This window comes from Pristiophorus japonicus, chromosome 11, assembly GCF_044704955.1.
Source record: "Pristiophorus japonicus isolate sPriJap1 chromosome 11, sPriJap1.hap1, whole genome shotgun sequence".
Lineage (NCBI taxonomy): Eukaryota > Metazoa > Chordata > Chondrichthyes > Pristiophoridae > Pristiophorus > Pristiophorus japonicus.
The window spans coordinates 22,188,440-22,260,528 of NC_091987.1; positions in this window are offsets into that span (position 1 = coordinate 22,188,440).

Below are 72,089 nucleotides of genomic sequence, written 5' to 3' on the forward strand. Positions count from 1 at the left end.
AAAAGAAAAACTACTCGCCAATCACTTACCCCCTTGGCTGTGACGTCACCTTTCTGTTTCTTGCTACTTCTATTTTGCCTTCTCCCTGTAGCTGCACCGGTAGAACTCACGCCTCTCCACGCACCTCCTCGACGCTGCTCCCGACTCAGCGACGCACCTCCACACACTGCTCCTGGACTAATGTTGATCACCTGGATGGGTTGGAGAGGAATTTTACCAGATTTTTTCTCCCTAAATTGGTCAGGGTTTTTATCTGGTTTTTGCCTCTCCCAGGAGATCACATGGCTCCGGTTGGGGTGGAGTGTAGATGTTTTCAGTATAAGGGGTGTCGCAGTTGTATGAGGCGGACTGGTTGGGCTGGGTGCTCTTTGCCTTTCCATCATTGTTCATAGGTTTATATGTAACCTTTGGGGCTGCTGACCAAGGGCCTTTGTCGGCCAGCGCGGACTCGATGGGCCGAAATGGCTTCCTTCTGCGCTGTAAATTTCATGTTTCTATACCATAGTCAACTGGTCATTCTCCATATGTGAAGCCAGACATTGTGTGGACTGACTATTTCGTCATGAGCAGCGTAGGCACCATCTTGCCTATCACATGTAAATGATAGACAAACAGTAATGGTACTGCACAACCAATCCAAGATTGCAAATTTACATCCCACCCATTGAATGTGGTAAATCTGGTAATCTGTGGGCTGTCATCAGAAGATGACCATGGAAGTTGTCAGATTGTCAGAACAATCCAACTGCTTCAGTAATATCCTTCAGGCAACAGAGCCTGCCACCCCTATCTGGCCTGGCCATGTCGCACTCTACATGGTTGACTCTTCATGCTCCCAGGGTACCTAGAAATGGGCAATGACCGCTACTTTGCCAGTATCACCTGCATACCAAGAACCAAAAACAAGGCTCGCTGCTCAGTGATCGAGAGCAACAAGATCCACTGAAGGAGTCTGGCCCCTTTTGCCACTTCCTTGTGCCTAGGGGCTAAATGCTTTTCTCCCTCCTGCTGTCCCAGCTGAGATTAGCTAGCTCAGCTGGTTAGGGATCGCAACTAACATCATCTGCATGTGCCTTGATGCCAGATCTTGTGGTGCAATAGCCCCCTGAACTGTGGTGGCGGAAGGTGATGGTATAAGAGGACTTTCATTATATCAGAAACTTTCCATTTCAAAAGTATCGCAGCCTTTCACCACATCATGATATAATGATCAACTGCTGCTCAAGGCGATTGAAATGAGTCTTCCAGCTCACAAATGTTTCTGACGAAAATGGTCTTTTCTTCCTCAAAGAGGAAGGCCTTAAAGAGGGTGTAGAAAAGATTTACAAGAATGGTTTCAGAGATGAGGGACTTCAGTTACATGGATAGACTGAAGAAGTTGGAGCTGTTCTCCTTGGAGCAGAGAAGGTTGAGTGAAGATTTGATCGAGGTGTTCAAAATCATGAGGGGTCTGGACAGAGTAGATAGAGAGAAACTGTTCCCATTGGTGGAAGGGTGGAGAGCCAGAGGACACAGATTTAAGGTGATTGGCAGAAGAACCAAAGACGACATGAGGAAAAACTTTTTTACACAGCGAGTGATTAGGATCTGGAATGCGCTGCCTGAGAAGGTGGTGGAGGCAGATTCAATCGAGGTTTTCAAAAGGGAATTGGATAAGTACCTGAAGGAAAAAAAAATTGCGGGCTGCGGGGAAAGGGCGAGGGAGTGGGACTAGCGGAAGTGCTCTTGCAGAGAGCCGGCACGGGCTCAATGCGCCAAATGGCCTCCTTCTGTGCTGTAAACATTCTATGACTCCTGTGACTGAGCACTGTAGTGTTTTCTGTTGGAGCTAGTGAAGCTTTCAGATAAACAATCATCAGTGGAGAAACATACACTGTCCTGGTATCATAAATTAAACCTAATTAATTGGATCATAATTGATGACCCAACATGTGCAGTAACATGTTTATCGTACCAGACTTTATGTAGCTGCTGTATAGGAGGCTGTGCCACTGCAAAGGAATGTTTGGAATGACAAAGGCCTGTTGAATAATGGATTAGAGGTTGTGAATGCATTGCGGTTGTTTTCATTAGCAAGGTTCTTCCTTTTCTTCTTTTTTACATGCCAAGTTGTCTTGCAAGTGAAACAATAACGATGTCTTGTTGCTGATGGGTTGCTGTAATTTTCAACTAACTGCTTAGCACACAGCGATGCAGGTCTTTAAAATACTGAAAGCTGTATTCTTGCTATGTTCAACGACATTGTATTTGAGAGCAGCCCAGTTACACTGGTGATTGAGGTGTCTCAGATAAATCCATTTGCCGTGTAAATGGTGAATGGTTCTGTTCAAATTATGCTGTATGGTAAATTCTAATTAACAGACGAGTTTTCCCTTTTTTTTTCCTACTTATTTTCACAAATTATTCACAGTAAAATATTCACGTTGTACATTTTAATTGTAACAGTAACAATCTAAAATTAATACTGTCATATTCTTGAAGAAATGCGTCCAGGAACTGAAAGGGAATATTCTGAAGGAGGGTCACACCTTAAATGTTAACCTGTCCTTTTCTCTCGGTTGCTAATCGGACTTCCTTTCATTTTCTGCTTTTATTTCAGATTTTGAGCATTTGTGTTCAGTTCTTTCATGTAGTGACTTTGATTTTCAGGAGTTCAGTATGGTGAATAATAAAAGAAGTTATGCGGATTGCTGTTCAGAAGGCGATTCAGAAAGCAAACGTGCTGTTTGCTCTGTCAACTGTGCAAAAAAATGTATTCACCAAAGAGACGCAAACACATTAATAAGACTGTGTAAAATAGAAATAATTTTGGAGATTGTCAACCGTTTGGTGGGAATTGGGTCAAGGGAGCCAATTGGGTCAAGGAAGTGGGTCTCATGGACAAGCTGAGCTTGGAAAGATCATGAGGGGAGATCAGAGAGAAACAGAGAGGAACTGAGTTCAGGGCTAGGGCAGGGGGAAACTATTATGTTCCTAACACAGATGAGGCTGCACACTCCAGAGTGAGGAACAGGCCTTGGGGGCCGGCTTATATTCAGTGCTCCCAAGGGACTTCAGGGGATGAGCTCCCTGGTGGCAGAACTTGGGAGTGCATGCTTTACAGATACACAACAGAAACCTCAGAGGAAGTTTGACCGGGTGGGCTTGGGGAAGGAAGGGAATTGGCTGAGGCAGCTGAGGGGATGGTCTCGTTTTTTGAGACACAGAAGTCCATGAGCTCCTCACACTTGTGGGAGGTCAGTGTGGTGGAGACAGGAGAGGGGTTTAAGAAGACGGTTAGTAGTAGAGAAAAGTAACTGTGGATTATCTTTGAATTCCAAAACAATCCTGGACCCAAATGTTTAATCAAATTGATCGAGTTTTTTGATGAGGTAACAGGGAAGGTTGATGAGGGTAATACGGTTGACAAAAGGCGTTCGACAAAGGCAATTTCCACAAGGCGTTTGACAAAGTGCCACATAATAGGCTTGCCAGCAAAGTTGAAGTCCATGGAGTAAAAGGGACAACGGCAGCATGGATACGAAATTGGCTCAGTGACAGGAAACAGAGAGTAGTGGTGGATGGATGTTTTTTGGACTGGAGGAAGGAAGTTGGGTGGTCAGCAGTTTAGTGGGAATAGGGATAGTGGTGTTCCCCAGGGGTCTGTTCTAGGACCACTGCTTTTCTTGATATATTTTAATGCCTTGGACATGGGGGTACAGGACGCAATTTCAAAATTTGCAGATGACACAAAACATGAAAGTATAGTGAACAGTGAGGAGGATAGTGATAGACTTCAGGAATACATAGGCAGGCTGGTAGAATGGGTGGACACATGGCAGATGAAATTTAATGCAGAAAAGTGTGAAGTAATACATTTTGGTAAAAAGAATGAGGAGAGGACATTTAAACTAAATGGGACAATCCTAAAGGGGGTGCATGAACAGAGAGACCTGGGGGTATGTGTGCATAAATTGTTAAAGATGGCAGGGCAGGTTGAAAAGCAGTTAAAAATGCCTATGAAATCCTGGGATTCATGGTTAGAGGTATAGAGTACAAAAGTGTGGAAATTATGATGCACTTTTCAGCCCCAACTGGAGTATTGTGTCCAATTCTGGGCACCACACTTTAGGAAGGATGTGAAGCCCTCAGCGAGGGTACAGAAAATATTTCCAAGAATAACCCCAGGAATGAGGGACTTCAGTCACGTGGATATATTGGAAAAGCTGGAGTTGTTCTCCTTAGAGCAGAGAAGATTGAAAGGAGATTTGATAGAGATGTTCAAAATCGTGAGGGGTAGATAGAGAGAAACTGTTCCCATTGGCGGAAGGGTCGAGAACCAGAGGACACAGATTTAAGGTGATTGGCAAAAAAACCAAAGGCGACATGAGAAAAAACTTTTTTATGCAGCGAGTGGTTAGGATCTGGAATGCGCTGCCTGAGAGGGTGGTGGAGGCAGACTCAATTGCGTCTTTCAAAAAGGAATTGCATAAGTACCCGAAGGAAAACATTTGCAGGGGTACGGGGAAAGGGTGGGGGAGTGGGACTGGCTGAGAGTTGGGACAGGCCGAATGGCCTGCTTCCATGCTGTAACCATTCTATGATTCTATAAACAGTGACATGAACTGGTTGGACCAAACGGACTGTTTCTGTGCAGTATATCCTATGTAATCCTTTGTATTAATTTTCATTCCAGAGTTCGAGTTCATGTTTCCTGCTTGTGTTGGATTTCAGTTTATCTGTGCGCCTTGCAATCTTGAAATCTTTGATAAGTTCTTTTCTTAGTTCTGAGTCTTTTCTCCAGTATGAACCCCGGTTTCTATACCTTCTCTGAGTAGTTCCAGTGCTTAATCCAAGCTATTTATCTAGAAACCATTTGCTGGATCCTCTCCAAGGAGGAAGAGTTGAATAGGGGTGAGAATGGGAATGGGAGTGTGGGGGTGGGGGTGGGAGTGTGGGTGGGGATAGGAATGGGGGTTGGGGTGGGGCTGGAGGTGGGAGTGTGGGTGGGGATGGGTGGGTGTGTGGGTGGGAATGTGGGTGGGAATGTGGGTGGGGATGGGGATAGAAATGGGGATCAGATTCTCACCTGGAGACCCAGGTATAAAAGCAATGTTGGTGATCGGCTGCCCAGTATAGAAACCACCCGATTAATGGAGATTAAAAACGGGACGTCTCTGTAATTGGGTGGCCAATCATATCGCCAGTTTTACATCCACATGGCTGGGTGAAAATCTACCCCAGAATTTTTCTGCTGCAACACAAGGACTTGTATTTTTGCAGAGTGCTGCGGGGAGAGGGCAGACCAGGGCTTTTTATATGCTCATTATCACTTGCTGGGAGTTATAGTCTAACACTCTGCTTATATACCCTAATATCTTGTTTGCAAAATAGTTAGTACCACTTTTTATGAAACATTTTATCACACAAAATATGAGTGATGATGGTCTAATGGTTTACTGGTCCTTGCCAGGGCAGTCGCTAAATATTACATGGTTTACATTCACCAAGCAACAGCGTGGGGCCGAAACCTGGCGCGCTTAGCGTTTTTTAAGTGTTTTCACCGCCGGGTAGGATGAGATCGACTTTTGATGGATATTCAGCTCTTTATCCTTTTTTTTGAAGCGGCCAGGAAGTCGGTCATAATGGGGGCGGAAGTCCGGCGGTAAATGCTGTTGAGGGGCGCAAGTGGAGGCGGGACCGTTACTCCGCCGCTGTCAGTCAGCAGCGGAACGGTGGTGACGTCATTGCGGCCCTGCGTCACCACGCTCTCCCCTTAACTTAAAGGGCAGAGAAGCAGCGATTATTTAGGATCGGCCATTGGGCGACCAGGGAGGGTTTCGGCCTGGCCAGCGGCCTGGCATCCAAGAGGGGGTGCCTGTTGGCGGCCCGACCAAACCTGGGGGCATAATAGTCTGGCCGACATGGAAGTTGGGCAGCAAAAGAAATAAAATGGCGGCCGCGGCAGTGGGCCCTTGCTCTTAATGGCCGCCGCGCAGCCATGGCTCACAGACAGAATGCAACGTATACCGACAGAAAAAGCTGTCGGGGCACCGTTTGGCGGGTATTAGATTTTTGGGCCTTAATTTTGCTGGAGGTGGGGGTCCTGATGGTGCGTGCACTTAAAGCCGCTCAGCAGTGGTGGGGCGGAAGTGGGGGCTGCCAGAAAACCCCCGTGCTGAATTTTGCTGACAGCGGCCATTTTATTCCGCCGCCTGGCCGCTGCATTCCGGCAGTAACGGGCCTTATTGAGAGGCTGAATTTTGGCCCCTGTGTCTCCTGAACCAATCAGATTGAAGAATCCTCACTGAGACTTGACAAGGTGGATGCAGAAAGAATGTTTCCACTGATGGGGGAGACCAGAACTAGAGGGCATGATCTTAGAATAAAGGGCCACCCATTTAAAACTGAGATGAGGAGAAATTTCTTCTGAGTGTTGTAAATCTGTGGAATTTACTGCTTCAGAGAGCCGTGGAAGCTGGGACATTGAATAAATTTAAGACAGAAATAGACAGTTTCTTAAACAATAAGGGAATAAGGGGTTATGGGGAGGGGGCGGGGAAGTGGAGCTGAGTCCTGTTCCTATTTCTTATGTTCTTATGAGACATGCAGAGTCTCAACCAGAAAGTGCATTTAAACCAGGAAGTTAGAATATTTAATTCAATGTAAAATCATGTACAGGAAGTGAAATAAAGAAAGGATGGGATTAAGGGAGAGAGATTACGAGAGAGATAAAAAAAAAGACAAAGAAAAAATTTTAAAAACTAAATTTTTTTAAATTTCCAACAATAATTAAAATCTGAAGGATGAGACTCCACACTTGTAAAAGTAAATTTTCAGTGCCTGAGAAGTTATTTGGCAGTAATAAAGACACCGTTCAAAATTCACTTCCACCTAACTGCACCAGCCCTGACTTTTTCTGGCGTGTTTTGTGGCTATCTAGTGTGTAAACACCGCAACTTCACACCCTTCATGTGCTTCAATGCCGAGTGTCTCAGTGAGAGCTTGTGGAGAGCAAGGCAACTCAGACAGCAACTTCCGGATTTCCGTGTTTACAGTTCACGTGTGGATAGAAACATAGAAACATAGAAAATAGATGCAGGAGTAGGCCATTCGGCCCTTCGAGCCTGCACCACCATTCAATATGATCATGGCTGATCATTCAAATTCAGTACCCCATTCCTGCTTTCTCTCCATACCCCTTGGTCCCTTTAGCCATAAGGGCCACATCTAACTCCCTTTTGAATATATCTAACGAACTGGCCTCAACAATTTTCTGTGGTAGAGAATCCCACAGGTGCACAATTCTCAGTGAAGAATGCCGCAATGTGTTCTCCGATTTACTCCTTAATAACGGTGAGCGCTGATAGCCTCACCGTTATTATTACCACTGTAATTGGTCACCATGCCCCCTGGGCTATTTATAGAAGGGGAAATGTGCTGGGGTTGGTTCCAGCTTCTGATGGTTATCCAGCAGGTCCTGCTGGGAGTGAGCATGTCTGGATGTCAGCAGAGGACACGATGGAGGCTCAGCTGTGATGCCCCTCATGTTGAAATGTCTGCCAACATGTAGTGCATTGGCATGATGAAGGGCCACTAGGGTAAATGACAGAGGTCTTCTGGCACTGTGAAACTGTACCTCAGCAAGGAGAGAAGTGCATGGGCGGGGGCGAGGGGGGTGGAAATTGGCCGTGAAAAATGACCAGGAACAAAAAAAAGGTTAAATCATCTCGTTGTAAATGAAAAACGTTGAAAATGATTTTGTTAGACATTAAATCACCAGTGATCCACACTGGCTCCGTTTCAGCAGTTTAGTGGAGCATTCTCCTACTGTAACTAACTCTCTGAGGTAAACGCCACACATGCTGAGAAAGCTTTTATTTTTTATTGCATGTTTAAAATGTAAAAAATCGTATTTGTTTTAAATTGTAAAGATTGGTGTACTACAATCTTTTTCTCTAGCCACTTCACTATTTGGAAATCTATCTGAAATATCTTTCAATCCTGTACAAAAGATCGTGTTAAGCCACGTGACTTGCGATGAAATTGCAATAGAAATTGAGTCTTTTTTGCTAAGTGTGCTGTGCTCTTGGGAGTATTCCGTGGTCATACATGCAGAAAATGGTCCTGATTCTTATTTGTGCTTTTGGATACTGGTAAAAGCTTTACTTGTACCATTGTGTCACATTGCCGGTTAAAATAAATTCCTTACACCTTGATTACCTCACATCTATTTTATTTTTCATATTCCCTAGTCTTGGACAATATTTTGTAAAGAGACACATTTTAAGCTGCAAGATAATGGGACAGTACTTTTTTAAAAGCTATGTGTAGTATTTATCAGTATCATTTACATTGAATCTGAGCAGTTTAAAATAAAACTGTAAGGATGGGAAAAAAAGCTATCAAATGTGCGGCCTTAATTGAAGCTCAGAGGGATACCTTTGTATATTTGAAGACCACCTCAGTGTGCAATTCTAATCTATTATATTCTCTTGTTACTTTTGTGAAGTGGGGTTTGTTGTAGATTCTATGCTATTGCCCTGGGGAGCAGAGGAGTGAGAAGCAGGACGTTTCTGGTAATGGCTCAGGCTAGGTCAAGTTATTTTGTAATATTGAGGGTTACTGGTAAAATCCGAGATAAGAGAAGGAATGCAAGGGCATTGCAATCTTTGTGAAAACAGTGTTTGTGGGGAGCTATCAATGAGCTGCCTTTGTTCAGATTTATTCTTGTGTATAAGTAGTGCTCTTTTAGATTTGCTCCATATACAAAAAACAATTTAGATATGATGTACGGTAAGTGATAAAATCATTATACCAATAATATGTACAATAGTGAATAGGATTACATGGGATATACGGCACAGAAACAGGCCATTCAGCCCAACCAGTCCATTCCAGTGTTTATGCTCCACTCGAGCCTCCACCCATCTATCCTTATTTAATTTTAACAGCATAACTCTCTAGTCCCTTCTCTCTCATATGCTTATCTAGCCTCCCCTTAATGCATCTATGCAGTGTGAGCTGCGAGGAGGATGCTATGAGGCTGCAGAGTGACTTAGATAGGTTAGGTGAGTGGGCAAATGCATGGCAGATGAAGTATAATGTGGATAAATGTGAGGTTATCCACTTTGGTGGTAAAAACAGAGAGACAGACTATTATCTGAATGGTGACAGATTAGGAAAAGGGGAGGTGCAACGAGACCTGGGTGTCATGGTACATCAGTCATTGAAGGTTGGCATGCAGGTACAACAGGCGGTTAAGAAAGCAAATGGCATGTTGGCCTTCATAGCGAGGGGATTTGAATACAGGGGCAGGGATGTGTTACTACTGTTGTACACAGCCTTGGTGAGGCCACACCTGGAGTAATGTGCACAGTTTTGGTCTCCTAACTTGAGGAAGGACATTCTTGCTATTGAGGGAGTGCAGCAAAGGTTCACCAGACTGATTCCCGGGATGGCGGGACTGACATATCAAGAAAGACTGGATCAACTGGGCTTGTATTCACTGGAGTTCAGAAGAATGAGAGGGGATCTCATACAAACATTTAAAATTCTGATGGGTTTAGACGAGGGAAGAATGTTCCCAATGTTGGGGAAGTCCAGAACCAGGGGTCACAGTCTAAGGATAAGGGGTAAGCCATTTAGGACCGAGATGAGGAGAAACTTCTTCACCCAGAGAGTGGTGAACCTGTGGAATTCTCTACCACAGAAAGTTGTTGAGGCCAATTCACTAAATATATTCAAAAAGGAGTTAGATGTAGCCCTTACTACTAGGGGGATCAAGGTGTATGGCGAGAAAGCAGGAATGGGGTACTGAAGTTGCATGTTCAGCCATGAAGTCATTGAATGGTGGTGCAGGCTCGAAGGGCCGAATGGCCTACTCCTGCACCTATTTTCTATGTTTCTATTTGCTTGAACCATTCGTAATGGTGAGTTCCACATTCTCACCACTCTCTGGGTAAAGAATTTCTTCTGAATTCCGTATGTGATTTCTTGGTGACTATCTTATATTGATGGCCTCTAGTTTTGCTCTTCCCTACAAGTGGAAACTCTCTGGGGGGGAAAATTGTCCCTTTGGGAAAGGCGTGTTAGTGCCCCCGGAAGGCGCTAACTGGGTGCTCATTTTTTATCACCAGAGCGTTCCCCTGCCCCTGGAATTGTCCCCGGGGTTTTGTGGGTAAAAACGGGTTTTTGCCACGCAGCATACTTTTTGCCCCGGGCGGGGGTGCACACAGTGATGACCCCCTTATCGCTCCGCGCCGACCCCTTTACGCCCCACAGAGGTAACTGTGTCGTGGGACGTGAGGTTGGTGTGGGGCGATGCCAATGACAGCTTTGCGGGACGCAACGCTGTCCTGGTTGGGACGTCCCAGCTGCCCTTAATACGGAAGGCCTTGCGCGTGGCCACCATTTTTTTTTGTCGGCCAACTTTGCAAAGTCACAGCGGCCCAGAATTCACAGCGGCCCTCCCCTTTAAAAGAAGTTGTGATGCCAGCAGCACCCTGCGGAAGCCATTCCCATCTCTAATACCGCCCCGCAACTTTTTCTCTTTCTAAGTGCCCGGTTCAGCAAGATTTAGCAGCCCATCTCGCCGGCCGTTAAATCTTTACTCAATTCAAATTGTGCGCAGGGCAATTTAGCCTCCTCTGTGTCTAAAAACCTTTCATAATTTTAAAGGCCTCTATTAAAAGACCCAGCCTGTTCATCCTTTCCTAATAGGTATACCCTCAGATTTCTGATATCATCCTTGAAAATCTATGTTTCACCTTCTCCAGTACCTCTATATCCTTTTTATAATCATCATCATCATAGGCAGTCCCTCGAAATCGAGGAAGACTTGTTTCCACTCTAAAAGTGAGTTCTCAGGTGACTGAACAGTCCAATAGGGGAATTACAGTCTCTGTCACAGGTGGGACAGACAGTGGTTGAGGGAAAGGGTGGGTGGGACTGGTTTGCCGCACGCTCCTTCCATTGCCTGCGCTTGTTTTCTGCATGCTCTTTTATAATATGGCAACTAGAACTGTACGCAGTACTCCAAGTGTGGTCTAACTAAGTTTCGATACAAGTTTAGCATAACTTCTCTATTTTCAATTTAATCCCTCTAGAAATAAACCCTAGTGCTTGGTTTGCGATAGCAATGTGCCAAAACGATCAAATTTTAACGCTTAATTTCCATGCATTATTTATTTAATATTATTTAGATAAAAATCACTTTGAAATTAAAAATAACAACTTGCATTTATATAGCGCCTTTACATAGAATTTACAACACAGAAACAGGCCATTCGGCCCAACTGCTTTGATGTAATCTACATGAATTTTAGCAAGGCTTTTGGCAAGGTCCCACATAGCAGGTTGAGCAAAAATGTCAAAGCCCATGGGATCCAATGGAGAGTGGCAAATTGGATCTAAAATTGGCTCAGTGGCAGGAAGTAAAGGGTAATGGTTGACGTGTGTTTTTGCGACTGGAAAGCTGTTTCCAGTGGAGTTCCACAGGGCTCAGTGCTCAGTCCCTTGCTTTTTGTAGTATATATTAAGGATTTAGACTTAAATGTAGGGGATATGATAAAGAAGTTTGCAGATGATACAGAAATTGGCCGTGTGATTGACCGTGAGGAGGAACGCTTTAGACTGCAGGAAGATATCAGTTGGGCAGAAAAGTGGAAAATGGAATTCAATCCCGAGAAGTGTGAGGTAATGCATTTAGGGAGGGGCAACAAGGCAAGGGAATACACAATAAATGGGAGGATGCTGAGAGGTGTGAACAGAGGGACCTTGGAGTGTACGTCCACAGATCCTTAAAGGTAGCAGGACAGGTCGATAAGGTAGTTAAAAAGGCATACGGAATGCTTTCCTTTATTAGCTGAGGCATAGAATATAAGAGCAGAGAAGTTATGCTAGAAATGTATACGACATTAGTTAGGTCACAGCTGGAGTACTGCGTACAGTTCTGGTCACCACATTACAGGAAAGATGTGATTGCACTAGAGAGGGTACAGAGGAGGTTTACGAGGATGTTGCCAGGACTGGAAAATTTTAGCTATGAGGAAAGATTGGATAGGCTGGGGTTGTTTTCTATGGAACAGAGGAGGCTGAGGGGAGATTTAATTGAGGTGTATAAAATTATGAGGGACCTGGATAGAGTTGATCTGAAGGACCTATTTACCTTAGCAGAGGGGCCAATAACCAGGGGGCATAGATTTAAAGTAGTTGGTAGAAGGATTAGAGGGGAGATGAAGACCAGAGAGTGGTGGGGTCTGGAACTCACTGCCTGAAAAGATGGTAGAGGCAGAAACCCTCACCACATTTTTAAAAAGTACCTGGATGTGCACTTGAAGTGCCGTAATGTACAGGGCTACGGACATAGTGCTGGAAGGTGGGATTAGGCTACGTTGTCTTTTTTCGACAGGCATGGACACGATGGGCTGAATGGCCTCTTGTGTCTTAATTTTTCTATGATTCTATGGTCAATTCGGTGTTTTGGCTCCACACGAGATTCTTCCCACCCTACTTCATCTCATCCTATCACCCTGTCACTCTATTCCTTTCTCACTCATGTGGTAGCAAATTCTACATTCTCACCACTCTGAGTAAAGAAGTTTCTTCTGAAGGAGACATAACCAAAAAAATCAGAGCCGGGCCAGTCAGGAGAGGACTTCTTCACAAAGGGCGATAGAAGTGTAGTATAAACTTCCCCAGGATGTCACAGGAGCGATTATCAAACAATATTTGACACTAAACCACATTAGGAAATATAAGGACAGGTGACCAAAAGCTTGGTCAAAGAGGTAAGTTTTAAGGAGCATCTTAAAGGAGGAGAGAGAGGTGGAACGGTTTGGAGAGGGAATTCCAGAGCTTAGGGCCCCGGCAGCTGAAGGCACGGCCACCAATGATGGAGCAAAGGAAATCAGGGATGCTCGAGAGTCCAGAATTGGAAGAGCGCAGAGATCTCTGAGAGTTGTAAGGCTGGAGGAGATTACAGAGATGAGGGGTGAGGCCATGGAGGGATTTTGAAAACAAGGATGAGAATTTTAAAATCAAGGTGTTGCCGGGCCAGGAGCCAACGTAGGTCAGCGAGCATCGGGGGTGAACGGGACTTGGTGTGATTTAGGATACAGGCAGCAGAGTTTTGAATGAGCTCAGATTTACAGAGAGCAGAAGGTGGGAGGTCGGTCAGGAGAGCATTGAAGTTGTTGAGTCTCGAGGTAAGAAAGGCATGGATGAGGGTTTCAGCAGCAGCTGAGCTGAGGCAGGGCCGGTGATGGGCGATGTTACGGAGGTAGAAATAGACAGTCTTGGTGATACAGACACTGTGGCAGTCATTCATTTGTACAGTACATGAGAGCAGTAAAAATGCAGAATAAACTTTTATAGTCTCATGCTCAGCAAGTGGAATGTACTCACTACGTGTATGATAAAATGAATTGTCCCAAAACACCCACCTGAAATTCACAATATCAACTGGGAGATCTCCTCAGTGAGGGGGCGCGAGGAGGGGATACTTTCTGTCTGGGGCAAACACTTTACTGATTCCGCTCTGCATTTGCACTGAATCACAAAGCTCGGTTGGTGTGACAGGATAACAAATATAAATTCAAGTTCAGGAGCTGCAAGGCAGTAAAAACACCAACACGACCACTTCATTCTATGCAGCAACTGAACTCTGCTTTAAGGAAAGTGTTTCAAGTATTTTAGTCTTTATGTTCAGTCATGAAAAGCTAAACCTCACCACGACACAGACCTCATGTTTTGTTCAGAGACTAGATACCTTGTGAGGTCATTGTTCGTCATTGCTGAGGTGATATTCAAATCAACCTAGTACGTGACAGCCCATTGTTGTGAACTCAGTCCATGTATAGAAATGTCATTTTTCCCACATGAAATAGAATTTAAATGTGACTGAAGTCAGTACAGAAAGAATAGGACCCTGCTCCATCATTAGCTAATATAGAGGGAACTCTATTTTATGGTGACTAACTCCCTGGCTTGTTTTATCACAAAGTTTCAATGCACTCTGCTAATTTTCCAGTTACCAGATCCTTCCTGTGCCATCAACATCCACAACATTTTGACAATTAGGTACTACATGCGGAAGATTCGGTAATAGACGAGCTGTCAGTGGATTAGTCACTGTCTAACATTATCATGTAACAGGGCAATTGACAGCAGAGGGTCCCTGTAGTCCTGTTATCCTTTAAGTAACAGCTAATGTTTTGCAGCCAAATTGAGGAGGACATCATCGCAACTGATTTGGAACTAGAAAGAGAAACCAACATCTTTTTAAACTTATGTTTTTCAGATATATCAGTCAACAGTGGAGTGCAAGTTAGCACAGAGCTCTTTGTTTTCAAATAGTTTGGCTTCACACAAAGATTCTCACAATTCAAATAGCAGATATTAGTTAGATTATAAGACGCAGTGCTGATTATATTTGTTGGTCTGCGGCATGGATGTGAATTTTTGGGGACAGGAGACCAAAAGGAATGAACATATTTCCCTGAATAATTTATTAATTTCACATGGTAGAGGCATCTTATCTCTTTCACTTAAGGCCTTGGGCTAGTCTAATGCAATCCAGAAAACGTCAATGTCAGATAAACAGTTCTGGGATTGAAACACGATACAATTCTATAGTTCGCTCTTGTATTAATTGAAGACATTGGACACCCTGACCATCAGTGTATCTGTTGTCCATGGTACAGGTCATGCTTTCGCCCAACAATGTTTTTGAGTTCACAGTAGTAGCAGGCTGAGTCGCCGCTGAATGAAAACCTGCCAAGAGTGCCCAGCACTGACAGTTAACATTTTAGTGGCCGCTGAAGATCATGTTTGTTTATGCAGAAGCAGTGAAACACGCATTACTGAAAGAAGAATACTTAAAGCAATAAAGATTGAATCAGTCCATGTGTCTTTACCAGTAACACAGCTTGGTAAAACAATGTGATTTTTGGATGCAGCAGTCTTTTTAGATCTCTATGATGTGAAGTTGTACATAGTTGACACACATTTCCAATCCAAAGTTCAGATCTCCAGAGAAAACTAACACATAAGAACATAAGAAATAGGAGCAAGTGTAGGCCTCTCGGCCCCTCGAGCCTGCTCCGCCATTCAACAAGATCATGGCTGATCTTCTACCTTAGCTCCACTTTCCTGCCCTATACCCATATCCCTTGATTCTCTTAGTATCCAAAATTCTATCCATCCCTGTCTTGACTACTCAATTAGGGGTAGAGAATACCAAAGATTCACAACCCTTTGAGTGAAGAAATTTCTCCTCAAATGACCAACCCCTTATTCTGAGACTGTGCCCCTAGTTCTAGACTCCTCAGCCAGGGGAAACATCCTCCCTGCATCTACCATGTCAAGTCTCTTAAGAATTTTATATGTTTCAATGAGATCATCTCTCATTCTTCTAAACTCTAGAGAATATAGGCCTAGTCTACCCAATCTCTTCTCATCGGAATCAGTCTAGTAAACCTACGTTGCACTCTTTCTGAAGCAAGTATATACTTCCTTAGGTAAGGAGACCAAAACTGTACATAATACTCCAGGTGTGGTCTTACCAAGGCCCGATATAATACTAAGTAACTAGAGCTATGATTTCATGCCATGGGAATCCTTTCAAGTTATAGTCATCTCTTATACCTTATGAAGTAGGTTTTAATATCTAGGTATTGCTAACTCCCTGAAAAGGCCTCACTTTAATGATTCAGTCATGATATTCGTTGGAATTGTCTACCTCACAGTCTGTTAATATGTTCTCCGTTCAAACAGTTAGTCCTCATCATCAGAAGGTAAGGGGGTATTGAAGATGGGCCGATATATAAGATGGGTTAAGTGTGAGTATTCTGAGGAGGACCGTGATGATGGTGGTTTTGAAAGAGAGAGGACAGTATCTGAGGAGAGGGAAACATTTACAATATTAACTAGCATGGAGGCCAAAAAGGGAATTTGAGCGCTCAGTAGTTTAGTGAGATTGCAGTCAAGGGAACAGAAGATGGGTCTCATGTTCAAGATGAAAGAAAAGAAAGAAAGACTTGGATTTATATAGAGCATTCCATGCCCTTAGGATGTCGCAAAGTGCTTCACTGCCAATGAAGTCCTTTTGAAGTGTAGTCACTGTTGTAATGTAGGGAAACATAACAGCCAATTTATGCACAGCAAGATCCCACAAACAGCAATGAAATAAATGTATCAACTAAACTGTTTTGGTAGTGAATGTTGAGGGATAAATATTGAGCAGAGCATTGGGAGAACTCCCCTGCTCTTCGAATAGTGTCATGGAATCTTCTACGCCTACTTAAGAGGGCAGATGGGGACTCAGTTTAAAATCTCATCTGAAATATGGCACCTCTGCCAGTGCAGCACTCCCTCAGTACTGCACTGGAGTGTCAACCTCAATAACAAGTGCAAGTCTTGGAGTGGGACATTGGCCCATAACTTCCTATTGAAAGACAAGAATGCTACCATTGAACCAAGGGTGAGCTTGGAGCAGCTACGAGATGAAATCGGAGAGAAACTAGAGAACATTCAAAACATTAAGGAGCTAAAATGACCCCCCCGATTAGTTAGGTTTTTCTCTGCCCCAATCCATGAGGTGGAGATTGGACTGATATTCACCTCTTTGTTTTCTATTTCCGGTCAGGGTGGTGTTGAGGGGCGGAAGCGCCGTTGGAGGGGGCAGCCGACACTACGAGTCATCAGTGCCGCACTGACACGTCACAACGTCCCTCGCCTTCAGTTAAAGGGGAGGGCTGCCGCGAGCTCTGCATGGGGTTTCGTTAGGCTCACCAGGGAGGGTTTCGGCTGGGCCAGCGGCCCAGTGCCCAAGAGGGCTTTCCAGGCTCCGACCTCGGAGTCGGCTGACAATTAAAATTAAATGGAGGCTGCGGCAGCGTGCCCTCCCCTTTAAGGGCGGTCACGCCGCCCAGCCACACACCGCTTCCCGCAGGGGAAAGCTGTCAGTGGCAGCAACTGGTAGCGGCGCTGCTCCTGCGGGGCAAACATAGAAACATAGAAATTAGGTGCAGGAGCAGGCCATTCGGCCCTTCGAGCCTGTACCGCCATTCAGTAAGATCATGGCTGATCATTCAACCTCAGTACCCCTTTCCTGCTTTCTCTCGGGATGGGATGGGAGTCGCCGCTGGTCGGAAGGGGGTCGCTGCGTGCCCAACGGGCAGCAGTTCACAGGCAGCTCCCGGCCCGGGGGCAGTTTAGGATGGGTCGGCCCATCCATCTGTCCCCGGTCGGTAAGGCCTATCCGCTCCATTACCACAGTAATAGGCCTTAAAGAGGGGGACAATTTCAGCACCTAACAATTCTATTAGAACCCTATCAGAAACAGAACCAAGTATATTGGTAGTCTGGGCAATTATTTGTTGTTTCATATGATAAAAGTAAAATAATTATAAAAGAACAAAAAGCAAGATGCTTAGTCGACTGTGATACCTATATTATGAATCAACTAAGCAAGATTTGGACTCCCTCTACTGTGCTTTGTCAATTTTTGGGTTAATGGGTTGAATCTTTCTCTTGATGTTCTGCAAGGCTGCTCCATTGCTTTTATGTTGATCTCAAAGTTAAATAATATGTACCAAGGGCCCAGGATCTTCCTATTAATAATTTGTCTTTGGAAGTTATGCTGCAGGCGATCTTTCTGCCCTTTACGGACATTAACAATAGCCAAGAAAGACTCTTGCTCTGGTTAATCACATCAGGTAATCAGCTGGCCTCCACTCTCTACCTCGTATAGCAGAGCCAAACTAAGGAACTCAGTGCAGATAATTGGAGACACGAACCTCATAAGAACATAAGAAATAGGAGCAGGAGCAGGAGTAGGCCATACGGCCCCTCGAGCCTGCTCCGCCATTTAATACGATCATGGCTGATCCGATCATGGACTCATAACCCCTTATTCCCTTATCGGTTAAGAAACTGTCGATTTCTGTCTTAAATTTATTCAATGTCCCAGCTTCCATAGCTCTCTGACGCAGCGAATTCCACAGATCCACAACCCTCTGAGAGAAGAAATTTCTCCTCTGTTTTAAATGTCCTTTTGCTTTGTATTATGGCAGTAGGATAGGTAAAGGACACACCATAACATTTTCCATTTGCTCAAACCAGCAAATAAGTTGGTCTTTGGTGGTAGTGCAAACAGGCAATAGTGAATCAGCAGCCCATTTTCTATTCAGGGTATAAAGATTCTGAAATTGTAAGTTAATTTCTATGATTTTTAATGTAATTTTCAATATTTTCCCCAAATGACAGCAGCGAGATTTCACTCTGGAACTTACTACAGGAGTCGGTGCAATATTGAGCGTAGTATTGGCTGGGTGTCTGCTTGATCTATAATCATTTGCATTGTACAGCACTGAAAATTGATTAGAAAATTTGTCATCAATTAATCTGGGAGACATTTACTGTGGTCACGTTCTTGTAATAAAAGAGTGAGCCGGACATTGATTATGTATCGTGTAATGAATCAAGGAATACGAGGGGCTGTTGTGTGGACATTCTTTGTGTTTCTTTAGAGGTATAATTTATCTGAAGCGAATAAGAATCCACTTATACTTGCCAGCTGTTGCATCTTGCTGACTGAAGTTGCAATTCAGATTGTTTACCCGATGAGATTTAGAGATAGAGCATTGTGTAGACTGTCGCAGCTGTCAGCCTTTGTGCTTACACATCACCGAGAGGACTCTCCACCCATTTTCAGTTCCTCATGCTCGAGCACCCAATTACTGGTTTGCAAAATTTCTATAAATATACTTGTTCATCCGGAGGTAGAACAGAAGCTACAAGGAGCATCCATGTATAGCTCTACCTACCCCCAGTCCCACAACAGACAGGCAAGACTCACTGTATACAGACTATCTTCAGGGGGGGGTCATATGGAGCATAAACACTGGCTGTTTCAGTGCTATACAGTCTGTTATTCTAAGTAATATTTATCCCATATTGGGGCATCTCGCGCTGTGCTCCGTTAGTTAGACCTTCTCCTGCACCCTTTAGCTGGAAACATTTTTGCGCTGTAACCTGTTGGAAGTGCAAGCTGATAATGGGACATGTGGATCGTAGTGAACGGTGGGGCCAAATGTGTATCTCCTTAACCAATAAGATTCAATGATTTAGAAAGAAAAAGAGAAACAACGTAGTAGTAAATAGAGTAAATTAGAGTCAAATCAGTTACAGAAAGAGAGATTGGATTAATAGAGAGAGAAAAGAAACATAAAGGTAAAGTTAAAAAAAATTTAATTGAAAATTTGGTACGTTTAAAATCTCTTAACAACAATTGACTACATGCAGGAATGAGATTGAACTCGTTAAATTGTTCCCTTTCTGGGCCAGAGACGTTGATTGACATTGCATTAACAATGATCACATTATTAAAAATGTACCTACATTGTTACGTTCTAGCCCTAACTTTCTGCTGCAAGTTTAATGGGAAAGTAATGTGAAAATCCAGCACGTTCTTAAAAATAACAGGGAGGCTAAGGGCGAGATGCCGTATGTGCGATCAGCAGAGTGGCGTAAATCGACCAACAAGTTCTGGAGATTCGCACTTCAGTGTATCTCTTCATCCCTGAACTTACTGGTCGATTTGCACATCAACAACAGCGCGAGTCATTAACACACCGTTATTTTTCCAGCACGATTCGGCCCATTTTAAGACATCTGTTCTTTGTTTAGAAGGGTCTCTACTCAATATTCAGGCTACCTTGAGGGGTTTATATCATTCACACCACAATTCCCAATATTGGATTATCCAGAATTATTATCTTACCGATTAGCTGTCGCTTGAATCCTTCCTCAGTTTTTATTTTTTTTTCCAAGCAAAAAACATCTCTGCTGTCTGTTTTAAATTTTGAAGATTTACAGATCGCTGGAGCCACGGGACTTGACTGTACTGAGTGGAGTAAATTAGTGTGGAACTGACAAGCCTATAAATAACTGTAGGCATGTTAACTTTTGATCACCCATAAAAGTGTGAAAATCAGAATGCTGCTAGTTATTTTGTCATAGTCAGTCTGTTACAAGCAATTAAAATTTTATTGAAGATTTTAATTAGTGTTGTTGACCCTCACAATTTCAATTTTCCTTATTACATTTTTACTATAAAGCAGCATCATGTATCTTCCCCGAACTGTTTGATTAAGTATTGAGAACTTCGCTGAGTCTCACAACATTTGTACATAGCAAATGCTAGGCTAGGATATTAGTGAGTGACATTGAACTAATTCCCTGTTATAGCAGAGAGGGTTACACAGAAAGACAAGTTTAAAGAGTTGCCTGTATTTGCTAAATAATTCAACGAAAGTTGTTGACCTTGTGTTAATGTTTTCTTTAGAAGGAGAGAGTCTGATTTACAGTTGTATCACAAGCGGTAGAAGTAATCAATCAGCGAGGACTTAGCATCCACACAATAGAATTTGGATGGACTGTGAGCAAAGTTTAATGAACGTTGTGAGTTTCCTCATTAGGTTTGGCTCTTCAAACCTTAACGTTGAATCATGTCGACATCCAAGCATTTGGAAGTGAAAGTCTGCACTGTATTCACAGCCGAAGAAAGCCCTGAAGCTCAACATTACCAATTTGACTGCTCAAAAAAACTTTTGCAAGGTGTCCTTACTTACCAAAGTGCTGACTGTCCTAGAACAGGGCATATAATACCACTGGAATCAGATTACTTTGCAGAGAAACTGATAATTTGACACTTGCGATATTTTGAATTTACATTCGTGGCACGATTTGAAAGTGCATTCCTTGGGCTAGATTTTCCATTATTTTTGCATGCATAACACCCACTTAACATCCATTTTAATGCTGAAATGATATTTAATGCCCAGATATCGCCCATTTAGCCACAAAATGGAAACTGACGACCATTTCTCGGTCACCTATCGCCGAGCGTTACTTTCCGCATCTGCGTAATGCCGAGAAAAAATAATACCGCCCGCCCACTTTTTTTGGGCGGATTCATCAGAATGGGTGATCCCAACGTCCATAATATCGGCCAGCGTTACTTTCGGCACGTAATTAACGCCAAGATTTAATAATACCACCCGGCCACTGTTTTTTGTTGTAAAGATCACATTTGCCGAAACTAAGACCCAAGAGATCGCCCATCCTTACTTTCGGCACCTCGCACACATCTCGCCCACAATATTGCTCGCCGAAAAAAACACCGGGAAAAAGTGGAACTAACCGGAACTACTCTCAGCGGTATGGACGCCATGTTCTAAATCACATGTTGCATCATTTAAAAGGCTGCGCTGCTTGAACCTCTGGGGAGTTTGGATGTACTCTGGAGGTCTTTGGAGGTGATGTGAACATCTGAACAAACATCTTATCATACGGTGGACGATTGGAATTTAAAAGGTGTCTTAGTGGGGACATTCATTCTTTGTGACCAATCGGTGGAAAACAGATAGCTATTGGAATGGGCCCTGTCCTTTCTCACCCTCTGTTGATGACCACTTACATGCTGCAGACTCGAGATGGCAGAAGGTATGCTCGACAGCATCATGTGCCCAATGTAAGACGTGACAGACTGATGAGGAGGACCAAATGTTACACCCCCCGCAAGTACAGGGAGAAGTGGTTTTACCTCAACTTATCCGATAACACCTGCCTTCGGAGACTGCGCTTCCACAAAGAGGTTATCACTGAGATATGCCAGCTCATCAGGGGAGATTTGCAGCCTGCTGGCACCATCAGGATCGCACTGTCCGTCGAGATCAAAGTCACCGCAGCACTGTCATTCCTTTCAGGCCTCAGCTGGCGACATTTGCGGTATGTCTCAGCATGCCACACATTGCTGCATTCAATAGGTCACTGAAGCCCTGTATGCACGCAGGATGGCCTTTATCAGCTTCCCTATGACCAGGGAGGCTCAGACTGAGAGGGCTTTAGGATTCTACCGAATTGCTAACTTCCCCAAAATGCAGGGAGCAATAGACTGTACGCACATCGTGATGCGGGCACCTTTTCAGGATGCAGAGGTTTTCAGGAACCGCAAGGGATTCCACTCCCTGAATGTGCAACTCGTTGTCGACCACCAGCAAATGATTATGGCAGAGAATGCTCAATTTCCGGGCAGCATCCATGATGCTCACATCCTGCGTGAGAGCACTTAGCCACAAGGTCAATGCTGGATGCTTGGTGACAAAGGATATGGCCTCGCCACCTGGCTGATGACCCCACTGCGTGACACCACAGGAAGCCGAGAAGCGATACAACGAGAGCCACAGAGCCACACAGAATATGGTGGAGAAAACCATTGGCGTGCTTAAGCAGCGCTTTAGATGTCTGGACTACTCAGGAGGCGAGCTCCAATATCACCTTGAGCAGATAGCTCAATTTGTGGTGGTGTGCTCCATGCTGCACAATTTGGCTATCAGAAGGCAACAAGAATTGCCAGAAGAGTGTGACAGTCCACCTCAGGAGAGAGACAGGAAGAGGAGGACGAGGAGGTGGACGCTGACCTCAGGCCATACAGTCAGGCTGACGCTAAAGCCATGCCCTCGCCCTCCTGCGGACAGCAGGAACGGGCCCGTGGTGGTATCATAGCTGCAAGACTCTTACGTCAGGAACTCATAAATGAGCGCTTTGTCTGAAAGAACGTTGGTGATATTTACAAAGTTGATACACTGCTGAGTGTACAGGTCAGACATCAATGGTGTGCATCACCTTGGTGACAGTTAAAGTTTAAGTTGATTAAAGTTAAGTGTAATTATACCCTTTTGACGTTAATGAATTACGTGTGCAACGGTGCAGCTATCTGAGCCAATGCACAACAAGGCTATGTTAAATAAAAAACATTTAAACCGACCATTTGTCTGAAATCATAAGTATTTCTGTAAAAACCAACCCTTCCCCCCTCCGCCTCCCTCCCCCCCCACCCCCCGCTTCTCATCCCCACCTCTACCCCTTCCCCTTCCCCTGCTGACTCCAAGCCGCCTGGCCGAGGAGCTCCTTAGGCACTACTCATTTGGGGGGATGACAGCCGAAGTGCTGCTTGGACTGATACAGGAGAGGACGGTCCCGAGGTGGGAACTTGCTCAGAGCCAGAAGCAAGATGTTGCTCCTGGCTCTCATGTGTCGTTGACAATGGGGGTGCAGTACCTTGGGGTGCTGTGCCGCGATCTGGAACCACCTCTGCAACCAGCTGCAGGGCCTCCTCCATCCCTTCCATGTTATATATTATTTGTTGGACGGAAACTCGGTTCCAACTATGTTCTTGGTGCTTAGTAGGCTTTTTGCTGCTGGTATATCTTCCTCATGCCTCCCACAACAGGCAAACAAGCACACAACACACCCACACATACTTTCACTCCCTCTCTCTCTGTCTCCTCTTCTGCGCGTGTATTGATGACCCCTGACCACCTAAATCGCGGGAAACTAGCGTTGCCATTCCGTTGCTAAGGACGGCGACACTATACGGCAGAAGGTCAGAGAGATTTAACGCTTACTCCCATTTCATATCGCTCGTGGTAATGCCCAATTTTTAAAATGGAGGCTAGGGGCTTTGAAAATGGGCGACAAGCCAGCAATCTGCAAACCCATTTTTACCACCCACACCGGAAATACTGCCCATTTTTGGGTGATCTGCACAAAAGTATAAAATCTAGCCCCTTGTCTTTTTTGTGTGTATTTCTTTATTTTCTGATTCCCTCTTGGTGTGTGCTGAGTTAGTTGGTCTTAGCCTGGGTAGCTTTACTTCTTCTCTCTCATCCAAATATTGCTCAATGAAGGTATAAACAGTGCGCATTATTCTTTGGTCAATGGCATTAGATCAGAGACTAATACTTGCTGGTATCATAAACATGGAAAGGTATTTAAAATAAATTGAACCCAATAACACAAATATTAAGTATATTTTGTGGGCTATAATCTAAACTATTAGCCAATTGGGTCACAAAAGTGACCTTGAGCCACAAGAATCTATTCAGCGTTTGGCTCTGGGTAATTTAACATACTCGCCTCCTGATAAACACTGGTGACAGAATCTCCTGGATATTGATTGTAGATTATTTCACCATAAGTCGGCAGGACTGACTGCACAATCATTGCTGCTCTTATCAGGCAGTCTGCACACATGAGGATGTGGAGTGCATTACCAGCCACTGGGAATCCTGGTTCGGGCGAGAGCTGGAAGAGCACTGATATTTGTGCACCTGAAAAGAAAGTCACCCCCCCCGCCCTCTTTTTCTTGTATGTGACTGTGCCTGTTAGCAATATTTATAGAAGGTCTTCACCTGTCTCAATAAAACAAAGCTAATGAGGCCGTAAGTGTGCTATCACACTTGCTCCACAAATGGGTACACTTTTGTTCCTTGTAACCTGTATTTAGAAAGACTGGGATCCCGAACACAATTGCAAGTTGTTAACCTGGCTTGTGTTGCCAGAAGCTGAATATAGATGTAAATGTACATTCACAAAAAATATGTAGCATGCTGATTATTTACAGTTGCCTGACAGCAACTAAATTCTAATGAGAAGAATGCTTTAGATTGGTGTTATGTGTGAACACGTGACTGGGAGTTTATGCAGTAGCATCATTCAATGGATGTTTATTAGAGAGAATGCAGTGAACAAAGTATATAAAATAATAAATGGTACATTAAGAGGCACCCAGAATATTACGTAAAATTCATCTCTGAAAGTAAAATAATAGGACAGAAACTTAAATCGGTAAAAAGTAAGTTTAAAACAATATTCAGAAGAACTTTTTTTACTCGGAGTTAGAAATGTTTGGATTAATTTGCCAGGCAAGAGAGTAGAGCAAAAAATTTAGGGATATTCCAAGAGTCGCTCTATGCTTAAAGAAGTTCTATATATTTAAATTGGCAGCAGTGGTAGAGTAGCAGTATTATGTACATTGGGTGGAAGTACATGGACATAGCTGGATAGTTACACAGCAACTAGGCAGTGCGGAGGTTCACTGGGTGAAGGGTATTCTTGTGGTATGTTGTCAGAGTGGAGAATCCTTTCATCCGCAAGAGGAGAGTATCCTGAAGAAACAATGAGAGTTTGGTAAAAGCATTTTTATAGTCTAGCATCTAACCTGCAGAAATGTTTATGGAACCTCCGTTATCTTGACATTCAGCCCACTGTTACCTTTTCTACTGCTGCTCATTTACATGCACTTCTGTTCCAGTCGCTCATAGCCCCTGAACATCCTAGCCTCTTGAATTCTGTACTTCCTGACAGTGCTGAGGCTCTGGATAATTAACTCTCATGGGCACCATTCCTACTGCAACACCCCTGCCTCTAGATATATGAACGGTTTTACACCCGAGAGACTCTATGTGGAAAAAAAAAAGCAAGATGGTCTTAAAACTCGAGTCGATATATGTACCTCTCTCTGTTCTTGTCAGTTCATAAGTAACACATTTAATGACTTTTTGTGGGGGTTTGTATCTTTGGCTGAATTAAACAGTGCTGCAAATCATTTACAGGTGGAATAGGCAGGTTTATTGCAACATAAATTTAATCACACCACAAATGTTACATTATTGGATTTTAAATGCTGGGCTTATATAGGGAAAATTACTTCTGATCCCAGTGTGGTAACAGGGTAAACATAGCAGAATGAAGGTCCGTGTCGGATATTAAATTGCACCAAGTCCCGTTCACCCATCACCCACTGTGCTCGCTGACCTACATTGGCTCACGGTCTGAAAACACCTCAATTTCAAAATTTTGATCCTTGTTTTCAAATCTCTCCATGGTTTCACCCCCTCCCTATCTCTGTAACCTCTTCCAGCCCCACAACCCCTGAGATATCTGCGCTCCTCAAATTCTGCCCTCTTCCCCATCTCCGATTTTAATCGCTCCATCATTGGTGACCGTACCTTCAGCTGCCGAGGCCCGAAGTTCTGGAATTCCCTCCCTAAACCTCTCCGCCTCTTTACCTCTCTCTCATCCTTTAAGACCCTCCTTAAAACTTACCCATCATCAAGCTTTTGATCATAAGAACATAAGAAATAGGGGCAGGAGTAGGCCATACAGACCCTCGAGCCTGCTCCGCCATTTAATACGATCAGGCTGATCCGATCATGGACTCAGGTCCACTTCCCCGCCCGCTCTCCATAACTGCTTATTCCTTTATCATTTAAGAAACTGTCGATTTCTGTCTTAAATTTATTCAATGTCCCAGCTTCCACAGCTCTCTAAGGCAGCAAATCCCACAGATCCTCAACCCTCTGAGAGAAGAAATTTCTCCTCATCTCAGTTTTAAATGGGCGGCCCCTTATTCTAAGATTATGCCCTCTAGTTCTAGTCTCTCCTATCAGTGAAAACATCCTCTCTGCATCCACCTTGTCAAGCCCCCTCATAATCTTATACGTTTCGATAAGATCACTTCTCATTCTTCTGAATTCCAATGAGTAGAGGCCCAACCTACTCAACCTATCCTCATAAGTCAACTCCCTCATCCCCAGAATCAACCTAGTAACCCTTCTCTGAACTGTCTCCAAAGTAAGTATATTCTTTCATAAATATGGAAACCAAAACTGCACGCAGTATTCCAGGTGTGGCCTCACCAATACCCTGTACAACTGTAGCAAGATTTCCCTGCTTTTGTACTCCATCCCCTTTGCAATAAAGGCCAAGATTCCATTGGCCTTCCTGATCGCTTGCTGTACCTGCATCCTAACCTTTTGTGTTTCATACACAAGTACCCCCAGGTCCTGCTGTCCTTTGCAATCTTTCTCCATTTAAATAATAATTTGCTCTTCGATTTTTTTCTGCCAAAGTGCATGACCTCACACTTTCCAACATTATGCACCATCTGCCACATTTTTGCCCACTCACTTAGCCTGTCTATGACCTTTTGCAGATTTTTGTGTTCTCCTCACACATTGCTTTTCCTCACATCTTTGTATCGTCAGCAAACTTGGCTACGTTACACTCGGTCCCTTCCTCCAAGTCGTTAATATAGATTGTAAATAGTTGGGGTCCCAGCACTGATCCCTGCGGCACCCCACGAGTTACTGTTTGCCAACCCAAGAATGAACCATTTATCCCGACTCTCTGTTTTCTGTTCGTTAGCCAGTCCTCTATCCATGCTAATATATTACCCCCAGCACCGTGAACTTTTATCTTGTGCAGTAACCTTTTATGTGGCACCTTGTCAAATGCCTTCTGGAAGTCCAAATACACCACATCCACTGGTTCCCCTTTATCCACCCTGTTCATTACATCCTCAAAGAACTCCAGCAAATTTGTCAAACATGACTTCCCCTTCATAAATCCGTGCTGACTCTGCCTGATCGAATTTTGCTTTTCCAAATGTCCTGCTACTGCTTCTTTAATAATGAACTCCAACATTTTTCCAACCACAGATGTTTTTAAGTGATCTTAGAATGTAAATTTTTTCAAATTGCAAGTTTTTTGTAAGTTTTGTAACTTTACAAGTTTATAAGTGATCTTAAAGTTTTTAAGTGATCTTAAAGAGTCATATTAAAGTAAAGTTTGATGCAAGAATTATTTTATTACACTAAAGTGAAGTATATTGTAAACTTTTCAATAAAATATATTTTACAATTAAAACTGAATCATGTTCCATTGACACAACACAACATTTAGGAACAACTGCGAAATATAAACATGTCCATGCGGAATAGTTATCGCTGAGCCCTCAGGCAATTAGTAAAGTGATCGCGGATGAGCTGCTGGCGCAAGGCTCGAGCAATCGTTAAAGGGGCACGATGGCCCGTCCTCCTCCGCCATCGTGCTCCGGCCTCAGGCACTTGCCTGGTTTCCTGGTCGTCGTCATCATCCTCCTCCACCACCTCCTCCTGCTCGTCACCTGCATCTTCCACATCATTATCATCAGCTACTCTCACCACAGGTGGGTCGTCTTCTTCCACTATCAGCTGCTGCTGCCTCATGATGGCTAAGTTATGCAGCATGCAGCACACAACAGTCAACTGACCGACAATCTCGGGAGTACAGCAAGCAGCCTCCGGAATGGTCCAGGCATCAGAAACGCTGTTTCAAGATGTCCTCTCTAAGATGCTGCATGTCGGAATGTGCGACATGTTGTATTGATGGTCAGCTTCCGTCCAGGTTACACATAGGGGCGACATGAGCGGGGCAGAAGTGCAGGCGGGTCGGAGCGGCCATCGCTCCAAGTCATCAACGCCATGCTGAGGACGTCAGCGCAGTGCGGACGTGCTGCGTCACAACATCCCTCCCCTTTTAAACCCGCTGCAAACTCTGCAGCCACTTTAGTGGCAAACACTGGGCCACCAGGGAGGGTTTCAGCTGGGCCAGCAGCCTGTCGACGCCCCAGCTGAACCTGTGGGCATAATTGTCGGCATGACATGGCAGTCGGCCGATAATAAAAAATAGCATGGAATCACTGGCAACGCGACCTCCCCATTAAGAGCGGACATGCCGCCCAGCCATACACAGCTCCCCGCTGGGGAAAGCTGTCAGTGGCACCAACCGGCAGCAACACCGCTCCTGCGGGGGTCGCCGCCGGTCGCCCGATGGGGCGGGAACACAGCGGTAATAGAACTTATGGAGGGGGGTAATTTCGGCCGCGTGTAGTCTGCGAGTACCAAGTGTTGGGAAGAGTTTCTCTCCAAAATGCTTTCTTATGCAAATATCCCACTGCAGGTCATTTACTGTCCTTGTAGATTTCTGCGTACACTTTTTATAAAAACTCCTCAATGATATTTAAAATTTGCTTTCATAGATTTTCAATATTTTCACGATGGCATTAAAAATTTTTTGCTCATCTTCTAAATGTTGCAAAGCTTTTCTCCAACATTCCGTGGAAAGTTAAGTTAAACCTCGTCTGCTCTACAGAAGATATCGAAACCAAACAAACCTTTGCATTTCCTAGGACCAAGAACATTGCACCTGCTTCTTTGCTTAATCTTCCTGTAGTGGCATTGACATATCTTGATGTCATGGACGTTTTACAGACATAAAACAGGCACCTAGTTGTCCAATGTGGCGGGTGGCGTGAGCACACACTTTCCGTGCCAGAGGTGCACCATATATAACATTGGATGCTTAGGCATCAAGGTATTTCACCTGAAACAGGCACTTGCATGTCCAGACAAGGGCTTTAACAGCTGTTTTAGGACCTCTTCTCAAAATGGGGCTGCCCTGAATGCAACCAGACAAGCTGTGTTCAAGGTAACCAAGTCTACATATGGCCTAACCAGCAGTCTTTATAGACAAGTTTTAAAAAATATTTATCTGCTCTTCTCAGCTCCACAGCAATTGCAAAGACTGCCTCGCACTCCTCCCCCCCCCCCCCCCGGCACTTCCCCCCGCTCCCCCCCCCCCGGGCACCTTCCCAATCGCCTCCCTGAAAGCCCCTCCACCTCCCTCATGATCGTCCTTCCCACTCAATTACCCCCTCACTCCTGGTCGCCCCTTCCTCCCGATCGCCCCCTCCCTCTCGATCGCCTCCCTCCCTCCCGATCGCCTCCCTCCATCCCGATCGCCCCCCCTCCCTCCTGATCGCCTCCCTCCCTCCCGATCCCCCCGCCCTCCCGATCGCCTCCCTCCATCTCGATCACCTCCTGATCACGCCCTCCCTCCCGATTGCCCCTCCATCCCGATCGCCTCCCGATTGTCCCTCCCTCAAGACCCCTTATAATTTTGAAGACTCTATCAAATCTCTTCTGCTCCAAGGAGAACAACCCCAGCTTCTCCAGTCTATCAACGTAACTTAAGTCCCTCATCCCTGGAACAATTCTCTTAACTCTTTTCTGCATCCTTCCTAAAGCACGGTTCCCAGAATTGGACACAATATTCCAGTTGGGACCGAACCAGTGCTTTCTACAGGTTCACCATAATTTCCACACTTTTGCACTCTATACCTCTAACCATGAAGCCCAGGATCTCATAGGCATTTTTAACTGCTTCTCAACCTGCCCTGCCACCTTCAACGATTTGTGCACATATATCCCCGGGTCTCTCTTTTGGTACATCCCCTTGAGGATTGTACCATTTACTTTAAATGTCCTCTCCTCATTCTTTCTGCCAAAATGTATCACTTCACACTTTTCTGCATTAAATTTCATCTGCCACGTGTCCACCCATTTCCCAGCCTGTCTATGTCTTCCTGAAGTCTATCACTCTCCTCCTCACTGTTCACTATACTTCCACATTTTGTGTCTTCTGCACATTTTGAAGTTGTGCCCTGTAGCCCCCACATCCAAGTCATTAATATATATCAAGAAAAGCAGTGGTCTCAGTACCGACCCCTGGGGAACACCATTGTATACCTTCCTCCAGTCTGAAAAACAACCGTTCACCACTACTCTCTGTTCCCTGTCACTGAGCCAATTCCGTATCCATGCTGCCACTGTCCCTTTTATTCCACGGGTATCAACTTTGCTGGCAAGTCTATTATGTGGCACTTTATCAAATGCCTTTTGGAAATCCATGTACAGTACGTCAACCACATTACCCACATCAACCCTCTCTGTTACTTCATCAAAAAATTCGATCAAGTTGGTTAAACAAGATTTGCTTTTAATTACTCCACACTTACCCAAGTGACTCTGAATTTTGACCCTGATTACTGTTTCTAAAAGCTTCCCCACTACTGAGGTTAAACTGACTGGCCTGTAGCTGCTGGGTTTATCCTTACGCCCTTTTTTGAACAAGTGGTGTAACATTTGCAATTCTCCAGTCCTCTGGCACTACCCCTGTATCTTGGAGGATTGGAATGTTATGGCCAGTACTGCCGCGATTTCCAGGTTTTGTGGATTTCTTCCAAATGTAAAACCTGCTGCTGATTACTTGACTGAACACCACTCTCCTACAGGTCAGCTTCAATGTTGTGACAGTCCTTCTTTCAGGACAAATCATAACAGTTGTGGAGAAACTCAGTCAGTGGGAGGACTGCTTAGTAATGGAACAATTACTTTATTGCTGCTCTCTCTACCCTCTGACACAAGAAAAAAATTAGTCTCAGCTGATGTCATAATCATGGTTTCCTATTTATCTCGGAAACACTTGGGAAGATTTGGCCATTCTAAAGATCTGTTGACTAATGAGAACCCTTTGCAAATCCCTGACAGTGATTCTGTCCTTCTGTCCAGAGCACAACATTGTAAGCCTTTCAGTGTGCACTTCTCTAGAATCCAATCAAAGTACATACGAACAGTGACGGACAGGTAAAAGACCATCTGGTCCATTGAGCCTGTCCCACACAATTGCGATACTTTGTGTATCACAACATATACACTCCACCTCACCCGAAAACGTGATCTCCTGGGAGAGGCAAAAAAAGATGAAAAAACTTAGGCCAATTTGGGAAAAAAAAATCAAGGAAATTCCTCTCCGACCCATCTAGGTGATCGAAACTAATCCAGGAGATCACTCTGGTCTTGAATTCCCTGCAGTACTTGCCCTGTGTAAGAGGTGATCTCCGCTGCAGCCAGAAACAAATCTAGCTTTCACTTGAAGGAATTCAGTGAGACTGCATCCACCACATGGAGCAGCTTGCTCCAGAGCGCTACTATTCTGTGGGAAAAGAGCCACCTCCTGACGTTTAAACTAGATCGAGCCCGATACAACTTAAATTTGTGACTCCTAGTCCAGCCTAACCTATTTAATTGGAATACACTGTCAGCTAGAACACCATCTTTTCCCTTCATTATCTTGTAAACCTCAATCACATCCCCCCCCCCCCCCCCAAGTCTTCGCTGCTCTAAGGTATAGAGTCCCAACTCGTTTAGCCTATCTTAATAACTAAGATGCTTTAGATTTGGAATTAGTCCAGTGGCCCTCTTCTGCACCCTTTCCAGAGCCTCAATACCACCCACCATGTGAGGAGACCAAAACTGGACACAGTATTCCAAGTGCGGTCTGACTAAGGACAAAACAGTATGCCTCATCTTTTACTCAATTGTCCTATGGATACACCCCAACAACCTATTTGCTCTAGCTATCACTGCACAACATTGCTCATGTACCTTGAAGGATGTATGCACTAGAATGCCCAAATCTCTTTCTATCTCCACCATCTTTAATGCCTTTCCCTGGAGGGTGTATGAATGTTGAGCATTTGCCCTGCCCACCTGCATAACACTGCACTTATCTAAGTTATACATATTTTCCAGTCTTGAGCCCAATCTCCCATCACATTAAGATTTGCCTGAAGCAGATAAGCATCTTCTACAGTTTGAACATTCGCACAAATCTTGGTACCGTCTGCAAATTTGCAAATTGTGCCGCCAACCCCAAAATCTAGATCATTAACAAAAATAGTAAAATGCAACGGTCCCAACACTGATCCCTGCGGGACACCACTGGTGACCGGTCTCCAAACAGAGTCCATCTATAACTACTCTTTGCCTGCGTCCTGCCAGCCAGTTCTGAATCCAACTCAGTATATTTCCACTAATATCAGAGACACCGATCTTAGAGAGAAGCCTCTTATGCGGTACCTTGTCAAAAGCCTTTTGGAAATCTAAGTAAACAATGCCTACTGGGCTTCCCTCATTCACTAACATTGTAACATTTTCAAAAAATACAATTGGATTTGTGAGACATGATCTCTTTTTTATGAAACCATGTTGGATGTCCCAAATATGTCCTTCCCTATCCAAGTATTCATATATTCATCCCTTATGATTCCTTTAAACATCTTGCCTATTACTGATGGGCCTATAGTTACCTGGATATGTCTTTGTCACCTTTTTTTAAAAAATGGGGGTGACATTAGGCTCCTTCCAATCTGAAGGAACCATTCCAGAGTGCAGTGAGCTATTAAAAATATAGGCCTAGCGCTTGCACAGCACATGTCCCATCTTCCAGAGGACCCTCGGGTGGATATCATTCAGCCCGGCTGCTCTATCTATTTTCAAGTTCTTAATTCTTTCTGAAACAATGTTTTTCTATGTTAATGTTACTAACAAAACTAGTATTAAATTCTAATATTCGAGCATCATCTTCAATGGTGAAGACTGATGCAATGTACTCATTTAGTATTTCCTCCATACCTAGTGAGTCCTTTGTAACCTGTCCTTGAACACCCTTCAGTGGCCCAATACATCTTTGATAGTTTACTTTGTTGGTCCTCGGCCTTCAGCCACCTGTAGACCTGCTTCCTTGCTCTCGTGTTGGGTTGCTGTTTTAAGTTCAGAAATGCCTTGCGCTTGTGGCTAATTAGCGCCTGGATCTCCTGGTCGTTCTCGTCAAACCAGTCTTGTTGTTTCCTGGTCGAGTGATCGAGCGTCTCTTTGCAGGTGCTGCTTATGGAGGCCTTGAGGGCAGACCAGCTGCTGTGGGCACACTGTGTCTCTGGATTATCAAGGGTCGTCAGATTGGCAGTGAGGCGCTGGCTGAATAGGACTTTCTTAACAGGGTCTTTGAGTGCCTCTGCGCTGATGTTCCTGCGGCATTGTTTTTGTTGCCGTCACATGGGTTTTTTCTTTACTTTGGGCGAAGGTATAAAACAGGCGATATCAGAAGTCAGTGCAAAGGTAAATTGGGCAGAGTGTGTAATGGGCAGCCGTTCTGATATCGCAAGTCTTACTCATTGACAAAAGCTACAGTTTCCCCCATTAAAGCCATATATGGAGCACACAGAGTAGGTTGAGCACAATAATCCCAGAGAGAAAAGACTTCACATAGTGGGACTATTTCTAATGGAGCAGAGAAGGTCAAGAGCAGAGATAATTAAGGTTTTTTAAATTATGAAGAGTTTTGACAGGGTGAATAGGAAAAGACAATTTCCTTTGACTGGGGAGTAAATTATGAAGGGTCACCAAGTTAAAATTGCCATTAAGAATTTATTTTTGCAGAGAGTTGTTCAGAGCATGGAATGCTTACCACAGGACAGAGGCCGAGACCTTTGTGTCTTGTAAGAGAAGAGTATGTAAACATTTGAAGCAGAAGAATATACAAGGCTATGGAGAGAGAGCGGAGCATTGGGATTAGTTTTACATTGCTCTAGCAAGGAACTAGCACAGACATGATGGGCCGAATGGCCTCGTTGTGTGCTGTAAACTTCTATGGTTCTAAGATATTTCTTGAAGTCAAAGCTCTGTAGATTTTCTCATCTGTATAAGAATGGTTAGTGCTCGGAACAATTAGCCTCCTTGATAAAGTGCAACATCCCCACCGACACCTGGGAATCCCTGGCCAAAGACCACCCTAAGTGGAGGAAGTGCATCCGGGAGGGCACTGAGCACCTCGAGTCTCATCGTCAAGAGCATGCGGAAGCTAAGCGCAGGCAGCGGAAAGGAGCGTGCGGCAAACCAGTCCCACACACCCTTTCCTTCAACCACTGTCTGTCCCACCTGTAACAGAGACTGTAATTCCCGTATTGGACTGTTCAGTCACCTAAGGACTAATTTTTAGAGTGGAAGCAAGTCTTCCTCGATTTTGGGGACTGCCTATGATGATGATGATGATGATATTTACCAGTTGGAATTTGATTTGATTGATTACTAAACGTACACAACACATGCTTGCGAAAATCCCGAACTAAAGAGCCGGCCTGGGAGCGCTCTGAGAGAGGTCTGGGGAGAAAATGGAATCTGGGAGCCCGCCGATACTCGGCCCGCTGGGGGCCCTGCGACACTCGGCCCGCTGGGGGCCCTGCGACACTCGGCCCGCTGGGGGCCCTGCGACACTCGGCCCGCTGGGGGCCCTGCGACACTCGGCCCGCTGGGGGCCCGCCGACACTCGGCCCGCTGGGAGTCCGCCGACACTCGGCCCGCTGGGAGCCGGCCGACACTCGGCCCGCTGGGAGCCCTGCGACACTCGGCCCGCTGGGGGTCCGGACACTCGGCCCGCTGGGGGCCCTGCGACACTCGGCCCGCTGGGGGCCCGCCGACACTCGGCCCGCTGGGGGCCCTGCGACACTCGGCCCGCTGGGAGCCAGCCGACACTCGGCCCGCTAGGGGCCCGCCGACACTCGGCCCTCTGGGGGCCCGCCGACACTCGGCCCGCTGGGGGCCCGCCGACACTCGGCCCGCTGGGGGCCCTGCGACACTCGGCCCGCTGGGGGCCCTGCGACACTCGGCTCGCTGGGGGCCCGCCGATACTCGGCCCGCTGGGAGCCCGCCGACACTCGGCCCGCTGGGGGCCCGCCGATACTCGGCCCGCTGGGAGCCCGCCGACACTCGGCCCGCTGGGAGCCCTGCGACACTCGGCCCGCTGGGGGCCCGCAGACACTCGGCCCGCTGGGAGCCCTGCGACACTCGGCCCGCTGGGAGCCCTGCGACACTCGGCCCGCTGGGAGCCCTGCGACACTCGGCCCGCTGGGGGCCCGCCGACACTCGGCCCGCTGGGAGCCCTGCGACACTCGGCCCACTGGGGGCCCGGACACTCGGCCCGCTGGGAGCCCTGCGACACTCGGCCCGCTGGGGGCCCGCCGACACTCGGCCCGCTGGGAGCCCGCCGACACTCGGCCCTCTGGGGGCCCGCCGACACTCGGCCCGCTGGGGGCCCGCAGACACTCAGCCCGCTGGGGGCCCTGCGACACTCGGCCCGCTAGGGGCCCACCGACACTCGGCCCGCTGGGAGCCCGCCGACACTCGGCCCTCTGGGGGCTCGCCGACACTCGGCCCTCTGGGGGCCCGCCGACACTCGGCCCGCTGGGGGCCCGCCGACACTCGGCCCGCTGGGGGCCCGCCGACACTCGGCCCGCTGGGGGCCCGCCGACACTCGGCCCGCTGGGGGCCCGCCGACACTCGGCCCGCTGGGGGCGCGCCGACACTCGGCCCGCTGGGGCCACTAACACTCGGCCCGCTGGGGTCAGCCGACACTCGGCCCGCTGGGGGCCCACCGACACTCGGCCCGCTGGGGCCAGCCGACACTCGGCCCGCTGGGGGCCCGCCGACACTCGGCCCGCTGGGAGCCGGCTGACACTCGGCCCGCTGGGGCCAGCCGACACTCGGCCCGCTGGGGGCCCACCGACACTCTGCCCGCTGGGGCCAGCCGACACTCGGCCCGCTGGGGGCACGCCGACACTCGGCCCGCTGGGGGCCCGCCGATACTCGGCCCGCTGGGGCCAGCCGACACTCGACCCGCTGGGGGCCCGCAGACACTCGGCCCGCTGGGGGCCCTGCGACACTCGGCCCGCTGGGAGCCGGCTGACACTCGGCCCGCTGGGGCCAGCCGACACTCGGCCCGCTGGGGGCCCGCCGACACTCGGCCCGCTGGGGGCCCTGCGACACTCGGCCCGCTGGGAGCCGGCTGACACTCGGCCCGCTGGGAGCCGGCTGACACTCGGCCCGCTGGGGGCCCGCCGATACTCGGCCCGCCCGGGGCATGAGCCTCCCCCCCCCCCCGGGCTGACCTCGCTTATCCGGCAAAATCCCTTATTCGGCACAGGCCAGGTCCCCAGGGTGCTGGATAAGGGAGGTTCAAGCTGTATATCTTTATTTAGATAAGTAGGCCAAAACTGTGCACAATCCTCCAGGTGTGGTCTCAACAAAGCCCTGTACAATTGTATCAAGACTTCCTTTCTCTTGTACTCTGGTGTGTTGCATAAAGGCCAAAATGCCATTTGCCTTCCGAATTGCTTGCTGTACCTGCATGCAAATTCTCTGTGTTTCCTGTACGAGGACACCTAAATCTTTCTGAACACCAACATTTAATATTTTCTCACCATTTAAAAAATATTCTGTTTTTCTATTCTTCCCACCAAAGTGAATAACCTTACATTTCCCCACATTATACACTATTTGCTACCTTATTACCCACTCACCTAACCTGTCTATATCCGCAGGCTCTTTGGGGAAGAAATTTTGGAGCGCTCCTTTTGGGATACTGACTTTTAAAAGTTTGAATAATTAGCGGCAGGCACTAATGTTTTCAAACTTTAAAAAAATTCAGCTGTTGCTGTCCAGGAATGGGCAGCAGGCAGGGCGCTGAGTGGAGCAGTGCTGCACATTGCGAATATGGCGGGAGTCAATGTTATCGCTGCACACGGTTGAAATCCGGTTAGTGCCCGGTTATAGCCTCCCCAGAGGCGATAACGGGAGGTGCTATCAAAGCCAATTTCTTGGCCAATTTATGTCCTCAACACATCTTACTTTCCCACCTAGCTTTGTATCATCAGCAAACTTGGGTACATTGTACTCGGTCCCTTCATCTCAGTCATTAATATAGATTGTAAATAGTTGAAGCCCCAGCACTGATCCTTGTGGCACCCTACTAGTTGCAGTCTGCCAATCTAAAAATGTAACCCTACTTTCTGTTTTCTGTCCATTAACCTGTCCTCTATCCATGCCAATACATTATCCACAGCCTCATGAGCCCTTATCTTGTAAAACAACCTTTTCATCCCCAACCTTCTCCAAGTCAGAAGTTTTTGCAGCATATTAAACAAAATGTTCTGCCTCTTTGTTTACAGTTGGCCTATTAGACATGGGCATTGCTTTCTACACCTAACTTTGTGTAGTAGTTTTTCCGAAGGTCAGATTTAAAAGCAGACATTAGATTCTGAAAAATAGGACTAATTGAGTTTCTGATTGCAATGTCCTTATGATCCATTTGATGAAAACTGACAGTTTTGCTGGGGGGCAGAAGTTTGTCAATCTCCCTGTGAATGTCCCATGGTCAAAAATAGTTATTTCTTTTCTTGTGAATTTTGCAGCATAATTTCTTTCTTGTGGGTTGATTCACCTCTCATTTCATTCACTTTCTTTCTGCCGACAGAGATGTTAACTTTCATTTTTGCCAATGTGCAGGAACAATTCCATGTTTGTAAGGTGTTTAAAGCTGTTTCAGGTAATCCATATAGTGCGATTGTTTTGCATCCAGACCATTTTCTTCCAATAAATGAACATATTCTTGATTCATTTTATTTATCATCACTGATTCTAATGAAAACTTTTATTAATAGCTACATCTGCAATAAGTTGGAGTGTCACTATCTTCTGATGATCTATTTGAAACTCAGTGAGAATAGTTTTGCAGTGCTCTGACAAAGAGCCAACATCTACGTAATGGGCCAAATGGCCTCCTGTGCTGTAAACCTCTGGTGTTATGTCTCATTAATATAAATATTGGCCCAGGACACTGTGGAGAACTCCCCTGCTCTTCTTTGAAATAGTGCTGTGGAATCTTTTAGGTCCACCTGAGAGGGCAGAAGGGGCCTCGGTTTAACATCTAATCCAAAAAACAGCACCTCTAACAGTGCAGCACTCCTTCAGTACTGCCTTGTCAAGTGGGACTTGAACCCACAACCTTCTGACTCAGAGGCAAGAGTGCTACTCACTGAATCACAGCTGACACGTGAAAAAGGAGATTTTTAATTAAATTACTCAAATAAACTTTTCAAATGAAATAAAAAGAAATTTTGGCATGACATGCCAACGAGAGAGAGCTTCAGCTGCATTCTTACCTGCAGTGAAAAGAAGATACTTCTATGAGGTAAGAAGAAACATTGCAAGGCCAAAGCCACAGTGGCTGAATAAAGAGATCAGAAATAAGCCAATGTCTGAGCACCAATTGTAAAAGTTGCAAACATACCAAAACTAGTGAGCATTGTGAATCATTGAGGATATTGAAAAAAAGTCATGGATGAAATAAAGAGAACAGTTGGTTGTTGACAGCAGCAAGAGCAATGAAAAGACATTTTTCAGCTGAGTTGTAGACAGTGTTAAAGACCAGACAGTTCCACTGAAGGATAAAAAAGCAAGATACTGCGGATGCTGGAATCTGAAATAAAAACAGAAAATGCTGGAAATCTCAGCACGTCAGGCAGCATCTGTGGAGAGAGAAACAGAGTTAACATTTCAGGTCGACGACCCTTTGTCAGAACTCACTGTTGGGCAAGTAGAATAGAGAAATAAGAGATGACAAAAGTGTTAAATGAATTCTTCACATTGGTCTTCAAAAATGAGGGCTGCATTCAAGTTCCAAGTCCAGTCATTTTGGCTTGGGGGTATGTAATACACGTACACCAGGAATACTCTCGGGAGATCAGATCAGCCGCTGTTTATTTTAATGGAATTCACCTGTATCACAATATCCACACGTGTGGGATATTCCAACCTGATCCCCTGTCCTCAGGGAGATACGACAGGCTGTCATGGTTCAGATAATTAGCCGAGCTTGGTGGAGATTGAATGTGCATCCTTCCACTCCAAGGTGATGAGGATCACCTGCTGGGTTATCACATCTAAAGAAAATTCAACTATAGGTAGAGACATTTACCATGCTGGCAATTACAGATCTCACACTATAAGGGCTACAGGAGTAGATTTTCTGATCCCACCGGCATGGACTGCTCCTCATTTCATCACATCCTCACTAGTCTCACATGGCACTGAATCTTCAAGTCAGCCTTTTCAGCTTCTGCTCATTTTGTGCAAATTTGATTTTAACATATTAATTGGATTTTAGTGGCCCCTCACGCAATATCCCAGATTGAGTAGATTGGGCCTCTACTCATTGGAATTCAGAAGAATGAGAGGTGATCTTATCGAAACGTATAAGATTATGAGGGGGTTTGACAAGGTAGACGCAGAGAGGATGTTTCCACTGATGGGAGCGACTAGAACTACAGGGCATAATCTTAGAATAAGGGACCGCCCATTTAAAACTGAGATGAGGAGAAATTTTTTCTCTCAGAGGGTTGTAAATCTGTGGAATTCGCTGTCTCAGAGAGCTGTGGAAGCCGGGGCATTGAATATATTTAATATAGAAATAGACAGTTTCTTAAACGATAAGGGATTATGGGGAGCGGCCGGGGAACTGGAGCTGAGTCCATGATCAGATCAGCCATTTTCAGATCAGAGCATTTGGAAAGCAGTGACAGGATCGGTCCAAGTCAGCATGGATTTATCAAAGGGAAATCATGCTTGACAAATCTTCTGGAATTTTTTGAGGCTGTAACTAATAGAGTGGACAAGGGAGAACCAGTGGATGTGGTGTATTTGGACTTACAAAAGGCTTTTGACAAGGCCCCACACAAGAGATTAGTGTGCAAAATTAAAGCACATGATATTGGGGGTAATGTATTGACGTGGATAGAGAACTGGTTGACAAACAGGAAGCAAAGAGTCGGAATAAATGGGTCCTTTTCAGAATGGCAGGCAGAGACTAGTGGGGTGCCGCGGGGTTCAGTGCTGGGACTCCAGCTATTTACAATATACATTAATGATTTAGATGAAGGAATTGAATGTAATATCTCCAAGTTTGCAGATGACACTAAACTGGGTGGCGGTTTGAGCTGTGAGGAAGATGCTAAGAGGCTGCAGGGTGACTTGGACAGGTTAGGTGAATGGGCAAATGCATGGCAGATGCAGTACAATGTGGATAAATGTGAGGTTATCCACTTTGGTGGCAAAAATAGGAAGGCAGAATATTATCTGAATGGTGACAGATGAGGAAAAGCGGAGGTGCAACGAGACCTGGGTGACATGGTACATCAGTCATTGAATGTTGACAAGCAGGTACAGCAGGCGGTGAAGAAGGCAAATGGCATGTTGGCCTTCATAGCTAGCAGATTTGAGTACAGGAGCAGGGAGGTCTTACTGCAGTTGTACAGGGTCTTGGTGAGGCCACACCTGGAATATTGTGTTCAATTTTGATCTCCTAATCTGAGGAAGGACGTTCTTGCTATTGAGGGAGTGCAGCGAAGGTTCCCCAGACTGATTCCCAGGATGGCAGGACTGACATATGAGGAGAGACTGGATCGACTGGGCCTGTATTCACTGGAGATTAGAAGAATGAGAGGGGATCTCATAGAAACATATAAAATTCTGATGGGATTGGACATGTTCGAGGCAGGAAGAATGTTCCCGATGTTGGGGAAGTCAAGAACCAGGGGTCACAGTCTAAGGATAAGGGTAAGCCATTTAGGACTAAGATGAGGAGAAACTTCTTCACTCAGAGAGTGGTGAACCTGTGAACTTCTCTACCGCAGAAAGTTGTTGAGGCCAGTTCGTTAGATATATTGAAAAGGGAGTTGGATATGGCTCTTATGGCTAAAGGGATCAAGGGATATGGAGAGAAAGCAGGAATGGGGTACTGAGGTGAATGATCAGCCATGATCTTATTGAATGGTGGTGCAGGCTCGAAGGGCTGAATGGCCTACTCCTGCACCTATTTTCGATGTTTCTATGTTTCTGTGATATTATTGAATGGCGGAGAAGGCTCGAGGGGCCGTATGGCCTACTCCTGCTCCTATTTCTTATGTTCTTATTTAGAACTGGGTAATGTGGATGAAAAAGGAGACAAAGACCTTTTGAAGAGGCAGAGACTATTTTGTGTTTTTTTTAATTTTCATTGCTTCAGTAACTTTTTAGTGTTTTTGTTGTGTTTCTGGCATTAGAACATGTAGAGAATGTTGTAGAAACAAAAACAATAAAATCACCATAACACTCACTGCAACTGAAGCATGTACAGGAGGGTTATAGAGAATCAGATTTGAAAAGGGGCTCTCACTATACAACCTTTCACTACAGCTCAGGGAATGAGAAGGCATCTCAGATTAAACTACAGATTCCCAAGCTGGGCAAATCAAAGTAAAATTAATCATGGGAATTACATTTAAAACACTCTAAATGCCGTATTTCATGTTGAAGTAGTACAAGATGAAATAAGGGCTATGGAGAAAGAGCAAGGGAGTGGGACGAATTGGATCGCTCTTTCAAGGAGCCAGCACGAGCAGGATGGGCCGAATGGCCTCCTTCTGTGCTGTGTCACTCTGATTGTAAGGCATGCCAGAGAGATCAGATGGCAGTGGAGCTGACTGGCTACATCTGTCATTAATCCACTAACTATATGTGCAGGGCTTGGCATAACTGCCTGTTCAGGCTCTGGGTCAGTACAGGGGCAGTGTGCCAGCTGTCTCAGAAACACTGCCAAGTGGCGGTCAAGAATACACCTGCCCTCAAACTTTTTACCCCGCCTCCTTCCAGGCTGGCAGAGGTATCCCCTGCAGTATCGGTCAATATGCTGCTCATGGCTGATTGGTGCATTGGCCAATATGGTCACTTTCATCTAGTTTCACCCTGAACAGCAACAGCAGCATGATTTTGTTGCCAAACATCACCACACTGATTGCTGTAGGGGGTCAGCTTGCCTTCCCTGACCCAGAGCGAGTCGCTCCCACTCCCTGGTTCCCAAGCCTGGATTTATTAATCATGGTGTGATAAAGTACAGCAGACAACTGTTTTGCACAAAGAAATGTATGGGTTTTATTCAAGAAGAATGAATACACTTTTTTATTAAAACTGAGAAAACTTATCACTTTAAATGAGAGAAAACTTATCACTTTTTAAATGAGAAAACTTACCACTTTAGATGAGAGAAAACTTATCACTCAAATGGGGAATCCTTTACTCAAACACAAGAGAATACACAGCAGTACAACACCTCCCACCTCCCAATTCCCCTATCTGACTAAGTTAGGCTCTGGGGGCTTCAGGGACTATGCTCATCAATCCTTCCTTGACAGTCGGTAATGGGTCACGGTTTCGAGGTGCGTTAGATTTTGTCAATTCTGCTAGCCATACCCCGAATGTAGGAGAGGACTTCTTGCTGCGTGTTCCTCAGTTGGGTGGTGTCCGCTGATGCGGTGGGGCGCGTATTGGATTTATGGGGTAAGTACCCACTTTCTTCCTTCAACAGTAGGTTTGAAAGTTCTTTTAGGTAATGTTTTACCGATTGGTAGCTCAGGGATAGCTTGTAGAGTGGGAATAGCTTGCGAATCTTCGGGTTTTCGCCGAGTTGACTTGGATTTGGAAATCGTTGGTTGCGGTGGCTCAATATTCCCAATTTGGTTGCTGGTAATATCTTGGTGGTTGCTTTGTGAGCCTCTTGCTGCCACGACGTGCTTGGTGTCCTGGTCGGTTGCGATGCTGTCTTGGTTGATGTTCTGAAGAACCAGGTTAACGAAGCTGCTGTGCTGGTCTTGAAGTCTGCCAGGTCTGAAGCATACGAAGCTGGTGCAGGAGCCAAATGCAGTCCTGGCTGGAAAAACAGGCCTTAATTATACTTTGACAGACTTCCTTATCTGTCCCCAAATCAACCTTGGTTCTTTGTTTAGGTTTTGCAGCCCAGCTAACTGAAACTTGATTCAGTTTTAATCTGGCATTGATAGACTTTTCTGAGTTGATGAGCTCTTGTCCTTTGTGATAGCGCTGTTTTTTGCTTCCGGAAGTCTGGCCTGAGCCAGATATTTCTATACCTGTTGAAAAGGTGTTGGAATATGTAAGTGACATTTGGTTCCTCTGGGTGGGGTGGATAATGTTTCTTCCGTGGTCGATTGTTTAAATGCTAATGTTTTCTCGGGGCAGGTTTCGGGGGTAAACAGTTCCCAGACAATTTGATTAGCTCCAATGTCCAAACTGGCCTTTTAGAGATTGGCCCCACCCCTTTTTCTTGCAGATCCAACATTCACCTTTTAAAAATCTCAAATTTGGTTAAAACTCGTAGATTTCTTCCATGAGCATTTTAGGATCCCAAACTTTCTGGTAGATAGTTCCAAATCAAATTTCCTTTCTTAGAAACAGAGAAACATAGAAAATAGGTGCAGGATTAGGCCATTCGGCCCTTCTAGCCTGCACCGCCATTCAATGAGTTCATGGCTGAACATGCAACTTCAGTACCCCATTCCTGCTTTCTCGCCATACCCCTTGATCCCCCTAGTAGTAAGGACTTCATCTAACTCCTTTTTGAATATATTTAGTGAATTGGCCTCAACAACTTTCTGTGGTAGAGAATTCCACAGGTTCACCACTCTCTGGGTGAAGAAGATTCTCCTCATCTCGGTCCTAAATGGCTTACCCCTTATATTTAGACTGTGACCGCTGGTTCTGGAATTCCCCAACATTGGGAACATTCTTCCTGCATCTAACCTGTCGAAACCCATCAGAATTTTAAACGTTTCTATGAGGTCCCCTCTCATTCTTCTGAACTCCAGTGAATACAAGCCCAGTTGTTCCAGTCTTTCTTGATAGGTTAGTCCCGCCATCCCTGGAATCAGTCTGGTGAACCTTTGCTGCACTCCCTCAATAGTAAGAATGTCCTTCCTCAGGTTAGGAGACCAAAACTGTACACAATACTCCAGGTGTGGCCTCACCAAGGCCCTGTACAACTGTAGTAACACCTCCCTGCCCCTGTACTCAAATCCCCTCGTTATGAAGACCAACATGCCATTTGCTTTCTTAACCGCCTGCTGTACCTGCATGCCAACCTTCAATTATTGATGGACCATGACACCCAGGTCTCTTTGCACCTCCCCTTTTCCTAATCTGTCACCATTCAGATAATAATCTGTCTCTCTGTTTTTACCACCAAAGTGGATAACCTCACATTTATCCACATTATACTTCACCTGCCATGCATTTGCCCACTCAGCTAACCTATCCAAGTCGCTCTGCAGCCTCATAGCATTCTCCTCGCAGCTCACACTGCCACCCAACTTAGTGTCATCCGCAAATTTGGAGATACTACATTTAATCCCCTCGTCTAAATCATTAATGTACAGTGTAAACAGCTGGGGCCCCAGCACAGAACCTTGCGGTACCCCACTAGTCACTGCCTGCCATTCTGAAAAGTCCCCATTTACTCTTACTCTTTGCTTCCTGTCTGATAACCAGTTCTCAATCCATGTCAGCACACTACCCCCAATCCCATGTGCTTTAACTTTGCACGTTAATTTCTTGTGTGGGACCTTGTTGAAAGCCTTCTGAAAGTCCAAATATACCACATCAACTGGTTCTCCCTTGTCCACTCTACTGGAAACATCCTCAAAAAATTCCAGAAGATTTGTCAAGCATGATTTCCCTTTTACAAATCCATGCTGACTTGGACCTATCATGTCACCTCTTTCCAAATGCGCTGCTATGACATCCTTAATAATTGATTCCATCATTTTACCCACTACCGATGTCAGGCTGACCGGTCTATAATTCCCTGTTTTCTCTCTCCCTCCTTTTTTAAAAAGTGGGGTTACATTGGCTACCCTCCACTCGATAGGAACTGATCCAGAGTCAATGGAATGTTGGAAAATGACTGTCAATGCATCCGCTATTTCCAAGGCCACCTCCTTAAGTACTCTGGGATGCAGTCCATCAGGCCCTGGGGATTTATCGGCCTTCAATCCCATCAATTTTCCCAACACAATTTCCCGACTAATAAGGATTTCCCTCAGTTCCTCCTCCTTACTAGACCCTCTGACCCTTTTTTATATCCGGAAGGTTGTTTGTGTCCTCCTTAGTGAATACCGAACCAAAGTACTTGTTGAATTGGTCCGCCATTTCTTTGTTCCCCGTTATGACTTCCCCTGATTCTGACTGCAGGGGACCTACGTTTGTCTTTACTAACCTTTTTCTCTTTACATATCTATAAAAACTTTTGCAATCCGTCTTAATGTTCCCTGCAAGCTTCTTCTTGTACTCCATTATCCCTGCCCAAATCAAACCCTTTGTCCTCCTCTGCTGAGTTCTAAATTTCTCCCAGTCCCCGGGTTCGCTGCTATTTCTGGCCAATTTGTATGCCACTTCCTTGGCTTTAATACTATCCCTGATTTCCCTTGATAGCCACGGTTGAGCCACCTTCCCTTTTTTATTTTTACACCAGACAGGAATGTACAATTGTTGTAGTTCATCCATGCGGTCTCTAAATGTCTGCCATTGCCCATCCACAGTCAATCCCTTCAGTATCATTCGCCAATCTATCCTAGCCAATTCACGCCTCATACCTTCAAAGTTACCCTTCTTTAAGTTCTGGACCATGGTCTCTGAATTAACTGTTTCATTCTCCATCCTAATGCAGAATTCCACCATATTATGGTCACTCTTCCCCAAGGGGCCTCGCACAACGAGATTGCTAATTAATCCTCTCTCATTACACAACACTCAGTCTAAGATGGCCTCCCCTCTAGTTGGTTCCTCGACATATTGGTCTAGAAAACCATCCCTTATGCACTCCAGGAAATCCTCCTCCACCGTATTGCTTCCAATTTGGTTAGCCCAATCTATGTGCATATTAAAGTCACCAATTATAACTGCTGCACCATTATTGCATGCACCCCTAATTTCCTGTTTGATGCCCTCCCCAACATCACTACTACTGTTTGGAGGTCTGTACACAACTCCCACTAACGTTTTTTGCCCTTTGGTGTTCTGCAGCTCTACCCATATAGATTCCACATCATCGAAGCTAATGTCCTTCCTAACTATTTCATTAATCTCCTCCTTAACCAGCAATGCTGCCCCACCTCCTTTTCCTTTTGTTCTATCCTTCCTGAATGTTGAATACTCCTGGATGTTGAGTTCCCAGCCCTGATCATCCTGAAGCCACGTCTCTGTAATTCCAATCACATCATATTTGTTAACATCTATTTGCACAGTTAATTCATTCAGCTTATTACGGATACTCCTTGCATTAAGACACAAAGCCTTCAGGCTTGTTTTTTTAACACCCTTTATCCTTTTAGAATTTTGCTGTACAGTGGCCCTTTTTGTTCTTTGCCTTGGGTTTCTTTGCCCTCCACTTTTCCTCATCTCCTTTCTGTCTTTTGCTTTTGTCTCCTTTTTGTTTCCCTCTGTCTCCCTGCATTGGTTCCCATCCCCCTGCCATATTAGTTTTAACTCCTCCCCAACAGCACTAGAAAACACTCCCCCTAGGACATTGGTTCCGGTCCTGCCCAGGTGCAGACCATCCGGTTTGTACTGGTCCCACCTCCCCCAGAACCGGTTCTAATGCCCCAGGAATTTGAATCCCTCCCTGCTGCACCACTGCTCAAGCCACGTATTCATCTGCGCTATCCTGTGATTCCTACTCTGACTAGCACGTGGCACTGGTAGCAATCCCGAGATTACTACTTTTGAGGTCCTACTTTTTAATTTAGCTCCTAGCTCCTTAAATTCGTTTCGTCGGACCTCATCCCTTTTTTTACCTATGTCGTTGGTACCAATGTGCACCACGACAACTGGCTGTTCTCGCTCCCTTTTTAGAATGTCCTGCACCCGCTCCGAGACATCCTTGACCCTTGCACCAGGGAGGCAACATACCTTCCTGGAGTCTCGGTTGCGGCCGCAGAAACGCCTATCTATTCCCCTTACAATTCCCCTTTCTAATGAGTCCAAATACTGGGGGATTCTCCCATGAATTTTGCAATCCTACATTGCTTTGCCAAAAGTACAGGCAGTCATCGATGGTGGCGATGTGTCTATCTGCACTGCAGGTTTCTGCTCCTCTGCACCATCACTTGCACCTCACCTGTTCACTGTGACTCATTTTGTGCTACCTTTTCCAGCTCACTTCTGAGAGGTGGGTAGCCGGTGATTGAGAAACTTGGTGAGAGAGATGCAGCTGTCATGTTCTGGGCTACTGGCAATGCTGTAAGCTGTTCTCAAGCTTATAATCACAGACAAGAAACAAATATTTAAAAACTGGATCCAAGACACATTTTGAAATATTCTACGGTACTGTGTGATGTTTGAGTGATAGTGTGTATGCCTGTGTGCCAGTCAATAAGACGGGATATAAAGCATAACAAGAGCCTGATGGTACTGGCCCAGAGCGTGACAAGGATAGTGGCTTCAACCTTCCCTACTTCCTCAATGTTCATTTGTTGCAGAATTACCAAACGGATCCTCGGCAGTTGTGAGGCACAATTAAGAAAGAATGTATTTTTATAGAATCTTTTCACTCTTTAGCATATTCCAATTTTGAAATTCTTGGGAAATTTTATCCCCAAAAACCGGATGTGTTGGGGTCGGGTGGGAAGTGTTAGTAATCTGAATCCCGACCAGAATCCGACACCAACCCACCCACGTCCAGATTTAATGGAGGCGGGACAGAGTCGGGGAGAACCAACCTGCTCCCAGGAGGCGGATCGTCCATTTACATAATGAGGCTGGCAAGCTTTAGATTTAACCGCCATTTTAAATTTAATAGTGGCTGATCGGGTTTTGCATGCCTCATAAACCTTGCCAGCTCATGGAAGACAAGGACATCTGGATCCAGGGCCTTTATACTTACCTACTGGATCCAGCGTTCCTGCCTCACCCATCCCCTGCGATCGGAGACCCCCTAGGAGGCCCTCCCATGAGGTCTGGGATCCTCCGCAGACCTCCAAACCCTCCCATGAGCCCTCCCCCGCTACCCCCCCCCCCCCACGTTTCTACACCATCCCCGTTCCCTCCCCCTCCCACCCGCCCCATGTGGCTCCTCCAGCCCTCTGATTATCTCCCAGCCCCCTCGCCCATCGACCAAAATCAGCAGGGCCTGCGGGAAACCGATCTCCCAGGTTTCCCGACCTCTTCCGAGTCCCCCAGTACCTAACCCGCTGAAGTATTAAAATTCAAGCCACACCTGACCGAGACTGGGGTTCTCGTATTGGACTGTACAGCCACCTAAGAACTCATGTTAAGAGTGGAAGCAAGTCTTCCTTGATTCCGAGGGACTGCCTATGATGATGATGATGATGATGATGATGCCGGCAAATATGGCAGCACACAAAAAAGGTCTCACACGAGAGAACATACAGAGAATGAGCAGTTAATCTATTTTATTGGTGTTTAAGGTGGTTGGATATGGGCCAGAGCAGAACTCCCTGCTCTTCAAATAGTGTCAGGGAGGTCTTTTACACCCATCTAAACAGACAAACAGAACCAGTTTAACATCTCATCGACAAGGTGGCACCATGGATAATGTAGCACTCCCTCAGTACGTCATTTGCTGCCAGCCTAGGTTATACACCTGGGATTAGAGGTGGATTGAAACTGCAATCTCCTGATTCAGGTGAAAATACTGTCAACATGAATGAGGTAAAGTAACTGCAAATATGTGCAATAAAGTTTTATAGTGCCCGATCTCAATGCACACTAGAATTTCCCACACAAGTTTCCCCAGCTACATTGTTTAAATGCTGCTGATAAACCCATGCCATGTTTATGAGCACACTGTTGTACTATTCAATTCTGCCAGTGCAATGGAAAACATATGGCACTGTGCCCACCCCTGTATTACCAATTCACAGGTTTGAATGAGTACACGGCTAAATATCCTTTGTTAGCAAGCTGAGCAATTTGGATAGATTCTGTGGAACAAGTCCTCAACAAGTAAGCTATTTTGGGCTGATTTATAATGATGCATTGGATCAAAACTGTAAGCTGTGGTAACAGGGGAAGAAATAAAGCCTCAGTTATCATTTTCTAATGGCCTTGCTCCCCATTTTGCTCGTGTTCATTTCTCTGACAAGTTTATTCTAATATTGCCCACAATTATAGAGGCAGGGAGAACCCCCAATGGAATTTCAAGACCCTGTTTTTAATGCGGCTACTGGGATTTGAACCTTTCACCAAAAGGAATAATTTGCTTAGATCAAAGTTTTAATTATTTTACTATAAAATTAACTTGCTCTCCCTTCATGAACCAATGACATCTTACAGTATATTCTAGTAGGTGCATTGATAATTGCCTCACAAAATAATGAATTTCAAAGTGTTATTGTCATTGTATTCCAGGACCGTTCAAACATGGGAACGGAATGAACTGTCAGACACTGATGGGTGTGCAAGCAAACATTTAAATCCTTTTTGAAAGGATTCTGACAAGTAATTAATGGGGCGACATTAAAAATATCGAGAGATGCGTGAAATCATCGACAGAGCAGGGGAGCATTTTGTTGTGTTAGTGTTTAATTTCAGAGATAATCGAACAACGCTGCGGAGATGGCATCATTACCTGTCCAACATTGATTTCCCTACTCCATGTTTAGGCTTGAGGGCTGTTCAGTTTCTAAGATTTGTTTAATTAAATTGTCTAAAAAAAATTGCAAAAACGGTTCAATTATTCAATGCTCCTTACCCCGCCCTTAACAACTAGAACACGAGAAATTGCATTTTTACCAACTTTCGACTTCGAGAAGCTATAGCTTGAAAGTTATCAGAATAGCAAAGTGCTTCTCCAGTGAAGCCATATAAGAAGCACTTCACCTTCACTTAGCAGCCAGTTGCAAGGCTCTGGCCACCAACATGTGAGCAATATCACTATAAAGATAAAGACTGCAAATATTGAAAAGCTGAAACATAAGCAGACATGTAAAGCAGGTCATTAAGCAGCTGGAAGAAATAAGACAGGTTGTGCTTTTAGGGTGTAACCCATCAATGATTGATAAATTGGAGTAAGATTACTGAAGTGGGAGTATTCCCTCTATATGTCTCGAGAGTACCTGAGCTACTGTCTCAAATCCTGAAGGAAATGAGGAAGTAAGTAGATGAGATTCTGGTTATAATTTTTTATGGAAGCTCCATAAAGAAAGGATTTGGAGAATGCAATGTAATGCAGTTTTCAAAGATAAAAATGTAAGCGAATCGAAGAACTCTAGGCCAGCTGACCTAGCATTGGTAGATAAAAATACTGAGTATTTTAAATGAACGTCTCATTCACATTCAAGAGTCTGAGTCTCATGACATATTTTAGACATAGAAACATAGAAAAATAGATTCAGGAGTAGGCCATTCAGCCCTTCGAGCCTGCACCACCATTCAATAAGATCATGGCTGATCATTCCCCTCTGCATTTGCTGCTTTCTCTCCATACCCCTTGATCCCTTTAGCCGTAAGGGCCATATCTAACTCCCTCTTGAATATATCTAATGAACTGGCATCAACAACTCTCTGCAGAAGAGAATTCCACAGGTTAACAACTCTCTGAGTGAAGAAGTTTCTCCTCATCTCAGTCCTAAATGGCTTACTCCTTATCCTTAGACTGTGACCCCTGGTGCTGGACTCCCCCAACATCGGGAACATTTTTCCTACATCTAACCTGTCCAGTCCCGTCAGAATTTTATATGTTTCTATGAGATCCCCTCTCATTCTTCTAAACTCCAGTGAATATAGGCCCAGTCGATCTAGTCAGTCTCTCCTCATATGTCAGTCCTGCCATCTTGGGAATCAGTCTGGTGAACCTTCGCTGCACTCCCTCAATAGCAAGAACGTCCTTCCTCAGATTAGGAGACCAAAACTGAACACAATATTCCAGGTGAGGCCTCACCAAGGGCCTGTACAGCTGCAGCAAGATCTCCCTGCTCCGATACTCAAATCCCTTAGCTATGAAGGCCAACATACCATTTGCCTTCTTCACCGCCTGCTGCACCTGCATGCCAACCTTCAATGACTGATGTACCATGACACCCAGGTCTCGTTGCACCTCCCCTTTTCCTAATCTGCCACCATTCAGATAATATTCTGCCTTCGTGTTTTTGCCACCAAAGTGGATAACCTCACATTTATCCATATTGTACTGCATCTGCTTTGCATTTGCCCACTCACCTAACCTGTCCAAGTCACCCTGCAGCCTCTTAGCATCCTCCTCACAGCTCACACCGCCACCCAGCTCAGTGTCATCTGCAAACTTGGAGATATTACTCTCAATTCCTTCATCTAAATCATTGATGTATATTGTAAATAGCTGTGGTCCCAGCACTGAACCCTGCGGCACCCCACTAGTCACTGCCTGCCATTCTGAAAAGAACCCGTTTATCCTGATTCTCTGCTTCCTGTCTGCCAACCAGTTCTCTATCCACGTCAGTATATTACCCCCAATACCATGTGCTTTGATTTTGCACACCAATCTCTTGTGTGGGACCTTGTCAAAAACCTTTTGAAAGTCCAAATGCACCACATTCACTGATTCTCCCTTGTCCATTCTACTAGTTACATCCTCAAAAAATTCTAGAAGATTTGTCAAGCATGATTTCCCTTTCATAAATCCTGTCACTGCTTTCCAAATGCACTGCTATTTCATCTTTAATAATTGATTCCAACATTTTCCCCACCACCGATGTCAGATTAACCGATCTATAATTACCCGTTTTCTCTCTCCTTCCTTTTTCAAAAAAGTGCTGTTATGTTAGCTACCCTCCAGACCCTCGGAACTGATCCAGAGTCGATAGACTGTTGAAAAATGATCACCAATGCATCCACTATTTCTAGAGCCACTTCCTTAAGTACTCTGGGATGCAGACTATCAGGCCCTGGGGATTTATCGGCCTTCAATCCCATCAATTTCCCGAACACAATTTCCTGACAAATAAGGATTTCCTTCAGTTCCTCCTTCTCGCTAGACCCTCTGTCCCCTAGTATTTCCGGAAGGTTATTTGTGTCTTCCTTCGTGAAGACAGAACCAAAGTATTTGTTCAATTGGTCTGCCATTTCTTTGTTCCCCATTATAAATTTACCTGATTCTGACTGTAAGGGACCTATGTTTGTCTTCACTAATCTTTTTCTCTTCATGCATCTATAGAAACTTTTGCAGTCAGTTTTTATGTTCCCAGCAAGCTTCCTCTCAGACTCTATTTTCCCCCTCCTAATTAAACCCTTTGTCCTCCTCTGCTGAATTCTAAATTTCTCCCAGTCCTCAGGTTTGCTGCTTTTTCTGGCCAATTTATATGCCTCTTCCTTGGCTTTAACACTATTCCTAATTTCCCTTGTTAGCCACGGTTGAGCCCCGTTTTATTTTTACTCCAGACAGGGATGTACAATTGTTGAAGTTCTTCCATATGCTCTTTAAATGTTTGCCATTGCCTATCCACCGTCAACCCTTTAAGTATAATTCGCCAGTCTATTCTAGCCAATTCATGTCTCATACCATCGAAGTTACCTTTCCTTAAGTTCAGGACCCTAGTCTCTGAATGAACTATGTCACTCTCCATCTTAATAAAGAATTCTATAATATTATGGGAAGGCAACTTATGCGCAGGTGCAATTTATAAACTAGATTTATGGTCATTTTTTGAATCCATTAAAATAAATCCAAGCAACTCCTTCTTAGATATTCATTATTGTGTAGATTATAAATATTTCTTACATAGTAAGTGTCATGGCAGTAATGAACAGTATTGTATATGTACAGTGCCTTTTTTTATAAACTCCTATGGATCACAAATTGGGTTTTCACAGTAAACAATAAACTTGACAAAATATGGAGCCTTGCAGTGTCCATGCCTCAGCACCGATATTGTGACCCGTGCTGATGTTATATCACGTTTATTGTGATACAGTAGAATCGCAAAGTAAGATTACTATTTTTTAAATGTTTTGAATTTTGCCTGCTTTTTTTTTTCCTTTTGGAAACTAAAATGAACTAATTAGATCTTTTGTAGTGCCGCAAAGATTAGTGAACTTTGGGGTCAAAATTTCCCCTTTTTGCACCGCCCATTAGCGCCTCTGGGGGCCCTAACGGAGCGCACAACGCTTTTTGCACGGTGGGTGGAGGGGCGGGGGGGAGTTAGCGGAGGCGCTGTCATGGCAGCATTGCGCCCCACAGGTAGTGCCCCAGTCAACCGTGTAAATAGCGATGACATTATCATTGTGCACGGTGTTCCCTTCGCGCCGTGCAGTGACCCCCTATCCGCCCCGCAGGGCATATTGTCCCACGGCCTGTGAGGCTGGCACGAGCGGGGGTCAACGCCAGCCTCGCGGGTCACAACGCGAGCGGACATCTGCTCGCACGGCGGAAGGTAAAGGGGAGTTCGCCAGCGTCCCGCGCTGCCATCTTGTCAGTTTTGCCCAATCTCCGGTCGGCTCTGTTACTTGCACCCTATCGTGGTCCAGGCTACCACCGTGCAGCCCAGCACTCCGCTTTGGGTGCCGTGCTGCAGTCCTGGTACCACGCTGCCCTGGTGGCCTAGTGGCGGTTATCAGAGGCCTTGCAGAGTACACAACGGCCCTCCCTTTTAAGCGAAGGGGAGAGACTTTGAAACGGGTCAGCGCTACAGGGAGCATCGGCGTAACATTGCTGATCACACCCCATTTGCACTGCTGGATCCATCCCTACAGGAAGTGGAACGTGCGCGATTGCTCTCCACTTCCTCTGAGGGGCGGTACAGCCAATTCAGCAACCGGGGCGGGACTTTTGCGCCGGGCACAGAAAGTACCGCCCCAAGCAGGATACCAACCCAGGCGAAAACTGTTTCACGCCACGTTAGCGCCACCCCCCCCCCCCAACGAGGCGCTAATGGGTGGCACAAAAAGAGGAAATTTCACCCCCTTTATTTTGGAAAGTTTTCCTTGTGACCCAGGAGAAGTAGGAGTGCTTCTCTGAGCCCCACCAGGAAAATCTTGGACTGCCCCTGCCCAGGCTTCCCTCCCCCTCCCACCACTGAGACCGTCACCTACCACTTATCTGACTGATCTTGAGGGTGCCCAGTGGCCTTCTGCCAGGCTCCTCCCTCCCCTGCCCATCGGCTCCACGTCACCCACACCAGGTTCGGTGGAAAGTTGGCTCGAAGTATGTTAATGAGGCCCTGGAGTTAAAATGGCACTTTCCCCACCAGGCCCACTCTTGCCACTCCCCAGGTTGCAATCAGGGCTAATTTATTTGCAGTGTCACATCTCATAGCAACCAGAGCAATTCTTTCCCCACTGAATTGGAATCTCATTGTAAGATAAATATTTGTTGATGACATCAAGCTATGCAGCAAGTGACTTACATGGGAAAGATTGTTGACATGGATGTATGAGCTTGGGAATAGAAGACTGATTTTATGGCAATGTAAAGAAATGCACATTAGAACATGACATACGAAACATCCCAACAGAATGGACAGGTCCTTTTTGAGTATTGGGAGATTGGTCAAAGTATAACCTCACTGCGATTCAACAGGCGCCTCCACTATAAAGGACTTCAAAATTCTAGGTTGGCTTTAATAAAAAGAAAAGTAACAAAAGTAAATCAATTCAGTAAAATTGTTTGACATCAAAGCAGAAAAAGGCACACTGGTCAAAGTAGGTATCCAGTGAGCCAATAGACACCATAATGTTGGTATTCAAAGCCGCCTGTGTGGGAATTAGAGCTCAGAACATGGACAAGCAGTTGTTGGAATCCTGCCCGCTGGTCTTAATTTGACCTGTGGATGGCAGACTTGGCCAGGCCAAGGACCAAGCCAGATGTTTTCCAGCTGGTGCCCTGTGAAAGTCAGCAGGATGCACTTTCGGCACTATTTGCTCGCACCTATAATTGTGCAGTAACTTCAGGCAGGATTGCTTTCAGATGTGGTGATGGTTTCTGAAAATTGCAATTACAGGCGTGTTTACTTAGTGGCTGTCACCAAAGAAATTATACATCACAAGTTAGCTGCTAAAATGCTCCTTTTCTTTATAAATAAAAGTTTTCCTCAAACTAATTTTCTAGACCCTGTTAGTTTTCTCATGTGAAGGTTTGTTTTCTTCCAAATTAGTTGATGCCACTTTTTTGAGATAAGGAAGTTATCCCCAATGTAACTGCATTATTTGAGCATTCCTCTCGTTGTCCTTGAGAATTGCCATGGGTTCAGAAATAAAACATGGACTGTTGTTGAGTTTTGCTTCATTTAAAAAATTACACTGACATTTAAGATTTCACTATATTGGTCCTGAAATTGCGGCCAGCCGGGTCCATACGGAATACGTACAGACCCGCGAGGCCTCGCAAAAGCCGTAAATCGGCTTTTCCAATCTGTCAACAGATCCTCCACATCCCCGGGAGAAGGACATCTGCGGGGGTGAGATTGAACTATTTGCCCATCTCTTGCCCAGCGAATGTCCTTCAAACTTTTGCTCCTGGTAAAAGCAGGCGCATAGCTTACTTTTACCAGTGTAAGAGTTTTAAAACATATGAAAATAAAATGTAAAAACACATTTTTATAGTAAAAACCCTGTCCATTAAAGTTTATTTTAAACCCTATTAAAACATTTTTTTTTTTTAAATCCCCCAAACTATATATTTTTTTCTAAAACATTAACTTTAATTTCAATTAATTTTAAATATGTGTGGTGACTTTTTTATTTATTATGTTGTGTTTGAGTGTTTTGGGGGGTTATTCTCATTGATAGTAATGGGAACTCGTAAAATCGGAGTTCCCATTACTATCAATGCGAATACTGTGCCGTGATTGGTTGTCCAGACCTACGTGACTCCAGCTTCTCCGTCCGTGGAAACACCTCCAACCAGAATCCAAGGCGTCTCCGGGACCACCAGGTGCATTCGTAGAGAAATTTTGGGTCGAAGGCATTCATCCGAAGGAAGCCTCGGACCGGAATTTCAATGTATCTTGGCCAGTTTGTTACCATTCAGTCACCAGGGAGAGCCCCACAATCCATATTTAGAGTGGTCAACTTTACAAAGAAATTGAGGAGTGACATTAATAATAAATACAAGTAGTGAAGTTTGCAAACCTCCCCACTGGAGGCAGTCAATAAATCAGCTCGACCCACTTCCTGCAAACCAGGATTCAAGTATTTCAAGAGGTGTTTTTAATTTCAGTGTTTCTTTTTTATTTCTAGTAAAAGACAAAAAAGCTTTTTGGCAGAATTTTAAAAAAATAGTACAGGTCTGAAATTATCATTGGTGATAATTGGTAATGACATAGGAAAATGTTTCCACTTGTGGGGAGTCCAAAACTAGGGGCCATAAATACAAGATAGTCACTAATAAATCCAATAGGGAATTCAGGAGAAACTTCTTTACCCACAGATTAGTTAGAATATGAAACTTGCTACCACATGGAACAGTTATGAACAATGATGGACAGGTAAAGACCATCTGGTCCATCTAGCCTGTCCCACACAATTGCGATACCTTGTGTATCACAACATATACACTCTACCGAAACCATGTGATCTCCTGGGAGAGGTGAAAAAAACAGATAAAACCCAGGCCAATTGAGGTGGGGGAAATTTTGAAAATTCCTCTCCCACTCCTTCAGACGATTGAAATTAGTCCAGAAGATCATTCATGCCCTGATAATTCTATGCATTACCTACCTTCCATCATAAGAGGTGATGTCGGCCCCAGCCAGAAACGGGTCCAGCTCTCACTTGAGGGAATTCAGCGAATCGGCGTCCACCACACGAGACGGCAGCCTGTTCCAGAGGTCCACTATTCTCTTGGAAATGAACCACCTCCTGACATCTAACCTAGATCTGGCCTTATACAACTTAAAATTGTGATCCCTGGTCCTCCCTAACCTATTTAATTGGAATAAACTCTCAACTGGAACACAATCTATTCCCTTCATCATTTTCTAAACCTCGATCAGATCATCCCTAAGTCTATGCTGCTCTAAAGTGTGGAATCCCACCTTTTTCAGCCTATCTTGATAACTAAGATGCTTTAAACTGGGAATTAGTCTAGTGGCCCTCTTCTGCATCCCTTCCAAAGCCTCAATATCCTTCGGCAGAAGGGTTGAGAACCAGAGGACACAGATTTAAGGTGATTGGCAGAAGAATCAAAGACGACACGAAAAAAAACTTTTTTACACTGCCTGAAAGGGTGGTGGTGGCAGATTCACTTGTTGCTTTCAAAAGGGAATTGAATAAGTACCTGAATGAGAAAAAATGCAGAGCTATGGGGAAAGGGCGGGGGAGTGGGACTAGCTGAAGTGCTCTTGCAGAGAGCCGGCACGAGCTCGACAGGCCGAATGGCCTCTTATGTTGTAACCATTCCATGATCACCCACCATGTGAGGAGACCAAAACTGGACACAGTATTCCAAGTGAGGCCTGACCATGGTTTTGTACAAGGACACAACAGTATACCTCCATCTTGTACTCAGTTGTCCTTTGGATACATTCCAACACCTTATTTGCTCTAGCCATCACTTCACGGCATTGCTCATATACCTTTAGATTTGTATGCACTAGAATGCCCAAATCTCTTTCTATCTCCTTCTTTAATGCTTTTCCCTGAAGGGTGAATGAATGTTATGGTCGACTGTCACTTTAATTCTCCACTCCACTCCCACTCTGATATCTCCTCGGTCTCCTACACTGTTCCAATGAAGCTCAACTCCAGCTTGAGGAACAGCACCTTAGCCTTCTGGACTCAGCATTGAGTTCAACAATTTCAGAGCATAACCTCTGGCCAACTTTGGCTCCCTTTCCCTCCCCCCCCCCCCCCCATATTATGTTTTTTTTCTTCTTTCTTCTCTGTCCTTTTTTTTCTCTTTGTCTATAATGGCAGCTGGTCATTACTACACCATTCACACCCTATCCAGATTAACCTTTTTCTGACTTCTGTCATTACCATTTCAATTCGGCCCATCATCCCTTTTGTCTCTCTAATCTCTCCTGCCTTCCACCCTATCACAGACCTTCCCTTTTGTTCTTTCTTCCCCTCTCCCTTTCAGTGCTTAAGAATCTGCTCTTTTCGAACATTCGGCAGTTCTGACGAAGGGTCGTCGACCCGAAACGTTAACTCTGTTTTTCTCTCCACAGATGCTGCCTGACCCGCTGAGATTTCCAGCATTCTCAGTTTTTATTCCATCTAAAGCTACTTTTTGGCTACAACCAGTCAGCCAGTTCTCAATCCAGCTCAATATGTTACTACTAATGCCAGAGGCTTCGATCTTATAGAGAAGCCTCTTGTGAGGTACCTTATCAAAAACTTTTTGGAAATCTAAGTAGACAATGTCTACTGGACTTCCCTCATTCATCAATTTGGTAACTTCTCCTAAAAATACAATTAGAATTGTAAAATGTGACCTTTTTGTGAAGCCATGTTGGAGGACTCTACTATGTCCCTCTCTGTCCAAGCATTCATATATTGCATCCCTAATGATTCCCTCAAACATCTCACCTATTACCGATGTCAAACTAATGGGCCTATAGTTACCGAGCTCCATCTTGTTGTCTTTTTTAAAGATGGGGACTTCATTAGCCTCCTTCCACTTTACGCGAACCATTCCAAAGTGTAATAAGCTGTTAAAAATACAGGCTCGGGGCCCACACAGCACATGCCCCATCTCCCTGAGGACCCTCGGGTGGATATCATCTGGCCCGGCTGCTCCTATCTATTTTCAAGTTCTTAATTCTTTCTCAAACGATATGTTCAACTATGTTAATATTACTATTTTTATTAGTAACCTTATTAAATTCTAATAGTCGAGCATCATCTTCAAAAGTGAAGACCGATGCAAAGTACTCATTTAATATTTCCATCATACCCTGTGAGTCCTTTGTAAGCTGTCTTTGAACATCTTTCAATGGCCCAGTACAATCTTTGACAGTTCTCTGACTCTTCACATAACTGAAAAAGCTTTTCCCATTACTTCCACAAAGGTTTATGATCCTCTTTTCTATTAACCTTCGAGCTGATCTAATAGCAGCCTTTGTTTTCTTTAGCTGTTCCTTGTAAACTCTCTTTAGTTGAGTGTTAAATGCCTTTAATTGATAGAAACATTTCTGTTTATTTATCTTTGTGCATAACCAGTCAGCCATCTTGGCATTTTCTTACCACAATCCCTTCTTTTGACTTTGGGTACATACTCGTTTTCCACCGTTTTTTATCTTATTCTTAAAATATTTCCATTTGTATTCGAGTTGAAGTGAATAGCACAGATGCTTTTAAGGGGAAGCTAGATATGAGGGAGAAAGGAATAGAAGGATATGCTGATGGGGTGAAACATAGAAACATAAAGTAGGTGCAAGCCATTTGGCCCTTCGAGCTTGCACCAGCATTCAATATGATCATGGCTGATCATGCAAATTCAGTACCCCATTCCTGCTTTCTCTCCATACCCCTTGATCCCTTTAGCCGTAAGGGCCACATCTAACTCCCTTTTGAATATATCTAACGAACTGGCCTCAACAACTTTCTGTGGTAGAGAATTCCACACGTTCACAATCCTCTGAGTGAAGAAGTTTCTCCTCATCTCGGTCCTAAATGGCTTACCTCTTATCCTTGGACTGTGGCCCCTGGTTCTGGACTTCCCCAACATCGGGAACATTATTCCTGCATTTAACCTGTCCAATCCTGTCAGAATTGTATATGTTTCTATGAGATCCCCTCTCATTCTTCTAAATTCCAGTGAATATAAACCTAGTTGATCCAGTCTTTCTTCATATGTCAGTCCTGCCATCCCAGGAATCTTCGCTGCATTCCCTCAATAGCAAGAATGTCCTTTCTCAGATTAGGAGATCAAAACTGCACAAAATACTCAAGTTGTGGTCTCACCAAGGCCCTGTACAACTGTAGTAAGACCTCCCTGCTCCTATACTCAAATCCCCTCGTTATGAAGGCCAGCTAGCCATTTGCCTTCTTTACTGCCTGCTGTACATGCATGCCTACCTTCAATGACTGATGTACTATGACACCCAGGTCTCGTTGCACCTCCCCTTTTACTAATCTGTCACCATTCAAATAATAATCTGCCTTCCTGTTTTTGCAACCAAAGTGGATAACCTCACATTTATCCACATTATACTGCATCTGCCATGCATTTGCCCACTCACCTAACCTGTCCTAGTCCCCCTGCAGCCTCCTAGCATCCTCCTCGGAGCTCGCACTGCCACCCAGCTTAGTGTCATCTGCAAACTTGGAGATATTACATTCAATTCCTTTGTCTAAATCATTAATGTATATTGTAAATAGCTGGGATACCAGCACTGAACCCTGCGGCACCCCACTAGTCACTGCCTGCCATTCTGAAAAGGACCCGTTTATTCCCACTCTTTGCTTCCTGTCTGCCAACCAGTTCTCTATCCACGTCAGTACATTACCCCTAATTATAATGTGCCTTAATTTTGCACACTAATCTCTTGTGTGGGACCTTGTCAAAAGCCTTTTGAAAGTCCAAATACATCACATTCACTGATTCTTCCTTATCCACTGTACTAGATACATCCTCAAAAAATTCTAGAAGATTTGTCAAGCATGATTTCCCTTTCATAAGTCCCTGCTGACTTGGACCGATCCTATCACTGCTTTCCAAATGTGCTGCTATTACATCTTTAATAATTGATTCCAATATTTTATCCACTACCGATGTCTATAATTCCCTGTTTTCTCTCTCCCTCCTTTTTTAAAAAGTGGGGTTACATTAGCTACCCTCCAATCCATAGGAACTGAACCAGAGTCTATAGAATGTTGGAAAATGATCACCAATGCATCCACTATTTCTAGGGCCACTTCCTTAAGTACTCTGGGATGCAGACTATCAGGCCCTGGGGATTTATCGGTCTTCAGTCCCTTCAATTTCCCTAACATCATTTCCTGACTGATAAGGATTTCCCTCAGTTCCCCCTTCTCGCGAGACGCTCGGTCCCCTAGTATTTTCGGGAGGTTATTTTTGTCTTCCTTAGTGAAGACAGAACCAAAGTATTTGTTCAATTGGTCTGCCATTTCTTTGTTCCCCATTATGAATTCCCCTGATTCTGACTGTAAGGTACCGACATTATTCTTCACTAATCTTTTTCTCTTCGCATATCTATAGAAGCTTTTGCAGATGAAGAGGGGTAGAAGGAGGCTCGTGTGGAGCATAAACACCGGCACGGATCAGTTGGGCCAAATGGCATTTTCTGTTCTGTAAATTCTATGAACTTAACACACTGTTTTAATGGAGGGCATTAGCCCATTTATTGTAAATAGGTTGGCCACGCTGTTGAAATAATGGGCACAGGAATGTCACTCAGGTATTTTACAGTTTTCTCTGCCGTTATCACCGGCATTAATTTCTGTCCTCGTGTTAGAAAATGTTTGAGATATACAGCAGCTTGATCAGAACCCAAAGGAGGGGAGAGCAGGTTAATGTCTGGGTTATAGCCCATCATTAGAACTCAGTTTGAAGGGTTTGTTCCAATTATCCTGATTTATCTTTATTGCTCCTGAAGCTACTTGAATATAAAAGTTAATTAAAGTAGTTCAATTAGCATAGTCTCAATTCATGTAATCTCCCTCCTGATTCTAGTCTTCCATTGTAAGAAGGGTAGGATCAGATATGACCATGAGGGCAGGGACGGATGTGACAGTGAGGGCAGGGTGTGACTGTGAGCCAGTCGTGCTTTGTACATATTGAATGCGCTACCGTTTGGGATTATTGTGGATTTGTGTTGTAAAATGTGTTGTAAAAGGGGTTAGATTTCTACTGAAAACAACTGGAGCCTGCAAGGTTGGATCGAAGTCCTTACAACTCCTTTTATTTTCTATTTTAAATCTCTCTAACCCTTCCAGAGAAATCATTTTTGGCTTGAAAGGCAGAATTATAGTAGGCTCCAAAATGCTGAGAAAGGCACCAGTTGTCAAAATAAGCATGTTCTGCCTCCCTCGACAATAAATGTCCTGCCAACAGCACTCACATCTCCCGACAATAAGTTCTAAATCTACCAGTCCTGCAAACTATAATTTTTCTCTTGTTTTAAATGTGATGGGATTTTGGTCAATCTGCAACCTAAGTTATGACAAGCCTTCGTCCTACTTCACTTTCAGTCTAAATGCTCATCTTCACGTGTCACAACACCTATATTTGGTGCTATTTCTGCTGAGATTTTTGGTGCTGTTTGGTCAGCTCTCGCCAATCTTGCCAGTGTGGTTTTATCTTTTCTGAAATTTTACCCGTGATTATTCACCACTTTCAGGAAATGAGTTGGCTGCAGCCAGCGACAGTACGCATTGCAGTTGGACGAAGCAAGTGGCCTTTTCTTCTCGCATAGTTTCTTATGCCGTCATGCTCATAATTGTGCAATCCAGTGGCCTTGTTGTCTAGCGATTTTTTCACATTTTAATTTTGAGGCCTGCAGGGACTCGATACAGAAAATCAGTAGACAAATCTTCAAATTAAATTGATGCACTGCGCTGTAATTAATATTCCTTTCCTCTTTTTAATGTCATTTTTATTTCTCTCCTGAATGTGTTGACTCCTTGCTGCAGCATGTGGTACGCTCCAATATGTTGCCCAGTTTATGATGTGTGAGTTAGATGGCAGGTGTTGACTGTGAAGAGCATCATAGTCAAGCCCAATTCTGCCCTCACCTGATATCATAAGGTATTAAACACCTTCGACCTGGGGTTAAACATAGAAACATAGAAAATAGGTGCAGGAGTAGGCCATTCGGCCCTTCAAGCCTGCACCGCCATTCAATAAGATCATGGCTCATAATTCCCTCAGTATCCCTTTCCTGCTTTCTCTCCATACCCCTTGATCCCCTTAGCCGTAAGGACCATATCTAACTCCCTCTTGAATATATCCAAAGAACAGGCATCAACAACTCTCTGCGGCAGGGAATTCCACAGGTTAACAACTCTCTGAGTGAAGAAGTTTCTCCTCATCTCAGTCCTAAATGGCCTATCCCTTATCCTAAGACGATGTCCCCTGGTTCTGGACTTCCCCAACATCGGGAACATTCTTCCGGCATCTAACCTGTCCAGTCCCGTCAGAATCTTATACGTTTCTGTGAGATCCCCTCTCATCCTTCTAAACTCCAGTGAATAAAGGCCCAGTTGATCCAGTCTCTCCTCATATGACAGTCCAGCCATCCCTGGAATTAGTCTGGTGAACCTTCGCTGCACTCCTTCAATAGCAAGAACGTCCTTCCTCAGATTAGGAGACCAAAACTGAACACAATATTCCAGGTGAGGCCTCACTAAGACCTTCCAGTCCATAGGAACTGATCCAGAGTCGATAGACTGTTGGAAAATGATCACCAATGCATCCACTATTTCTAGGGCCATTTCCTTAAGTACTCTGGGATGCAGACTATCAGGCCCCGGGGATTTATCGGCCTTCAATCCCATCAATTTCCCTAACACAATTTCCCGCCTAATAAGGATATCCTTCAATTCCTCCTTCTCACTAGACCCACTGTCCCCTAGTACAATCGGAAGGTTATTTGTGTCTTCCTTCGTGAAGACAGAACCTAAGTATTTGTTCAATTGGTCTGCCATTTCTTTGTTCCCCATTATAAATTCACCTGAATCCGACTGCAAGGGACTTACATTAGTCTTTACTAATCTTTTTCTCTTCACATATTTATAGAAGCTTTTGCAGCCAGTTTTTAATGTTCCCTGCAAGCTTCCTCTCGTACTCTATTTTCCCCCTCTTAATTAAACCCTTAGTCCTCCTCTGTTGAATTCTAAATTTCTCCCAGTCCTCAGGTTTGTTACTTTTTCTAGCCAATTTCTATGCCTCTTCCTTGTTTTCAACACGATCCTTAATTTCCCTTGTTAGCCACGGTTGAGCCATCTTCCCCATTTTATTTTTACTCCAGACAAGGATGTACAATTGCTGAAGTTCATCCATGTGATCTTTAAAAGTTTGCCATTGCTTATCCACCGTCAACCCTTTAAGTATCCTTTGCCAATCTATTCTAGCCAATTCATGCCTCATACCGTCGAAGTTATCTTTCCTTAAGTTCAGGATCCTAGTTTCCGAATTAACTGTGTCACTCTCTATCTTAATAAAGAATTCTACCATATTATGGTCACTCTTCCCCAAGGGGCCGTGCACAACAAGATTGCTAATTAGTCCTTTCTCTTAACATCACCCAGTCTAGGATGGCCAGCTCTCTAGTTGGTTCCTCGACATATTGGTCGAGAAGACCATCCCTAATACACTCCAGGAAATCCTCCTCCACCGCATTGCTACCAGTTTGGTTAGCCCAATCAATATGTAGATTAAAGTCGCCCATGATAACTGCTGTATCTTTATTGCACACATCCCTTATTTCTTGTTTGATGCTGTCCCCAACCTCACTACTACTGTTTGGTGGTCTGTACACAACTCCCACTAGCATTTTCTGCCCTTTGGAATTCCGCCGCTCCACCCATACCGATTCCACATCATCCAGGCTAATGTCCCTCCTTACTATTGCATTAATTTCCTCTTTAAGCAGCAATGCCACCCCGCCTCCTTTTCCTCTCTGCCTATCCTTCCTAAATGTTGAATACCCCTGGATGTTGAGTTCCCAGCCTTGGTCACCCTGGAGCCATGTCTCTGTGATGCCAATTACATCATATCCGTTAACTGCTGTCTGCGCAGTTGATTCGTCCACCTTATTACGAATACTCCTCGCATTGAGGCACAGAGCCTTCAGGCTTGTTTTTTTAACACACTTTGCCCCTTTAGAATTTTGCAGTAATGTGGCCCTTTTTGTTTTTTGCCTTGGGTTTCTCTGCCCTCCACTTTTACTATTCTCCTTTCTATCTTTTGCTTCTGCCTCCATTTTATTTCCATCTGTCTCCCCGCATAGGTTCCCATCCCCCTGCCATGTTAGTTTAACTCCTCCCCAACAGCACTAGCAAACACTCCCCCTAGGATATTGGTTCCGGTTCCGCCCAGGTGCAGACCATCCGGTTTGTACTGGTCCCACCTCCCCCAGAACCGGATCCAATGTCCCAGGAATTTGAATCCCTCCCTTTTGCACCAATCCTCAAGCCACGTATTCATCTGGGCTATCCTGCGATTCCTACTCTTGACTAGCACGTGGCACTTGTAGCAATCCTGAGATTACTACTTTTGAGGTCCTACTTTTTAATTTAGCTCCCTAAATTCCTCTTGTAGGACCTCATCCCGTTTTTTACCTATATCGTTGGTACTTATGTTTACCACGACAACTGGCTGTTCACCCTCCCTTTTCAGAATGTCCTGCACCCACTCCGAGACATCCTTGACCCTTGCACCAGGGAGGCAACATACCATCCTGGAGTCTCGATCGCGGCCGCAGAAATGTCTATCTATTCCCGTTACAATCGAATCCCCTATCACTAGAGCTCTCCCACTCTTTTTCCTGTCCTCCTGTTACTGGATAGCAGCCAGGAGCAGGAATCCGAGCACGTTTTCCTCTCTGTAGATGAGATCACTTGGGGCAGTTGTAGCATCTCAATCACCCCCTGGTTGAGAACCTCTTCCCGCACAGACTGGTGACAGAACATGGCAGGTTAATCCGCTGGGCCGTTAGTGGAGCAGAGAGTGATTCTGCAGCCTATAAATGCTTTCCCTCGCTGATCTACCAGGCTTTCTTATGCTTCATATTAATTGTCATAATAGGGTTTAAATGTTTAGAAGAAAATCCTTAACAGTTCAATATAACCTCATTCTCTTATGGAGATGTATGTAGTGTGCTAGCACTCAGTACTTAGACTGAATGTAAATATACCACATTCTGTGTGCAATGCAAAATTAACTCTAGCGATACAGGGTCATTGTGAGATTAATCTGATGTCAGAAGCCTTTGCATAGTTTGTAAGAGAATCATATCGAAAGTTGGAGCAGAGCATAAATGGTTCCCTTTCTGAGAAAGAAATCATAGTGGTAACAACTCAACATGCCCTTCCATAACTAGGGTGTTAAGTAACAAATGTACTTCAAATGTGTGTACTTGCATCATAGGATATCCTCAAGGTCTTTTATTTCCATATCTTCACTAGCAAATGAGAATTGAATGCACTGTCATTTACAGTTTGCTTGTAAATAGACAATTAAATCTTTTCAAATCTTTTTGACAGGTAATTAGCAGACCTCATTAAGAAATATTGTGAAGGAGTTCTCAAAGTAGAGGAGCCCTTTGCAGAGTTGGGGTTTAATTTCAAGGATAATCTAACAATGCTTTGAAGATGGGATCAGTAGCGGCCTACATTGAGTTTTACTGTACCGTCTTTCTTGTGAGTTTAGTTTGTCGGATTTGTTTATTCGATGTGCTGAAAATGCTATAACACAGCTCATTATGTAGAAACAGGCTATTTTTCTAAAGATTTAAAAAGATGGAAAGCCAGGTTTCATTCTCCATGTTAGTTTCAGTGTTAGCGGTGACACTAATGATCATTTCATTTGCCAAAGTGAAAAGTGGACCTTCATCACCAGCATATTTACAAATTGGCAGGAAAGGAGCATAATCCCCCTCCTCCACGATCATAAACTCCCTCCTGACCGAAAAGGCTGGACTCTGTTATCTAGAGAAGAGGGGACTGAGGGGTGACCTGATAGAGGTCTTTAAGATTATGAAAGCATTCGATAGGAGAGAAGTAGAGAAGATGTTTTCACTTGTGAGGAATCCAAAACTAGAGGCCATAAATATCAGATACAGGTTGAACCTCTCTTATCCTGAACCACCCCTCATCCGGAACCATTCCCGGTCACTGGGTGGTGCATGCGCAGAACTCTGTTAGCGCGAATGAAATCCTGGAAGAATCACTCGTCACTCTGGGTCAGTTCCAACATCAAAACGGTCTTTATTACGCCGGCGGAGAGAAAGTCTCTGGGTAACACCAGGCACCTCTCTCCTCTCTCCGCTGAACAAAGAAATTCATTGATACTTATATGTTTTACAACACTTGGCTACAATTACTCAACCCATCTCAGCTGGACACAATCCAATCACAACGATTATAGATTACATACAGGTTTCTTTTGGGCCAATGGAATTGACCCCTAAGCATCAAGGGGGCTGCATGATCAATTCATGTTTTTGCTAAGAATTTCTCATGGTCTCGTGATGTGGTCAGGCCCACCCTTACTGTCCCAGGGTCTGGTGTGTTCCTAGGACGTCTTATCTTAACCCTGCTACAGGAGTCCCATTATGTATCATTAGACAGAGACATCTGGTCCGGGCTTCAGAATGTGCTGATTAGGACTTAATTGTGTATGCCTGTGTGAAAAACACACTTGTATCTGTTACTTAGGAATGTGGTCAAGTCAGCTAGTTGAGTTCCCCTGATGCTTTGCAGAATCTCCAACAGCCATTTTACATTTTTATATATATATATATATATATACTTATACTGCAGGTGCCTTTGTCTTAGAAAATGTCCTTCAACAAACTCCGACATGAACAAATTGAAGTCCTTCCTCGCTGCCGACTCCCGCAATCGCTGGCCTGACCCCGCGAACCACTGCCAGCCCCCCCCCCATGATCTCTCTGCCGCACTCCCAGCCCCAAGCCAGCCAACCCCGATATCCTCTTGCTCAGTCCCTGCACCATCCAATTTAACATGACCACCCCTCGTCCAGAAAAATCCCTTATCCAGAACAGGCCGGGTCCCAAGGGTTCCGGATAAGGGAGGTTCAACCTGTAGTCACTGATAAATCCAATAGGGAATTCAGGAAAAACTTCTTTACCCAAAGAGCGGCGAGAATGTGGTACTGGCTACCACAGGGAGTGGTTGAGGCAAATAGTATAGATGCCTGAAAGGGGAAGCTAGATAATCACATCAGGGAGAAAGGAATAGAAAGTTATGCTGATGAAGTTAGGGTGAGATGAAGAGGGATGGAAGGTGGATCGTGTGGAGCATAAACACTGGCACGGACCAGCTGGGCCAAATGGCCTGTTTCTGCGCTGTGTCTACTATGTAATTCTATGTAATCTTAGTTAAGGCACTAATTACTAGAGGTGTACAGTTCGACGCAGGAGTATAACCCTGTATTTAACCGTTTGTTCAGAACGTGTCTTATGTAAATTAAAAGTGGTACATCACTTGAAAACTCAAACAGAAAGCAAATTAGGTATTCTGCACATAGCTTTCAATGTTCTCCGGTACACAGTCATTCCATTAACATGAGGTGATATCTTAAAAAGTAATTTGCTGTTGAGTGAGTTTAGAATTTTAATATCTCAATATCCATATTTTACCGTGCAATATTACAGACAGATCTGCATCATAATTTGTTTCTCAAATCACAACTTTGGTTGATATAATTGAACCTGTGTGTTTCTGTTTATACTTGACTGGTATTCATAGAAATTGCCAAAACATTTCAAAGTTTCAGATGTTTCCAACATCATTTCAGGAGATAGATGCTGAGAGGTTGTTTCCCCTGGCTGGAGAATCTAGAACCAGTCTCAGGATAAGGGAGCGGCCAATTAGGATTGAGATGAGGAGAAATGTCTTCATTCAGAGGGTTGTGAATCTTTGGAATTCTCTACCCTAGAGAGCTGTGGATGCTGAATTATTTAGTATACTCAAGGCTGAAATCGATAGTTTTTTGGACTCTAAGAGAATCAAGGGATATGGGGATCGGGCGAGAAAGTGGTATTGAGGTAGAAGATCAGCCACGATCTTATTGAATAGGGTAGCAGGCTCCAGGGGCCGAATGGCCTACTCCTTCTCCTATTTCTTATGGAGGGTGCTTGATGCCATGGAACCTGTATCTCCAGACACAGGGAAAATGGTGAGGAAAAATCTCGGTAATCATTTTATTATATTTGTCTGTACTAAAATAATCTCTATACCAGCCTGGCTGGGATTGGATTTGCCCCAGAGAAACATAGGAACAGGAGCAGGCTATTCAGCCCCTCAAGCCTGTTCCGCTCAGAGGTAGGGATTTTATTTTCTCTTTTTTTAGAGCTGCTGGGCAGATGAGCAGTGAAATGTGAAGCAGGGTCTGCTAAAGGCAGCGGGCAGCCATCACAAGCCAAAGCCAGCTTACTGGTGATGTATTGGGAAGGATTGACATTTACAGTGTGACATGTTACAGAGACATTCTCCTCATCGCTTTTCCAGATTGTTCTTTTTAAATATATTTATTTTAAAATGTCTAGCTGAAATTATGGGATACTTGTTTCAGTGACTGGAGTATGTTTTTTATACAATTGTATTTGTCTAACCTGAGCCTAATTTAAATAAAGTCACATAATTCCAGTATTTCCAATTGTAAATTATACCAAATGCAGTCTGTAGTAGTGCTGTAATGAATAGAAAAGGACCCAAAATCTCTTGACAATATTCAGCAGCCACGGGTAGAATTTTATTCTGAATATGCCTGCAAAGTCACCCAATTAAGATAATGTTTTACTCTAGCATAGGCTATGTATTAGTATATTTGTAAATACCCCTCCTGTGTACTTCAGAGTGTAGAGGCAAAACTACACAATAGGTTTTTAATCCGTTGCCATATATTTTCTTTCCAGTCAAGCATTTACTCACCTTTCATTTGAGTTATCGAATGACTTACAAAGGCTGGATTTTAAAATATCTACAATAGAATCTCAGCAGTATTCCCTCTTTTGTGACCATCTTCTTGTACAACTCAGGATCTATCAGATAAATGTAATTAAAGGACATTGCACTATTTCAGCAAAAAAAAAATCACCTGCTATCTTTTGTTAAGGGCCCAGGAGAAATTAGATTACAGCATTTTGAAATTTGTGTTTCAGACAGCGGCTGGAAGTATACGCAAGGGATGGCATCGATTTAACCCTTTAATGCGCTAGATTTGCTCAGTAGCTTTTCTAATATAGAAAATAACTATACAGTTTGATTTTCCAATGCATTCACGTGCCTGATGATAATAGTGACTGTCAAGTCAAATAGGTCTCCTAATGGTTCCCAAACCACTAATAATGGAGTGATTGGCGGCCGGCAGCAGAATTACTGGTGTATATATGCTATTTTTATCATTTATTAATCAGCTATATTGAGGCAGTTAAAAAACAGCCCATAATCACTGCAGTGCCCAGCCAACTGATAGCCCCGCACCATTGGAGGGCTGATGTCACAGCAGAAGGACTGACATGTCAGAAATGTGTGCTTTTCATTCTCATTCGCACTTTAACAAAGTGTCTCATTTTTTATAACATTTCTCCTTTTAGATTTTCAGTTTCAGATATGCAAATGCCCTGTATTCCTTCCCTCTGTGCCCATTCCATTCGTCAAGAAGGTTGGCCAGTTGAGAAGTGCACCCAGCCGAAACAGGCCACCCAATGCAAGCTTTCCTCTGCCTTTTCATGGACATAAAAACATAAGAAATAGGAGCAGGAGGAGGCCCTATGGCCCAATGAGCCGGCTCTGCCATTCAATAAGATCATGGCTGATCATCGACCTCAACTCTACTTTCCCGTCCGATCTCCATATCCCTTGATTCTCCTAGACTCCAAAAGTCTATGTAGACACGCATAAGCTGAAACAGGGCATAGCTAAGATGTGGATCTTGATGTATGACAGATTGGAGGCATCCTGCCACTGATTTACAAAAAGCAGCCCCCTTTACTTAGCGAGCTAAGTGTCTCACTGAGGATTAACTTCTCCCACCCACCCACACATAAACACGTAAACACACACAACAAGGCTTGGCACGGGGATACATTTTGATTGAAGTCTGAAACGTTTGGAAAGAACTCTGGTCACTTTTGCCATTAACTAACACGACTGCAGCAATAGGGAGGGACCATGGATTACAATGCTGTCAAAGCAGCCCCGTGATCTTGGCTCTAATCCAGCCCAGACTGATAGGATGAAAGTCTTTTCTCTCTGACAACTGTTATGGTGCTAAGTAAAACAAGTCTGGCCTAACAGGTGTGAGTGCACCTCACTGGAAAACTAAATCATCAAAATGATAGACTTACTAGGATCCTTTCCAGATTTGACTGTGATGCAAGGACAATTGGTATAATAAACGTTTTCCAATATCGTAATGCCATTCTCCTGTGAATAAGGGTTTAGAATTTAGGAAACAGTGATGTTGAATTGTACGTTCAAAAGATTAGAAAGTGACTCTCTTCCAACACCTTAAGTTACCAACATTGCTGCTGTCTGAAGGAGGGAAGTTACTTCACGGTTCACTGTGAAAATACATTCCAATATTAAGAATCGTGGGAGACAGTTTGATTGATTCTGATCCAATATTCTAAGTTAGAAAACAAAGCATTTTTGAACTTTGGTTCTTGTTTCATAAGTATTAACGATCGGTCCTGCCAACTATGAAAGCTCTGGGATTTTTGCTTCCTTATTACAAGCTAAACCTCTCTAGAAGACAGCAAGGGGATGGTAAAATCTCTGGTAAGCTCTGTCCCAATTACAAGCACAGTACTTAATGTACTGTTAACTATACCAATGAAAAAGGGTGTCAGTGGGAGCAATAAGTGAGTTTGAAATAAGGCTGTCTATATGATGGAGCTTAAAGATGCAAGTTATTGGAGGAAATGTAACATAGCTGATAAACCTAGGATAAAGAGGATTCGAGATAAATCTCCATTTCTATCCAGATGTTCTAAAGCTTCGTGTGCAAACAGAATAGGTTAACACACGTCCTGAAATTAGCACTTCAACTGTGAATGGATCGATTCGCCGAGAAATCGAGCAACAGTTTTTCAATTATAGTTAAGAACCTCTATCTAAAGAGCTTGCCAAGGAAATAATGTGTTCTTCTCTTGATAGACTTCTTAATTATACTGAGTATTCCTCATCCTTTACCTTCTAATTACAAGGAGAAGACACCAAACGACATTACCTGGAACAAATGGATCTTGGACTTTGGGGTTCTGAATACGCTGTATATATCTGGCAGGAGGAGCTGTTGGCTCATTCCAATCACCATTACTTACTGCCTTGCAGCGAATGAAAAACTTTCCAACATAATGGCATAGAACTACAAAGTACAAGAATACTACACTCCCAGATTCAGGTTTGTGATGAACAGGAGGAGGCCATTCAGACCCTCTGGCCTGATCCGCC